General features: G+C 51.2%; 2 protein-coding genes across 5 annotated transcripts in view; one reads left to right on the plus strand and one right to left on the minus strand.

Annotated features, from left to right (window-relative positions):
- Positions 1–4,576: 4,576 nt before the first annotated feature.
- SLCO2B1 (solute carrier organic anion transporter family member 2B1) lies at positions 4,577–57,012 on the minus strand. Of its 4 annotated transcripts, XM_025266418.3 has the most exons (15): positions 48,865–49,119; positions 45,774–45,911; positions 44,174–44,304; positions 42,989–43,126; positions 40,973–41,135; positions 36,778–37,011; positions 36,446–36,544; positions 33,743–33,933; positions 20,855–20,957; positions 16,299–16,656; positions 13,935–14,100; positions 9,096–9,259; positions 7,895–7,959; positions 7,431–7,551; positions 4,577–6,424 (listed from the first exon to the last, which is right to left on the minus strand). In XM_025266418.3, exons 3-15 carry the CDS (start codon positions 44,255–44,257, stop codon positions 6,244–6,246), a joined length of 2,067 nt encoding a protein of 688 aa, XP_025122203.3. In that variant the 5' UTR covers positions 44,258–44,304; positions 45,774–45,911; positions 48,865–49,119; the 3' UTR covers positions 4,577–6,243. The 4 variants fall into 4 exon arrangements, with proteins under 4 accessions (XP_025122203.3, XP_006074130.3, XP_006074131.3 ...); XM_006074068.4 differs by lacking the exons at positions 45,774–45,911; positions 48,865–49,119 and adding an exon at positions 56,661–57,012; XM_006074069.4 differs by lacking the exons at positions 45,774–45,911; positions 48,865–49,119 and adding an exon at positions 56,661–57,011 and having other exon boundaries at positions 36,778–37,008.
- Positions 57,013–60,496: 3,484 nt separating this feature from the next.
- Positions 60,497–70,255, plus strand: part of LOC102415330 (olfactory receptor 2AT4-like) — a 10,867-nt gene continuing 1,108 nt past the window's right edge. Inside the window, 5 exon segments of the mRNA XM_044929010.1 lie at positions 60,497–60,535; positions 61,893–61,996; positions 62,537–62,640; positions 69,520–69,549; positions 69,552–70,255. The exon segment at positions 69,552–70,255 is cut by the window's right edge and continues 1,108 nt beyond it. Coding sequence (XP_044784945.1) covers positions 60,497–60,535; positions 61,893–61,996; positions 62,537–62,640; positions 69,520–69,549; positions 69,552–70,255 — 981 coding nt within the window.

Genomic DNA, 70,255 nt, shown 5'->3' on the forward strand with positions numbered 1-70,255 from the left:
TTGATCCTCAGAAATTGGATGTTGTGTTGTGCTCAGTCACTCAGTCCTGTCTGACTCTTTGTAACCCCATGGACTATAGCCTGCTAGGCTACTCTGACCATGGAATTTTCTAGGCAAGAACACTAGAGTGGGTTGCCATTTCCTCTTTCAGAAATTGTGTGAGATAATAAACATTTGTTGTTTTAAGCTGCTAAGTTCAGGGATTATTTGTTACTCAGCAATTGTTAACTGCTACAGTGCTACATTATCACATTAAACCCTCATCACAACTCTTTGAAACATAGGATTTTTTTCTCCCAATTTTCTGATGAGAAAACCAAGGCAGAGATGAATGCAGTTGACTTCCCACACCTGGAAAGTGACGAGCTGGCATTTGTCCTCATGTCTATTGGATTCCAAAGCAGAGGGAACTTGGTTCTGTTTTCCCAGCGGGAATGTCTCCACCTTCAAGGTGAAGGTTCCAGTCATATCAGTTAGCAGCTACTACATCTGTTGTGTGTGTGTGAGTCAGGGACAAGTACGTTTATTAGAAAAAACACTGGGGTTTAAGAGGGGGATACCTGAGCAACCTTGGACAAGTTCCTGCCTCGGTTTCTCTAGCCATTGTGTGGAGATAATAGTTTTTGTTCTACATTCCTCACCAGGCAGCTTTGAGAATCAGTGTGAAGGGACTTTGTAAAATGTAATGCTGTGTAGTACTGTGATCATGGAGAGGCTCTCACAGTCTGCAGGGGAGACAGCCCCACAAGGTCACCTCTGTACACAAGGCCAGTGCTCCCTCTTTTCTTCCACCTGACTCTAGGTTCAGAAGACAGAGAATACTGAGAGCAGTTGAGGGTCCCAACCAACTGCTCCAGCATCATCCCTCACCATGATCTCTCTCTTGGACTACACTGTAGTCCTGCTGAACTAGTGGAAATTTCCCAAGCTTGACAGGAACTCTCTGTATTTTGAGCTTTTATCTGTGTAGTTTCTTCTCTCTGGACACTGTCCCCAACTTCTCCACCTGGTATGTTCCTACTCATCTTTTAAGACTCATCTTAGATGTCCAAACTCCTAGGATGCTGCTGTCGACCTGATTCAAGGCTTCCTACATCTCCTCTTCATTAGAACACCAGTCTCCTGCCTGAGCTCTTGGCATCCAGCTTCTTGTTTCCATTCAAAGCCCCCATGGTGCAGCCTGCAGTCTTTCTAAAGCACAAATCTTGTCATGTCAGTCCCTGCTTAAAATAACCAGTCAATTGACTGATCCATCAATCAGTGCTTCAAGGGCTCCTCTTTGCCCTCAGGAAGACGTCCAAAGCCTTCAGCTGGAAATCAAGGCTTGGTCCCCACAGGTATTTCCAGCTTCGGCTCTCCTCTCTCTCCCGATGGCCCTGCACATGTAGTACATCCCAACCACATCACTCTTGTACCGTATCTCAGACACACTTTGCTCTTTCTCTCTTTTTTTAAATGTGATTTTTATTTATTATGTTGTGCCGGGTCTTCACTGCTTCATGGGCTTTTCTCTAGTTGCTGGGAGCAGGGGCTACTCTTCGTTTCAGTCCGCGGGCTGCTCTTGTTGCAGAGTACAGGCTCTAGGTGCACGGGCTTCAGCAGTTGCGGCACAGGTTGTTGTGGCTCATCTCCTCTAGAGACAAGCTCAGTCGGTGTGGTGCACGGGCTTAGTTGCTCCCAGGCACGTGGGATCTTCCCAGACCGGGGTGGAACCTGTGTCACCTGCATTGGCAGTTGGATTCTTTACCCCTGAGCCGCCAGGGAAGCCCACACCTTGCTCTCTTATTCCTTCCTATCTTTGCTCTTCCCACTGTTTCTCATGCCCATTCACATATCCTCTACCTGGGGATTTCCTACCTAATCTTCAAGGCCAGCTCTGACTTAACCTTTTCTGGGAAGCCTTCCATGGTGGCTCCAGGGAGAATCCATACCGTGTCCTTCTCCCCTCTCCGAAATGACTACTCATGCTTTTGTTACTATTTGTCAGCTTATCTGCTTATACTGGGAGTTTCCCATCCTGGCCCCAAGGCAGCATCCCCAGCAGGGCCAGGACAGGGGTGTAGAGCAGCCATATAAATTGTTGGTTGATTGGGTGGTTGAATAAATGAATGAATGAATGGTCAGTGGATCCATCCTTGAACCATCACTTCTTGGCCAGCGACAGAACTGTTTCCAGCATTAGCCTGTTTTATAGCAAAAGGGGAAGCAGAAGGAAGGGACTGCTGGGACTGCTTGAAGACAGAAAGAAAATCAATAAAAATGTAAATCTAGTTGAGAAAAGCTGTCCCAGGCTGGCTGTGGGGAGAGATAAGACTGGGCTGGCTGAGCCCTGGCTGACAGGGGAAGAGAGATTAGGGGACAGGCAGAGCGGCAGCCAGGGCGGGGCAGAGGGAAGGTGTCTCCCCCCAGTGGCGCCTCCTCCTTCTGTCTTCACTGTCCTCTCGAACCCCCGTGTGCTCCCTAAGTTCTTTCAGGGACAGGAGAAGTGGGGGGAAACTTACAAACATTGGTCATCAGGGGTACTGTCTGTGAATGGGTATATTATCATTATTTTGTCTTCATAGTTTTTTAGGGTACAGGAAGTAGGAATAATCAACCTCACTTTACAGGTGAAGAAACTCAGAGGCAGAGAAGTTAAATCTTGCTCAGGGCCACACCATTAGTCAGTGGCAGAGTCCAGATTTGAACTGACTCTAAAATTCTGTTCTTTTTTCTCTATTCCACTGGAGGGCTACAGCCAGGCTTTAGATGATCCCCAACCTCTGAAATCAGATGCACAATTGTGTATAAGTCTGTGTGCATCTTTAATGGGGCGTCTATATCTTTTATCTGATTCCCTAAGGTGGTAGAGTCACCCACTCCTGTTGCTTATATGATGCTATGTCCCTGGAAGTGATGGCCTTTTAGCTGGAAGTTTGTGCAGGACTTCATGAAGCAAGACTGAGAGACTAACAATGGAGTGGGATGTGAACAAGGCCAGATGGATAGAAGGAAGAGCATATGTAGAGGTTCTAGGGGGAAAGAATTCAACACATCTAAAGAATGGCAAGAGTGCCGTAGGTTCTTGCTCCTTGTTTACTTCTGCTCCAATCATGGCTTCTGCAGGCGATCTGCCTGCCCTGCAGTTTCTCAGGATGGGTCTATGGCCCAAAAGAACTCCAGGCCAGGAATCAGGATGTCCAATCTGGTTCCAGTGCTGTTCTCAGCTGGTTTTACCACCATAGAATCTAGCAGGAGACTATACACCTTCTCCTCCAACTCCCAGGGACAGGGTGAGAAGAAAGAGAGTTAACAGGTGCAACTGCTCATGGCTTTTCATTGGCCAGAAGCCTTGTCAGGGAAGAGGCCTGCTCCCTGCATCTGGGAAGTCCGCTGGCCCTTAGCTGTTCCACCCCTGGCTCTCAGCCACACGTGTCTCTTGCGATTTACTCCTGGAGTCTCCTCATCCTGACCAGCTTGGATGATTTTAAGCACCTCAACTTCTTTGAATCTCAGCTCAACCCAGAGGTGGACTCAGCATGAAGCTAAGGCTGCTTGAGCATCAGGGCCTCTACTCAGGCCCAGGGAGAGGCTTCTGCAATACATCCCTGTTGTCAAGTTCTCGGGAAATTTGCAAAGGTTGACACTTTCACCACAATGGGTCAAGATTGCCAGTTCTTTCCACTCCAACGTCCCTTGTATCCCATCTTCCCTTTATGTAAGGTCGTTGGCATGGGCATTTCTGGAATATGGCTAAGGGGGAGTGGAGTTGGAGATCAATTTAATTTGGGCTCGTTGGAATATATTTATGTGGTTATCAATCACCTCCACGAAGAGATAAATCATTGCTAGCTACCTCTGTATAGAGAATGGCTTCTAGGAATCTTCCTATCCACAGTCCAACTCATTTGGCATTGTGACATCAAAGTGTCATATTCAGAGGTCATCTGGTGACATGAATGTGTTTTCTGCTGCCTTGCCCTGGAAGTATATGGACAATAGGGGAGAAACAGGTTTGAAATCTACAGAACCAGAAGCTAGTCTGTTGAAAATATTTCCAATCATCGGGGAAAATTTTGGAAAATTTGGAAGTGTGCACAACAGACAGTAAAAAAATCTTAGACTATTTTTCTGAATTGTGAGATACATTGTTTTGACTTCTTTTTAAATTCTAAGTAAATATTCACCTTCTTCCTAATTTTGTATTCTTCTGCTTAAAGAGAACTTCCCAAGTTGTATAAGCTCCAGTTCTCACAAAATTGAAGTCTAATCCTGGCTCCAGCATTTACTTTGTGTAATCTTGGTCAAGTTGCTTATCCTTTCTGAACCATTTCCTCTTCTGTAAAACGTGAATGACTATTTGGGCAGGTAAGGACTTGGAAAGCCTTGTGACCTTATTCCACTTCTGAAAATGTTACTAGAGGAAGTAGCCCAGCCAAAGGAAAATGAGACCAGGCTATACCGGGAGGGGAAGATGTAATATACAAGAAATAATGGTAAGCAATGAATCCAGTAAAACTTAAATCTAAATAACTGGAAATAATGTGGTTGCAAGCTGTAATGCAGTTTGTGAGAAAGATTTCTGTAATAGAAGAGACACTGTGCAAGAACAAATTTATTGATAAGCTATATTTATGATTCCAGATTATTTCTGCAAAATGTGGGAAACAAGAGGGAAGGAGGCGGAATATGAACATAGAAACAGCCTCATCTTGTTGGATGAGACTTTTAAATTTCTGGCATTGAAAAAATACAGGCTCAGATATTTGTTAAACATTTAAAGCTGTCATAGGTAGAATAAAAATGGGAATTAGAACATTTGTATCTCCCTCTTTCATATAGAATAGCCCCAAAGCCCTGCCACTGAGAGCTGCACAGAAGGCAAGAGCTTCTGGCTAAACTCCCAGCTTCTCCCCTGGCCCCCAGCACAGGGCTGCACCTGGGTTGGGGAAGCTCCTGCTGATGACTCCCTGTCTCCTGTCTCCCAAGGTTGGGTATGGGTGGTGACAGAATGGGCTGGGAGCAGGTTGGGAAATTCTCTCCCCTTCCCAGGAAGATAATCAAGCCAGATAAGACCTGGCCAGAAAACCAGACAAGGCCTGACACAGACAAGGGCCTGTTTGTTCAGACCCAACCAGCCCACAGACCCACTTATTACACAGAATCAGGCATTACTGTTCCCGGATCACAGGGCTGGGCATCACAAAGAACAGGTTCTTACGCCAACCCAGGCATCACCGAGAACCAGATGTTACCCCAATATGTGGGTGTCACAGAAGGAGACATTATCTACACAATCCCAGCTGACACACAGGATCAGGCACCGGGGAGGAAACGGTGAAATTAAGATTCTCGTCACAGAAGTCACAGTGGTGAGCCCACGTCAAACGTATGAAATCTTGGCAATACATGGATACCAGTGAGTCTATGATGAGTGGGTTTGGTCTTCGAAATTAGAAAATGCCCGAGAGTGGGGCCTGGATCCCCCTCACCACCAGGCAGAGAATAGGCCTCACCCAGATTCTGACACCTTGAGGGCAAGCGCTGGGATTTCCTGAGTCCAGAGAGGAGGCTCCAAGCTCAGCCAAGGCCCCTGAGGCCTTCACCAGGTTTCTGAAGGCCCTGCATAGCCTGGATGTCCTGAGTGTCTCGCCAATGCTCATGACTCTGCCTCCAGGGGGCGCCAAATAGACACCTCTCAATAGAGGCTGTACTGGACCCACGTTCAGGCTGAGTGGCGCTGGGGAGGAGACCTGAGTTGGATGTCCAGGCCACATAGATGGTCCCAGCTGGAAGACGCCTGAAAGCTGACAAGTTCATTTCCACCTGACCGAGATGGAGGCTGAGGCTCAGATGGAGGCTGAGGCTCCAGGTGAGCAGCAGAGAGGGGCCAGGACCCCAGTGTGTGGGGGAGCCTGGCCTACGAATGTCCACTTCTCCATCCTAGGGCCCTGGGGGGAAGATATGCGGTCCTTCCACCCAAGAAAGTCTGTTTCAGGTCAGCCTGTGTGGCTGAGGGAGAAAGGCGGAAGACCCTCATGCTCCAGGAGGGGTCAACACAACAAACCCCCAAGGAACTCTTTGGCTCAGATGAACAAACACAGGCCCAGAGAGGGTCAGTGGCTTGCTCGAAGCCACACATCAAGTTAGTGGAAGACTCACAATTGGAAAACAGGGTTCCCAATACCCCATTTCAGGCAAAGGGCCCTGAGGAGGTACTCGCCGTGGCTGCCACTCTTGGCTAGGCTGGGGCCCTGGGACAGCTCACACTCTGGATTCCTCAGGCTCCTTCTTTGCCTCTGATGCTAACAGCTGCTGCTGCAGGCCAGGGTTGGGTATGGTCGCCTTGGTCCTCTCCTCTTTGTCCTGCTGCCTTAAGATGGCCAAAATCAAGGCAAAGCAGGCCAGGGAGCCTGTCTTGAAGAAGAACTGGAGGCCGATGAACCTGGGAAAGAGTGAGGAACCCTTGAACTCAGGACCCCCCCATTCAAAGCCTGGATATGCTGGGGCTGGGAGCAGTCGGGTCAGCAATCATCACCCATTATGCAGTGGAGACACTGAGGCCTTGTCAGGGAGAGGCCTCCAGCCTCAGGGCAGTGGACCCTGTCACCATGGCTTTGGCTGGGGAGGCAGGGGAGCCCCTGAAGTTGATGCCCATGGGAGTCCTTCCTTTGAAGGTGGGAAAGGATCTGAAAAGGGAGCCCTGGGTTGGGGGAGAAGCCTGGGCATCTCCCCTGTCCTGCCCTGACTGCCTCATGGCCTGGGCTGGCCCTGCCTCGCTCTAGGTCTTTCTAAGGGCTCAAGGGGCCTGTTAGTTGCAACTCTGGATCACCTCGCCTGCCACAAGAGGATTCCTGCTTCTCTAATTCACCCCTCTTCTTTGAGTTTTCCTCCTCTAGGAAGCCCTCCTGGAACCATGCACTCCTCAGAGCTGGAAGTAAACAGCTCCCTGCTTCCAGACCTGCTAGTAAGTCCCTCTCCTTAACTGTCCATCGTACTCAGGGCCAGTAGCCTCTCTGCCTTCAGGTTCCTTTTGGGCTCCCCATTATACAGATGGGAAGACTGAGTCCCAAAAAAGGTAGGTCTCACAATGAGGGAGACAGAGCTGGGCCTGGATCCTAGGCCTCCGGTGTCCTAGATAGAGCCATCTTCCTACTCCATGCCAACTTCCTGTCTTTCTCACCACTGCTTGGCTTCCCTTAGTCTCCCCTCACTCAGCCCACCTTTGCTAGTTATCAGCTGTGTGACTTTGGGCCACTTACTTAAATCTCATTATCTTCATCCATCCAAAGGGGACACAATGTCTAGCTGGCGGGCCTGGGGATTAGCACTGGAGACAGCCTGTGTCACTTTGCAGGTGGGTGTCAGCAGACTCCCCTCCCTGATGGGACCCCAAGAATATTTTTAGCAGTTTCCCTACAGCCCCCTGGCAATTGACTCCCAGGTCTCACCGGTTTCGAAGGAGGTCATGGTCATAGTAGCGGCAGACGGCTTGACGCCCGCAGCTCTGGGCCCAGTACACACAGGTGGTGTCGATGGCACTGCCGTGGATCACGGGGCTGGGCATCCAGGCTGAAGGAGGAGGTGCTCAGGGGACAGTGGAACCTTGGCATCCCTGTACCCCTCACCCCGCCCCGTCCCTGGCACTGAACCACTGGGGCTCTGAGCCACTGCGAGCCTCTTGGCCCATTAAGTCCTCAGCCTTCAAGCCCACCCCTCACCCTCGTATTGGATGCCGTTTCCCCGATGGGCTCTTTAGCTGCTTGCACACCCACGTCTGGGGTACCTAGGTCAGATTTGGAGCCCATGGACCGGTGAAGCCTAAGGTCAGGCACTGGTTCCCACTCATCCCTGTGCCCCCCAGGCCTGGCACACAGCCGGTATCTGGACCAGTGGTCCCCAGCACGTTCTTTACCCAAAACTCTCATGAGCATGAACTGGATCCCCACAGCCAGAGTCTTGTCTTCTTTCTTCACTCCCCTAACAAGCAGGGAAAGAATCACATGAGGATTGAGAGGGCTCCAGCCTTCAAGGGCTTCTCACCATCCCCCTCTCCCCCACCACCCAACATCAGCCTGCCCCCAGTCTGAGGTCCTTGGTGGGTAGGGCACAGGCTCCACAGTCCCTTCAACCTACAGAGCCTGGTCCTACTATACCCACTGGCCATCAGGGACCTGTGCTGACCTGCCTGTGCGTCACAGCTCCCCTCTCTTCCCACCCTCTGGTCCCACCAAATTCTCCCCTTCCTTCTACACTTGGCAAAACTTGGAGCTGGGCAGTCAGACACATGGTTTAACTTCCCTGATCACTAAGATACCTCAGCCTGGGTGGCCCTGGTGACCACTGGCTCCTCTTCTTAGTAACCCCAGAGTGCTCGCTATGGCTCAGTTATTCTCTAGTGTGCCCCCCACCATGTCACCGCCATGTTGTAGGTATAGCATTATGCCCATTTTACAGATAAAGACACTGACAGATATTTAGACAGGTTGAATGACTTGGCCAAGATCCCACAGCTGATGGGTGTTAGGAGTCAGAATTTGTGCAGCAGACTGACTGCATTAACTCCTCTTAGGCTGCCTGCTGGGGCATCTGATTCTTCTACTTTTGCTCTTGCAGCCAGCCTGATTTATGGATCTACATTCCTTCTAATATTATAAGGCATCCCTCTTCTAATTTTCTAGAAAAGAAATAGGGAATAACATAATCCCAGCATAATGAAAATTTGGAAATATCCTGCTCTGAGGTCCTCTTATTCCAGCCCCCACCTCAGGAGGTGCTGACTGGCCTCAAGCGACAATTTGTCGGTCCCAGCAGGTATCCTCAGGACAATGGCTAGGAAGATCTTGGACCAAGAGGGAGTGCACAGCACAGGCTGGGTCCCCAGTGGGCACTTAATCTCCTCAACACTTGCTCCTGACTTTCTCTGAGCTTCAGTTCTCCTATCTATAAGATGGGGAGAAAACTTCATCTCAGCAGTTGCCATGAGGATGATGATACGACAGCCTGATTTGCTGCAGGGGCCCAGGACACCGGCTTCTTCAAACCCCTCCCTCTGGATTCCCTGTCCTGCCTGGACCTCTTGGAATCCCCCAGTTCAGGCACGCCCCTGCTTTCACCTTAGGATGAGCATGAAGGAGGGTGTGTGGGTGACGCTCGCCAGCGCGGCACCCAGGCTGACCAGGATCATGAAGGGAAGCACCAGGTGGCCGCAGGCCGAGTCGCAGGAGCCGGCTGGCACGGGGCCGCCCCCCGCCACGCAGCTGCAGTTGGTGTAGAAGACCTAGGGTGGGGAGGGGGGGAGAAGAGCCTTCAGAAACCTCTAAGGACAAGCAGCTGGCCAAGGGCACGAGGCTCCAGGAGGCGTGTGAGACAGCCACGGACACCAACAACAGCGAACTGGGGCAGAGCTGGCTGGATGCTGGGACTTCTGACCCACTGGCTGAGTCAGGATTGCTGAGTGCCAGACAGTATTTGGACACAGGCTGTCTGCACACAGGTGGGCTGAGGCTGTGGGGAGAGGCGGGCAGGGAGAAGAGAAAAGGGAGAAAGAACCAGAAGAGAGTCACCCCCAACACAGCACACAGACACACACATGCATGTGTATGTGCTCACACACTCTCACACACATACATTTAATCACACACTCACTACCTGTACACACACATACCGTCACACATACTGACACACCCCACACACATGCTCATGCACTTACACACACTCACACACCACATACGCTCACTCATTTTTTTCACCTGGCAATGTCAGAATGTTTGAAATTTCTGATGGTCTGTGCAAATACTAAAGCAGCAAAGAGTATTTGGGGGGAAGGAATTGGGATTTTCCAGTTCAGTGTCCCCCTTTCTGCGGAAGACCTTCCTGAGGTCTTCCCGGGCACTGGATGCTAGAGTGGATTCTCAAGGAGAGATTCAAGTACAGGATGGAGAGAGAGGCAGACATCACAGTGGGAGTCTTGGATCAGCAGGTAAGGGAGGACCAAGGAAGGCTTCACCAAAGAGAGGTGTTGGGTTTGGGTCTTGAGGAATGAATAGGAGTTCGCCAAGAGGAAAACTGGAGTAGAAGGAGTGCCAAATGTAAAATTACAGCGGCATGAAAGAAGCCAGAAATTCCTTGCATGTATGTGAGGGCAGAGGGAGGGCGCTCGGGGTGCAGGGATGCTGTGTGCTGGGGCCACACTGTGAAGAGCCTTAGACACAAAAGGGAACCGACTGCTGTCTCCAGAAGAGGGTGGGCCAGGTACCCTGTCAGCCATCCTGCTGAGTGATTTAAAACACTGGATAAAACATTGAAAGCAATGTTCTGAAAGTATCCACAGGCTGGAAAAAAGGAAAAACTCCTCAGGTTCAGAACTAAGTGAGGTGAACCCAGGGAGGCGAGCAGAGTCCTGACACAGGTTTTGGTTGGCAGGGTGTTTGCAGAACGCTGTGCGATGGAACACAGCTTTCCGGGGTTTGGGAGCTGCAGGGCCAGAGGACAAGCCCTGGCCCTCCCTCCAGCCAGGTGAAAAGCCCAATAGGGGACACCCGGAAAACTGGGACCCCACCAAAGGCTGAAGAATGAAGAAAAGCAGACCACTTTCTAAAGTGCAAGGAAGTGTCCTCAGGCTGGCGTGGGGAGCATTTGATTCCATCCTTCATTCCCACCCCCAGGTGGACTGGAAAAGCCCCAGGTCTTTCAGAATTGGTCTATACCACTTCAGGCGCCTGAAGCGGGCAAAGCTGAGCCAAGAAGACCTGGCATTGCTCCTCTGCCCTGTACATCAGTTTCCCAACCAGTGTGTCCCAGAGGCCCTCGGCCTCAGCCAAGAGACAGGTGAGCAGGGATGCCAGCGGCCCTCGGGATGACCTGGTGAGCTCCGGGCAGAGAGAACCCTCTGGGACTTTCACCTCCAGCTGCGGCAGCTGTAGACTCTTCCTAGTGTGGAAAGGGCTGGGAAGCCCTGACGTGGATGCCCAGAGCCACAAGGAGACTTTAAGCATGGGAGACATAAGACCTGATGGCACACAAGCTGCTCTGCTGATTCGAGGGTGGACCTGACCCAGGAGGGAGGTGAAGAGGCAGGAGGGAGGGAGAGTGGGATTGGAGAAAAGGGTTATCCAGAGAGATACTGCTTTGGCCAGAATGTTCATTCGGGTTTTTTCCAAACATACATCATATGGGAAAACCTGAACTAACCTTTTGGTCAACCCTGTATTTAGGAGGTGGAATTAGGGCAAGGTAAGACACACACACACACACACACACACACAGAGAAACAGAGAGAGGAGAGATTGGAGACCTAGGATTCCAGCTTGGGTGACTGGGTATTCCATCCATTGCACAACAAGGCTATGCTGGCCATATATGGGCCCCCCCTGAGCACACACCATTTGGACCTTCACCACACTGAGCAACTCACTGGGTTGGAGATAAAATAGAGGGACAGGTAAGTGGAGAAATATAACAAGGCCAGGTTACCAGACGTGAACAATCCTGTTTTGAGAGGCAGAACGTTGCTGGGAGGGATGAAAAAGCTACAAGCCTTTCTCTTGGGGTTTTCCCAGCCCTTTATTCATATTCATCTAGTTCCACGGCAGGAAGTTCTTCTTATGAATGGCTTAAATCTCTCGAGCTGCTTCTGAGTCTCACTCCCTAGGGCCCCACCCCCTAAGCCCTAGATGCTGCCAGCCATCCACGTCTCCTTTTTTCCTCTGGTCCTTTACTCATTCATAAATGGTTACTGAGTGCAGCTGTGACGGACACTGACTGACTCATCCCTGGGCTGAGGAGCTCAAGTCGGCCTGAGGAGGCAGGCTCATCAAGGGACAATTCCAGGACTGCCCTGGCAGTCCAGAGTGACTCCTGGTCCAGGAGGATTCCACATGCCACGGTGTGTCTGGTGCCACAGCTACATAAGCCCATGCACTCTAGAGCCTGTGCTCTGCAACAAGAGAGGCCACTATAATGAGAAAGCTGCACGCTGCGACTAGAGAAAGCCTGTGTGCAGCACCGAAGACCCAGCACAACCAAAAATCAATCAATCAATCAATTTTAAAAAGAGAAACAATTCCAGGCCCATGTGACAGTTTCTGAGTGTCAACCAGGACTCAGCTGCACCCTCCCCCAAATGCCATGCCTAACACCACCTCTGAGGGTGCTCTGGAGAGGGAGCTGGGCTCGGAGGCCACAGCCCTTGGTTCTAGTACCAGCTTTGGCATTAAAACTTTGGGCAATGCCTTGTCCTTTCCTGGGCCTCCATTTCCCATCTGTATAATGGGCATGACAGAAATGTGTATAACCGCATCCTTAAAATTTCTCAGGCTGAGTGCTTTTCATGGATCATGTCATGTGGCTCTTCACTTAATAAATGTATCTAGATGAAGAATTCTGCACAGTGCCTGGTGTATAGCAGGCACTCAATACTCTCACCCCCACTTCGCAGAGCAGGAAACTGAGGCACAGATTAAACCATTTGCTGAAGGTAACAGAGCCAGCTGGAAGCAGAACAGGGGTCTGAACCAGATAGCCTGGCCTCAGTGCTCATAGCCCCATATCTGCAGGAGCTCACAGTCACCTCGAGGATCCTGCCCCAGCCACCAGGGCCTGCGGATCTCTAGAAGGGTCTCAGGGAGATCAAGGTTAGGACAATGAGTGCTAGGACGCTTGAAAAGGCTTTGATTGCGACTATTCCAAGTGCAAACTATACGTAGCTCGGGAGGCACCTGGCTGGCTTCTGAAGTACCATCAGCCAGGTGCTTCCCTCCATGCCAGCCTGTGCGGCCCAGGTCCCTCCCCATAGGGATCTTGGGCTTAGAGGCTGCTGCCCAGCAGGACACAATGGCAGGGGTTCTGCATGATGTGGGTGGGACTCTGGAGAGAGGGAGGTATTGTCATAACAACCAGCCTGACACTACCCATCCCACCACACACACACACACTATATTCCAGCCTGGGCACCCGAGAAAGGTGAGTATTGTCCCTGTTTGTCCTTCGGGGGCAATGAGGAGAGAGGAGGGGAGGAGCCAGCTGGTCCCGGTGGTCTTTCTAAGGTTCCCATAGAATGCACTGCCGTTAGTTATGCTGCCCACTCCTCCCCTTTTCTCCCCAACACCCCACCCCTGGGATCTCCTTGAGAGCAGATCCTCTTGGCTCTGGGTCTGTCCTTAGCCCCCAGCACAGGACCTGGCACAAAGGTGGGGCTCCACAAAGGTTTGTTGACTGAGTGATTGGCTAACGGAATGGGCTCATTGCTCCAGCCTTTCCCTCACCTCCCTGCCTCCTGGTCTGCATTCTACTCACCTTCCTCCACACTATGGCCTCAAATGTGATCAAACACAGGTCTGACCTCCCCTGCTCAAAACCCATCCAAGTCTCCCCACTGCTCTCCAGATAAAGTGTCTACTCATGGCCCTTCCCTATTCGAGGCCCTTCCTTGTCTGGGGCTTGCTTTCCCTCCATGAACTCCTAGGCTTCTGTTCTAACTGTATGTGCATGTGTGTGTATGTGTGCCTACGTGCCGTGTGCTGGGCCCTCCCTGCCGGGAAAGCCCTTCCCTAGCTTGCCTGCTCACCCTTGAAGATCCAGCACAAATGCCACATCCCACGAAGCCTTCTGGGACCCTCCCAGGTGGGCTACATCTCCTTCCATCATTGATTGTCCTTGTGGGGACCGCTTCTGTCTTTCACGACCCCTGGAATTCCTGAGTTACTTCCTTCTGCCTGGACAGCTGGGACCAGATCTGATTCACCTCTGCACTCGGGGCCCTGGCACAAGACTGGCAATGAAGGCTTATTGAAAGAATAATATTCTGTATCTGCCAACAGAAGGAGAAGACAGCTGATAAACAGAAAGAAGAGCCAGAGAATGAGGATATTCAGAGGTGGAGGGTGTGACAGGCGCACAGAGACAGGAAGAGCAGAGCCCGTGAGAGGCAGGGGGCAGCCGGAGGCCTGACCCACCTGGCTTTTGTCTGGAACCTCCTGGACTACCCGGCTTCTGCAGCCTGCATGGCAGGGCGTGATGTACTCCACACGAGAGCTGGAGTCACAGACAGGGTTAAAGTCGTCTGAGGGACAGGAACAGGACTCCATGCAGCCTGGAAATAGCTCCAGGCCAGGCTGAGCGCTGGTGGGAGAGAAGGCCGGCATGGTTGGTCTGGTTCTCCCTCCCTCAGGCCAGGGCTACCTTGCCCCTGCAACCTCCCCTGAGAGCCATGGTCAGATTTCAGCTGTGCACAGAGGTTTTTACTATCAGAGCTGTTCCATGACATGCAGTTGTGAGCCTCTCGCCAAGGAAGCTGCAAGAGGCCTCCAACGGGAGAAGTGGGAAGCAGGGTGTGGGCCAGAGGCTCTGAGACCCCTTCCAGCCCCAAGATCCTACAAGTTGTTGAGCTGCTTCTGTGACCATCTCTGTTCCTCAGTGACCCTCTTTTTAGGGGACATAAGATAAATTCTTCCCAGAATTTAGTCTCAGATGAAAAGTACCTTTATCTCGATGAGCTGGATTGCTTCCTTTTCTGATAAAATTAGAACTATAGGTGTGGGGTCTGGTCAGGGTACCTGAGTAGCTGTGAGGTCTCCGACCTGTTCCTGCCTCTCTCTGGCCTCAGTTTCTCTGCCACCTCTGCAGATTCCCTCTCCCTATTGCCATCCTGCAGTCTCACGACCTCCCTCTCACTCTCACTCCCCTGTTCACTGCCCAGGGCATGTCTCGGTCCCATCTGACTCCCTTTGAGGGTCTGTTCCCAAGTCTCAGGAGATCCCCTGCTCTACTCTGGCCAGGGCCAGGCACACGGGGACAGGAGATCAGAAGGGAGGGGATTCCTTGCTATCATCATCTGTGAAATGGGGATAATGGTAGGACCTCTCCCAGAGATCCCACAAGGGTTCAGTGAGATGGAATATGGGAGCGTCTGAGCACATGGAAGACCCTCAGTTCTTGGCAGCTGCAGATACCATTAGTTATGATGGAATATGAGAGTGAAAGTGAAAGTAGCTCAGTCGTGTCCAACTCTTTGCGATCCCATGGACTATACAATCCATTGAATTCTCCAGGCCAGAATACTGGAGTGGATAGACTTTCCCTTCTCCAGGGGATGTTCCTAACCCAGGGCTCCCACATTGCAGGCTGATTCTTTACCAGCTGAGCCACAAGGGAAGCCCATGATGGAGTATGAGAAATTCTCAATTTGTTCAGTTGGTCCCTAAAGGCTTCTTCAATGAATTAGAACCCAAAGCTCAGTGAGTAATTGCAAGAATATAGAGGAGAATCTGGGTCAGATGAAATGTCGGGTCAAGGTGAGGGGCCTGTGAGGTAGGCTGACTTTTCCCCATTTGCTTTAAAAATAAAAACTGTGGTAAATATTCATTTACTTTTTAATCTAAAAATGATTAAAAGGGCCTGGCTCCCTCCTCTGACCAGAGGCTTCATGAGGGCCTGGTTGAAGCCCCTCTTCCATGCCCAGAAGGAGGCTCTGCAGACCTTCGAGAAGAGAAGGGATGAGGAAAGAGGGGAGAGGTCGACGAGCTGGGACCTGGGACAGGGTGGGCAAGAGCTGAGCATATCTGCACTGAGCCTCGCCCACAGCCACACAGAAGGAGCCCCAGGTGTGGAGAGTTGGCACGGGGATGGAGGGAGGAGATGCCAAGGGGAGGAGTGAACAGAGCACGTTGGGGGATGTTAGCTGGGTGTTGTGCCAGCCTGAGCCTGGTGTGGCTTCCCAGGAAAAATGCAATCATTCTGGAGAAGAGGCATCAATGGAACTTCCAACATCCTCTCCAAGATGGTTCCCAAGGGGAGAGAGTCTGTGTCCACGGGGTTTAGGGGGCAGAAGGGGAAGGGAGAGAGGTATCAGAGGCTTTCCTCCTGGAGGGTAGAGGTGCTGCCCCTCACATCTGGGGAAAAAGACTGGTACTTTAGGGTCACAGGACAACAGGATTTTAGCTCCCAGTCTCTAAGGACCAGAATCTCCAAGGTCTCCAGTCCAACTCCCTCCCAGGGCATATGTTCTCTGGGCAGTGTTCCTGAGAAGGGCCTTCTTACATGTGCCATCCACACAAGTGGTCTTGCCCTGCCTCAGCCTCCAGCCCTTCCCAGACCTGAGCTGTCCTGCCCACAAGTTCCACCCCTACCTGGTGGTGACTGACACCTTCACTGAGCCTTCGAGGGAGAAGTCCCACTGCTCACAGCGAGCCAAGCAGGGAGAGGTGGGGAGATGTGAGGTGGGGGCTACTCCACTGACCTGGCCTTTTCTGGGCCACCCCCTTCCTATGCCCCTGGTACCCTCCTCCAGCTTATGCTCACCGGCTCTCAAACATACTCACCCAGGCTCGTGGCTGATGCCTGCAATCTGATGGGAAGAGCAGCCCATGAAGAAGAGGGGTGTGCTGAGGACCAGGCAGCACAGCGCCCCCAGCAGGCAGAGGGTGCCACAGTGCATAGGGCCCAGGCGGAGGCGCTTGACCAGGATGCCCCCGACCACGATGCCCACGATGGCCAGCGGGATGGTGAGGCAGCCTATGAGCAGGTTGGCGTAGGACGCTGTGACAGAGAACTGGCGCTCCAGGAACTTGGGCAGGAAGGTGGCCATGCCTGCCACCATGGACGACACGCACACCTGGGACAGGACCACCAGCAGAAAGATGGGGTGGCGCAGCGTCCTCAGCAGCACCCTGGGGAAGACTGTCGGGGCAAGCGGCGGGGGGGGGGGGGGACGGTCAGGGCGGGCTGGCCTGCCACACGTTTCCATCCCGTCCCGCCCTGGTCAGCTTGTTCCCTGTCTTTCATCCTGTCTCGTCCCATTTAATTCTATTGCATTGAGTTTCATCCCATGACATTCCATTTCCTTCTGTTTCATCTTTGAAGTTCGGTTGCATTTCATTCCATTGAGTTAGACTGCATTTTAATCAACTACATTTCTTTCCAATTCATTTCCACTCAAGATGCAATTCCATGTAGTCTGCTTCTATAGTATCCTGTTTGATTCTCATTCAGCTCGTCCCATCTCATTTCTTCTCTTCTATTATCCATCTCATTTCCTCTGTTCTACTGTCCATCTCATTCCCCCCACTCAGTCCTTTCGAGCCTGTCCTGCAATAGCTCTTTCCAAGGTAACCCAGGCCTCTGTCTTCCCTTCTGTGTCTCCAACATGGGACAGCACCCACTGCCTTGATTTCCCCATTCCTAGTTTATGTTTTTCCACAGCACTTTACCTAACATACCACACACTTCACTCATTTAACCATTTTATTGTCACCCAGTCAGAATGTAAGCATCATCAGAGCAGGGATTTTTATCTATTATGTCAATTGCTGAATCTCCAGGGCCCAGGCTATAGTAGGCACTCAATAAATATTTATGGAATGAATGAGAAAATGAGTGAATGCACATATAGACTCAAGGTGATCAAACAGCAAAATGTTAGGGTGGAAACTAAAATCTTCAGAGAAGGTGAAAACTGAGCAGGCCTGGTGCTTGGCAGCTTCCTGGAGGCAGAGGCAGGGCCTGAAGAAAGGGAGGATTTGGAGTGGGGGAGTCCTCCAGGGGAGAAGCCAGGGCAAAAGCCGGGAGCCAAGAACAGAAGGGATGGCTCTCCCCTCTTCTGCCACCTCCTAAACCAATGCCTATGTACAGGTATCCTCGCTGCAAGTCGACACATTGAGTCAGTCCCGAGGTCTGGGCTTCAGGGCCTTCATCAGCTGGGCCACCCAAGGTGATGCCCAAGAAGGCTTTGTGTGACCTCTCTCCACTGACAACAGAAGAGAAAGACATGTTTCTGCCCTCAGAAGGCAAGATGAAGTTAGAGACACAAGGCGTGAAGGAGACAGGAGAAAAGGCCTTTCTAAGAAGAGGCATCAGGGTATCAGGGACTTCCCTGGAGGTTCAGTGGTTAAGACACCACATTTCCATTGCAGGGGGCATGTATTCAATCCCTAGTCAGGGAACTAAGATCCTGCATGCAGCATAGTGGCCAAAAAAAAAAGAAAAAAGAAAAAAAATCCTGATTCATACCAATAGGTCATTCTATAGGATTATATCTAAAATAATAAACACTATTTATTGAAAAATAAAAAAGAAAAGAGGCATCAGAGGCGCAAACTACTTGCCAGGCTGGGCTGAGGGGAGAGATGGACATGGGCTCCTCTGGGCTGAGTCTGGGGTGGGGGGGTCCCTTCTGTTCCTGCAGCAGCAGGGCCAGCGTCCCTGTCATGGGAAGTTTCTGTTTGTCCTCAGAGCATGGGGAGAGCCAAGCCAGCTGGTTCCCTAGCACCCTGGCCTGGCCAAGAACACTTCTCCTTGGGCGCCAGAGAATAAAAACAAAGAGTCTAGGCAGGGTGTAGCTGGGAGAGCTGGGGCTGTGGAATTCCCCCTCCTTCGTGTCCCAGGCCTCCTCCTGTCTGAGTCCCTGGCCACACACGCAGCACATCCAGCTGGCACTTGGAGTGGGGAAGATGTGACACCAGGCGTTCACCCCAGCCAGCTGCTCCACTTTCCTCCCTCCTTGAACTGCCCTGGCCAGGAGTAGCCTGGGCTTGGTCCAAGCCATACACGTGACCTCATGGTACAGGTAGGGCCAGGAGTGGGGCAGGGACTGGCCCAAGTTCATCTAGGAAGGTCTGAATCAGGCCAGGAGTTGCTGGGGGTTTCCTGACTCCTGGTGTCAGGGTCATTTCCCCTCTGTGCCCCAACTCCCACCCCAGCCTACATTCTTAGGCCTCTGGCTGCCTGACTTCAGAGGGAGGGCTCCATCTCATGGATTGCTTCCATCCCGTTCTCCTGGGCTAATCAATGCAGTGCAGTTCCTTCCTATTCTCTATCTCCCTTCATCATCTTCAATTGTCCCTAGGACAGATGGAAAATTCCTGGAGGGCAGGGTTATGCCTATAGCTTAGATAAGGGATACCTGAAGGGGAATTCCAGGGCTGTCTGTAGCTCAGAGACTTTAGCTAGACAGGTGCTTCCCTTGGCTCATCACAATGTCTCCTCCTCTTGGACAAGCCAGGGCCTCTCACCACTTAGAGACTGCGTCTCCCTTATCAGACAGGAGAACCTCCTCCAGCACAGAAGGCAGGTCTCCTCCATTAGCCAAGGCAAGTTCTCCCCTGAAGTCCCATTCAGGAACTAGGTATCCTCTATCAGACAGGGACTTATGTCTCCCCATCAAACAGCACCTCTCCCAGCTCAGGGACTATGTCTCCCCCATCAGATGGCCTTTCCTTAGCTCAGAGGCTGTCTTCTTCTAAGAATTTAGGATTCCAGCAGCTGAAAGACTATGTTGATTCTTCTATCTGCCTCTCCCTCTCCCAGTCCCAGGTTGTCAAGGCCAAACCTTAGGATCAGACTGGCCTCCCTGGAGCTCATCAGGAAGCCGAGAAGCCTGCCTGTGCCAGCCCTGTCTTGGTCTCTCCTAGGATCATGTAGGAGCTTGAAACCATCAGAGATAATCTGGCCCAGGACACCCACTCTAGGATCCAATTTCTGCGACTGGCCCCAGCTTTCTTCTGGGCTGAAGCCAAAGCAATGATTAATAGGCTCTTCCATGGAGCAGGGCACTGGGGCCTTCCAGCAGCTGGGGGTGACCTCAGGTTAGGGAGTCTAAGCCCCTGCCTCTAGGTTCAGCCTCATAGGTTCCAGGCCTTTCTTTCCCTAGGAATAGAGGACAACCAGGCTACTGGTACCCTACATCAAATCCTAGGACACCAGGGGATAGGTGGCTGATATCCTAATATCAAATCTGAGGACACCAGGGGCTAGATTACTAGTACCCCAACATCAAATCCTAGGAAACTTTCCCCAAGAAACTCCCCTAATTAACTTCTTAATGCAAAAGTCCTTGGGGATGGGGGGGGGGTGGTTTAAACAAACCGTGTGGTTATCACCCTCCTAAACCACAGGCCACTCAATTTACTGTCCTGAGATATGGTCAGAATAATAACAGCAGGGCAGAGATGATATTTGAAAAAATAATTGTACCTTATATAAGCATAGTTTTTTAATAGTATGTAAAGGACCTTCCATTCATTATCCCATATGAGTCTCCTAACAGTCCTTGAGAGAGGCAGAGCAAGGATTACTGACCCAGTCTTTTAGATGAGGAAACTCTGGTTAGGGGATGAAAGTAACTTCTAAAAGATCGTACACTGGGCAGTGCCAGGGGTGGGCCTCTAAACCACCCCTTCTTCTGAGTTGCCATCCTGTGCCCTACAAGATCCCGATGCACAGGAGGCTCTGTGTTTGCAGGATCAGACTCTTTAGATAGGATGACGTGGCCACAGCATGGACCCTGGTTACTGATCAATTTAGCTCAAAGTCTCAGGGGCAGAGTGACATGGATTTCACCCCTCACTGTACAGATGGAGAAACTGAGGCCCAGAGAGGAGGAGCAAGGACCCAAGATGAAAGTCTAGATTTCTGGACTTCAGCCCAGAGTTCCTTTCACCCATGCTACAGCCAAAGACTTTAATAAAAAAAAAAAATTACTGAGAGCCTCCTGTTTGCAGGCTCTGTAGTGGGAGGAGAAAAAGGGTCACCGATGAGCCATCACAAGCCAGACCCTCAGGAGCTCACAGTTTGGTTGGACAGCACAGATCTGAGCTGATACAGGAGCCCTGAGAGTTCAGAGAGCTGACAGCAGGGAGAGCCAGACTGGGGGATGGAGAGAATGGCTTGACTTAGAGGTACAAGGAAGCTTTTAATAGATAGTGATAAAAATGATGTTCTAGGCAAAAGGGATCCTATGAGCAAAGTCTTACAAGAAATGTATGGTGCTTATGAGGGGCCTGTAGATATGGAAGATGAATCAAGAAAGGCAGACAGGGGGCTGGGTTCTGTACAGTCTCACCTGCCCCTCTGGCCCCACCTCTGGCCTCAGCTCACTTACCTTTGATAAACTGGATCACAGTCAGGTCTGGGGCAATCTGAGCTAGGTTGTCTTTCTTCTCTGGGGAGTCTGCAGGGCTCTGCTCAGAAGAGGAATCCTCACCCTGGGAAGACACACGGCCGAGGGCAGTCAGTTAGATGCCCAACATTCTGCTCAGAAGTGCTGCGGGCGAGGGAAGGGAGCTCTGGGGGAGGAGAGGACGCTGGGTCTGTCCCTGCCAGCAGCGTCCCATTTGTTCTCGGCCCCGTAGATACTTAGCAAGTGGTTTTTGAAAAGTGGATGAAATTCCAATGGCTGAACTTTATCACACCATTATTAACATCATAATAATCAACATGACCATGAAAGTTCCCGCAACCACCACCGTCATTATTTTCATTATCTTAAATATCACCCCCGTTCATATTACCAATTTCACCACCAATGAACAACCAAGATTGGCCTTACTATTGTTGTTGTCTCTGGGAAGGTCACCAAGCACCTGCACAATCTCACAATCACTGCCATCATCCTGTCACTTTTCCCCTCACATCACCGGCAACAACGTCATTATCAGAATCACTAATGTCGTTATCCCTGTCTCTCCCGTCATTGTTATCCCCACCACCGTCTTCACCACAACCAGCAGCATCGCCAGCTTCTATATAAGGTTATCACCGCACTATCTTCAGTTTTATATCACTCATGGCTGTCATCATCTGGAGAGTCACCACGAGCAGGTGCCTCCAGGGCTTGTCCTGTTCCATCCTGTTTGCAGCAACAGGAAGGGATCTGGATTGAGGGAGGCAAGAGGCAACAGCCCCCTTATCCTCTTGGAAGCGTCAGACCACAGCCAGAGGGGATTGCTCAGCCCCTGGACCACATTGCGAGGAAGCTCACAGCTACCCTGGGGTGTGCTCTTCCATGTGGGAAAGGATGGCTTCTGTGCAACTCCTAAGAAAAAGGTCTTCAATCCCAGAAAAGAGATCAGGGGTGATACAATTACAGTCTTCTGACTGCACCAAGGAGGGAAGGATAAAATGATAAATAACGGTTAATGGTTATTAAGCACTTACTACCACCCCAGTGCTCTTTCAATGACAAGACTGTTAACTCATTGAAACCCCACAGCAACTTTCTTAAGAACAGTATAATCCCTGTTTTTCAGGGGAATAAAACTGGGACACAGAGAGATGAAGTAATTTGCCCGGTCACACAGCTAATAAGTGGTCTGGCTAGGACCTGAATCCAGATGGCTTGACTCCAGGGCCTGTGTGCATTTGGTCAGTTCACCCTAAAGGCAGGAGGGAACCAATGCTCTGAGCGACCCAGCACTGAGTGCTGCGTAGTCTACCTGCCCTGCTCTAATACAACAATGCTTTCATACAGGTACTATTACTGTGCACATTTTTATATGAGTAACTAAGTCTTAGAGAAGTTGCTACTGGCACAGGGTCATTCAAATATAAGTGATCTAGTGAAGTCTGATTTTACTACATTAAAAAAATTTTTTTTAATTTAATTTTTTGGTTGCACTGAGTCTTCGTTGTTGTGCCCTGGCTTTCTTGAGTTGTGGAGAACAGGGGCCGCTCTTCATTGCAGTGCTTGGGTTTTTCGTTGCAGTGGCTTCTCTTGTGGTAGAGCACAGGCTCTAGGAGCATGAACTTCAGCAGTTGCAGCTCACGGGCTGAGTAGTTGGGGCACACAGGCTTAGTTGCTCCGTGGCACGTGGAATCTTCCCGGACCTTGGATCGAACCCGTGTCCCTTCATTGGAGGGTGGATTCTTATCCACTGTACCACCAGGGAAGTCCTGATTTTACTACGTTTTTATTTGCAGTCTGAGACGAGGATTAGAAGCAACAAGTTCCATGGAAGAAGACTGAAGCCCAGTGTGACAAGCAGTTTGGACAAGGCTGTCCTGGGAGGAAGTGAGTTCCCCATAACTAGGAGCATGCTAGCACAAGCTGGCTTCCCTTGGTCTGGGGTGCTGTCCACCCTGGGGAAGGGTGGGTTGGGCTGGACAGTCTATCTGGGGTCTCAGTTCTGCCTCTTTTCTCCCCATAGAGCCTCTGTGAGGCCCCTATAAGCTTCATCCTCTGGCTGGTATATGACACCTTCTCTTCTGTTGCCCATCTTTTTTGCTAAGGAGCAAATGTGAGATTTCCCCACATTTTAGAACCTCCATAAGGGCTCCCACGCCAAGAGTGCCCTGTTCCAAGCCTCCTCCACCTTGTTTCCAGGTGTTGACTGGCTTAAGCCTAGCCTCGCCCCGGTAAGGAAATTTATTCCAAAATAAGTTCAAGTGTGTTTGTTCCCCTGTGGGCTTCTCCCTTCCTCCTCTCTACTTCTATCCCAGCAGGTACTGGGCTCTGGATTCTCTGGCCTTAGGGGAGGTTTGTGGCAGGGCAAAAAGTCATGGCTGCAAGATTCTATCCCTTCTGGCTTTTGTTTCCAAAGCCTGACTCCATCGAGAAGATTACACTGAGAGTTGTGGGGAGTGTGAGGTGAGAGGGAGGCCCCTGAGCAGTCTGTGGGTTCCCTGAGCAGCAGGAAGCCACATAGCCTCTGTGACAGTGCCCAAGGAAGCAGTTCACTTCAAAGAGGCAGGCTGCAGACTGACTGAAAGAGGCTGAGTTCCCATGTTCCCACCCACATGGAGCTCCTCAGCCCCAAACAGGTTGAGGGGGACCACATGGGCCATGGGGAATTGAGGCTGATGCCTGCTGGGGGTGCGGTGGTGGTGAGGATGGGACCTCCCTGGTGCCTGGATATCCTGTAAGACCTTAGGACATTTGCTTTACCTTGGTGGGAGAGCCCTGAGAAAGGCTGAGGTTGACTTTCCTGCTGAGCCAGCAGGATGGGCCTTCAGAGTAGAAGTTGTGATTTTCAGAGGAAACCCGGAATAATCTACCTTATAGACACTTAGAGTCTGAGTCAAACCTTGTTCGGTGTCTCTCCTCTGAGCTCTGCAAGAGCAGGGACCATGTTTACCTCCTTCCCTGTTGAAACCCTGGTGCCTAGCACGAGGCCTGGAGGGCAATGGTGGCATCTGAGGAACAGCTATGGAAAGAAGGAGTGCAAGAGATGGCTCCAACGGGCAGTGGGTACAGGCAACACCAGGCTCTTGGAAGAAATGTAAGAACATCAACAGGAGATGCTATTGTGTTGGCAGGAAGCTTGACACTATCTGAGATGCTATCTCCCAGACTATAGTCCTTCTTTTGCTCCAAATAAAACTTAACTCACAACTCTTGTGTTGTGCTTTTTTTTTTTTTCCCAGTTGACAGTAACTTGTACATCACCCAACTAGCATGGGACAGAACTAAGATTTAGCTTAAGCCTGCCTGAGTTAAAAACACACATCTGATCCACCAAGCCCATGAATCAGAGATCTGGTGCAGGGCTGGCAGAATTAGAAAGCACCATTGTGGGAGGATGTGAAGGGGCCTGAAATCTGAGTCTTATTTTTCTGGATGAGGCGCTGTGGGTCTGTTATTCATTTGTGTCTCAGAGCTGTGCTATCTAACACACCAGCCACCAGCTTCATGTGGTCACTGAGCACTGGAACTGTGACTAGTCCAAACTGAGATGGGCCAGAGTGTAAAGTACGCATTGCATTTCAAAGACTCAGTATGAAAAAAAGGAATGGAAAATATCTCACAATTAGTTTTTTATACTTATGGTAAAATGGAAATATTTTAAATATAGCAGATTAAAGAAAATATTTTGTTAAAATTAATTTCTTTTACTTTTGAATGTGGCTACTAGACCATTTGGGCTTCCCAGATGGCTCAGCAATAAAGAATCCACCTGCCAATGCAGGGTTTGATCTCTGGGTCAGGAAGATCCCCTGGAGAAGGAAAAGGCAGCCCACTCCAGTATTCTTGCCTGGGAAATCCCATGGACAAAGGAGCCTGGGCAAGTGACAGTCCATGGAGTCACAAAGAGTGGGACCTGACTTAGCAACTAAATAACAACTAGACCATTCAGACGATGTTTGTGACTCATGTTGATATTTCTTTTGGACATGCTCTCTTAAGGAGAATTAGAAACTCTCCTTACTCCATTCTCAGGCCTAGCCTAGCTGTAGGAGAGCATGTGGGAAGTTCCTGGGTCCCAGAGGGAGAGGGTACCGCCCCAGGAATGGGAGTAAGGAGGGTGGGGATAGATTGATTTCTTCCCAATCTTCCTATTGGGGGTGGGGCAGGCCCATCCTTCAGACATGCAGCATCTTGTGAGTTCCTTGCCTGGGGTTCCTTGACCCCAAGTAAACAGTAAAAGCCGCAGTGACATCTGCTGCGACATGTGCACACCCTCTGTGGTCTACACTGCACTTTCACATCCACCCTGTCATTTAATTCCCACAACAGTCTGATGGAGGGATTATTATTGCACCTACTTCACAGAAGAGGAAACTGAGGGCCTCCCCCAAAAGGGCATGTGTCACCGGGGAGTAATTGGCAGAGCAGTCTCCGTTGCCACCCCCAGCATCATCTTGCTTTCTGGGGTTTGGAGACAGGAAGGGAAGGACAGTCCTTCAGGGGCTGGGGGGTCCGGAGGGCAGCCAGGGAGAGGTGGGATCTGGGATCAGATCGACAGGAAGGGAGAGGTTATTTGAAGCAGAGGCGTAGTACTAGCAGAAGGGTGGTGGTGGGAAGAGAGGGGCGTGGGAGGTGGGGGGAACCACCCTGATGGCGGCTAAGAGCCTCTCAGGACCATGGTGAGAGTACCACCACAGAAAAGCACCCCATCAACCTCTACTGTTACAAGAAATGGCCAGACCCAAAAACCTGCCAGGTTTAACACTGAACCACCATTTCTCTTTTGAAATACTCACCAACTACTCTTTTTTCCCTTCCATAGGTTGTCAAATATATCTGGAAACCAATTAGAGACTCTCCCCCACTTCCACAGAAAAAATTTTAATAGAATGCTTGCCAATCAGAAATTGTCTCAGTATTCTTTATACTCTTTAAAACTTACTTTTCTTTCTAACACCTTTGATCAAGAAATGAATGTAACAGCAGATGGGTTCACTTGTCAAGTTTATGAATAAACAGTCACTGTTAACTTTGGGGGAAAAAAAAGAACCTCTAGGGGCAAGAGTGGGGCGGTTCAGAGGGCCAGGCTGAACACCGACCTCCAGTCCCTGTCTCTGCGGCCTTCAGAAGTTCCGCCTCCCTCCCCACATTTGTTTTTGAGGACTCCTGACTAAGAGCGGGCTCCAGAAACAGGAATCATCGAGCCTTTGCTCAGAGCGGGCTTCGGAGATGGACACATCTGGGCTGTGGTTTGCCCAGGTCAGCAGGTCTGGGATCTGGTCCGGACTTCCCCTCTTGGGCTGTGTGCTGACCGCTGCAGCCTGCGGGAGTGAGGACGCTGTGTGTGGTCCGGCACGTGGGAGAACCCGCTGCCTGCGGGGCCTGCAGAGGCCAGGAGCTGTCCTCGGAGGAAGCTGGGTTCCTCGAAGGCGCTGGGCCAGGACTGTGACCCCAGCCCCGCGGAGCCAGTGCTGACCCTAGTGGGTGATGTGGAACTCTCTGCCAGCCCTCAGCTGCCATCACACGTGGTCATGTGAAGCAGCCACAGGATGACTGCTCAACTTGTACACACACAAACACACACACATGCACACACAAACATACACATACAAACTCACGTGCACACACATACACATGCGTACACACATGCTTTAATCAGACAAGTTCCACTTTTCCATGTTTTTATACCAGTCCTTTGAGTGAGATATAAATTGAGAAAGGGGTTCTACTGCAAAAAACAGTTTTTAAAAACACTGGTACAGGCCAGTACCACCAAGTTTTAGAGGAGGAGACTGAGTAACCTCTGCTGCTGCTGCTGCTGCTAAGTCGCTTCAGTCGTGTCCAACTCTGTGCGACCCCATGGACTGCAGCCTACCAGGCTTCTCCATCCGTGGGATTCTCCAGGCAAGAACACTGGAGTGGGTTGCCATTTCCTTCTCCAATGCATGAAAGTGCAAAGTGAAAGTAAAGTCGCTCAGTTGTGTCTGACTCTTAGCGACCCCATGGACAGCAGCCTACCAGGCTCCTCCATCCATGGGATTTTCCCGGCAAGAGTACTGGAGTGGGGTGCCATTGCCTTCTCCCGAGTATCCTCTAGGGTTTTCTATTCAACTTCTTATCTCCCACAGGAGGGAGATGGTGTTTTCTAGCAGAGTTCCTGGGCATCTGAGATTCTATGGGGCGGGGGGTGGGGGAGGAGGGTGGTGTGCTCCCAGCTCTCTTACATCCTTGGGTTTCTTGCAACTGATCGTGTCTCTTTTCCTTGTGGCTACCAGAAAGCTCAGGACCAAGTTAGTGTTTCAATAATAGCATCTAAATTCGTCTCTGTTTCTCTCATTCTGATAACCTTTTGCTGTTATTTCTATCTTTCTGTGTCTTGGTCTTGATTGAGTGACTCAGCACAGGCCCTGCGACAGCTTTTCTGAGCCTGAATCCCAGCTCCACCTTTTACTAGCAATTCTACTAGGTTATTTTATCTCTCTGTAACTCAGACCCTTGGGTGCAAAACAGGGGTAAAAACTGAACCTATTTCATAGGTAAGTTACAGGGATTAAACGGGCTAATTAATACAAAGGGTGTAGAACAGAGTAGGCAATACAAGTTGGCCTATTTCCCACTCTCTTATCAGTACTGTACATGTATTTGGTGTGAGTAGCCTTTAAACCTTTTATGGAATATAATGGAAGTAGGATATAGAAGGGAGAGGGAAATGGCAACCCACTCCAGTGTTCTTGCCTGGAGAATCCCAGGGACGGCGGGCCCTGGTGGGCTTCCGTCTATGGGGTCGCACAGAGTCGGACACGACTGAAGCGACTTAGCAGCAGCAGCAGCAGCAGCAGCAGGATATAGAAAAGCATCTAAGAAGAATATCAGAAAAAAAGTCATTTTTCCTTTTAAGAGCTGGCCTGATCCATGCTAAGAACAAGTACTCCTGTTTACTGAGACTGCAGGCTAGGTATTGAACCACCCACCTCACAACCTCATCTCATTTCCTTTTACAACCCCCTCCACACGGATGTAGATGGTCTGGTTATTCCCATTTTACAGTTTTCAGATTAGTAAGTGACAGAGTTAGAATTCACATGCAGGCTGGGATGGTGCAGACAAAGCTGCTGCTGGCCTTCCTCCCTGCAACAGAGGGAGCCTTAGACTCAGACACCAAGGAAATGCTTATATGGTGCATCCTGGGCCAGATCAACTAGAGTCAGCTCTCTTCTTTAGCCTCAGTCCCCTCCTCTATCATTTGGCCGTGTTGGACTACACCAGTGTTTTTAAAACTGGTTTTTGCAATAGAACCCCCTTCTCAATTTATATCTCACCCAAAAGACTGGTATAAAAACATCAAAAAGAAGAACTTGTCTGATTAAAGCATGTGTGTATGTGTGAGTATAAGGGAGGAAGGTCCTTGGCCCTGCTGGGGAACCCCTCTCTTCAGTCTCCTTGTGGTGGCAACTTTGGGGTCCTATGGAGTGCAGTTTAAGAGCCACAGAGCAGATCACTCCAAGGGACTTTCCATACCCAATGACTGAGGAATCTCGGGTCTGTATCGGGCCGGGGAGAAGAAGCTTGTCTTCAGCCCTTTGGGGCCAAGCCCTGACCTTTCACAGACTGGTGTGGGGGGAAGTGCCGCTGGCCAAGCTCTGGACACAATCTTGACCCAATCCTTCTGTCTGTAAGACAGAGTGACGGTTGAGCCAGATGAGGTGGGGTGAGGATAGAGTCACAACAGCTGGGTCACTTGGGAAGGGGAAGGACTCCTAAACCAACTGGGAGGGATCTGGAGGCAGTGCCAGCTAAGGGAGACATTGGGCACAGGGAAGACCATGTCACCCGGCACCTAGCAGGGGCTGTAAGAGGGAGCACAGAGTCTTAGGCCAAAACTGTAGCTACTTGGAAAAGTGAATTTGGGGAGTCACACAGGATTTGAGGCATAGAATCTTAAAGTAATAGAACACAAATACTTGAGAACCTACAACTAGTATAAACTTAGAACTTTAAAACCAGATAATATAGAATCCCAGACTCTGGGAGATACCCTAAAATAATAGACATGGAGACTTCTGGGAAATATAACAGAGGCAAGTGGTGCTCAGAGGGTGTAGACCTGCAGTCCCCCGGGGATCTGATTACAGTCCCTGGCCCAGGACCAAGGGCAGCTCAGAAGAGCCAAAGGGCCTGGAGAGCAAAGAGGGCTGCTAGCTGAATGGGATCCTATGGCCACTGCCCATATGGGGCCAGACGACCTGCTAGGATGCACTTAGGAAACCTCTTTACCACATGGGCCCTGCAGAGCCATCTGCCAGGAGCCCCGAGCCTTTGACAGGACCTTAGAAACTGGCTAATTGAAGACAGGGAAGCAGAGACCTGAGAGAGGTGAGGCCTACCCTAGTTCCCTTCTAGAAAGATGTCTGCGTAGCCACCCAAGCTCTGAGGTCACAGACACATGGACAGAGCCAAAGGGAGGGAAGCTGAGCTCCTGACGCTCCTGTACGGGTATGGCCTCCCCCACCCCCCACCTCATAGTCTTCTCTGTGGAGACTGTTCATCCCCTGCCCCCTGGCAGAGAACTCTGTCGTTCAGACCTCAGCTGTGTTTCAGTCATCTTCCATCTCTTGCACCTGGCCTGCTGTCACGACCTGAGAGCTCCCTGGGGCAGGGGCTGTGGGGCTTTCTTTCACACTGTCCCCCTGTGAAAGTACTCATGTTACTATTAAACCTCCCAGAGCTAGCAGACTTTGTTCAGTCTTCTGTCTATTGCATGGACAGAGAGACTGAGGCCAGAGACCTTCTCTGGGTCATACAATCCTTTCTATTGCCTACCACCATCTCTTGGATACCAGTAAAAGCTGCATTTACTTCTAGGAAGGTATTTAGAGAACCCCTGTGAGGGGGTGCTTGAAGGGTTAGCCTCCCCCTTGACCCTTCATTTTCTCTTGCCTGTTTCTACTCTCTGCAAAAGATACACAACCATGTCAAAACACTTGGACTTTCACCTAATTGGGCCCTTCCTCCTGGTCCGTCCACCTCATCAGTGGCCTGAGCACACTGGGCCAGCACAAGCAACTGCAAGCCGAGGCAGCCTCAGCAGGCGGGGGAACAGTTCCTCCCACTTCAATATTTATTACCTGAGAGCTGCTGGAAGCAGATCATCATGTTCTCGGCCTTCGGTTCTTTTTTCAGAACCTCTCACCCCCTTCCCTCACCACTCCCCATCCCCCATGTGCTGACGAATGAATCCAGACAGTCAGACAGGTTCACAGCCTAGGAGCCAGGGTTTCAAGGCATCACAGAGACACAGCTCTTAAAATGAGAATCTCTGCATCACAGCAGCTTTGACTCAAGGAATCGTGTGTTCTCAGAATCCAAGGCACACAAGACATTCATTGCTTCAGGAATCTAAACCCAGTGTCTTACACAATAGAACAGAATGGGGAAGTGACTTGCTCAAGGTCACATGACTGAGCAAGGACACATGACTGAGCCCAGCCTAGCCTAGTCTCACCCTTGCTTCTTCCACTTATTCCACCACAGGCCCAAGTAGCACTTCTCTGTTCAGATTTAGTATCCAACTTGGAGATTACCCATAACTGGTAACCAGTCTCTTCCCTTCTTCTCTGATCATCCCTGCTTCTAAGAACTCTTCTGCAAGTTCCAGGAATTCCATCTCATTCATATTTTGGCCCGAGCTAGACAGAAGCGGGAAGGACCATCTGTGGTTCCAAGCTGTCTTCTTCCTTTCCCTGAAACTGATCTCTCTCCAACGCCTGCCTCCCCCTGCCTCTGAGCCAGCATCAGCCCTTCGCTGTCTCTGGGATGATTGACCCATAGCAGAGCAGGATACAGGTTTATGTGTTCCCCCCCCCGCGTGGATCTTTGGACGCATCCCCACACCCTGCCTTACTGCAAATGCACCAGTTCCTGCCTGGACCAACGCCATAGCTGTCACATCAATCTTCCTGCCCCCAGCTGCTCTCTGCACACCTTGCCTTGCTTTCCAATCCTTTCTGTGCTAGCACCTGGTGATAAAGCCACAGGACTCCCTCCAGGGCTACCCGCTGCTCTTGAAGCTGGCAGGCAAGGCTTTAATTGTTCTGACCCCTGCTGGCTGTCCCGACATCAATTTTCTTTAGTCCCCCAGCCCCATGTAGACACCCTTTGCTGCAGCAGGGGGTGGGCAACAAAGTGGTGCGGGTGCCGTATCAGACTGATTGGGGGTTGAATCTCAGCTTTTCCAGCAGAGGCATTTTCAGCCCTTCGTCTTAAGCCCAGACTTTCTTGTTCTAAGAAGGAGACACTCTCTCACATTATGGCAAATGTATTCAAATGCACCAACCTGCAACATTAAATTGAATTATTCTTGCTGCAAAATATTTGACAGGATTTTTATAAATTGTCCCTTTGAAATTAGAATTACTTAGCAACAACTAACTTCCTTAATTTATGATTGTTTGTGGTTTCTCAAAATCCTGGCACAGAGATCCTAAAACTCCTGTAAATAAGGGTGCCAAGAGAATCTTTTGTTCTAATATTTAGCCTTTGATCCCGGTTCCTGACCCAGAGCTCCTGGAGCTTTGTAATTTCCTGAGTGGTAAGAGCATCTGACACCGAGCCCCTAAATCCCTTGGCATTTCCTGGTGATAAGAACATCGTTTGTTTTAATGAGGTGACTCCACTGGGCTCCAGGTTAGGGCTGGTCACCAGAAAGACCAAGCCATGATTGGAAGCTTGGAACTTTCAGCCCACCACTGCAAACTAATTCTGCAGAGAGGGGAGAGAAGCTAAAAATAGACTTAATAATCAATCACGCTGACATGATGAAGCCTCTATAAAAATCCCAATAGTATAGGGTTCAGGGAGTTTCCAGGTTGGTGAACACAGCCACGTGCCGGGTAGGCGATGCACCTGGACTCCACAGAGCTCCTGTGCTCAGCACCCTCCTAGACCTCGCCCTACGCATCTCTTTATCTGGCTGTTTATCTGTATCATTTATCATATCCTTTATTATGGAGAAGGAAATGGCAATCCACTCCAGTACTATTGCCTGGAAAATCCCATGGACAGAGGAGCCTGGTAGGCTACAGTCCATGGAGTCGCAAAGAGTCGGACACGACTGAGCGACTTCACTTCATTTCACTTCACTTCACTTTTATTATATAGTGGGGAACTTCCCTGGTGGCTCAGATGGTAAAGTGTCTGCCTGCAATGCGGGAGACCTGGGTTCAATCCCTGAGTCAGGAAGATCCCCTGGAGAAGGAAATGGCAACCTACTCCAGTACTCTTGCCTGGAAAATCACATGGATGGAGGAGCCTGGTAGGCTACCGTCCATGGGGTCACAAAGGGCTGGACACAACTGAGAGACTTCACTTTTTCACTTTATTATGTAATAAAATGGTAAACAAGTGTTTCCCTGAGCTCCATTAGCCATTCCAGCAAATAATCAAATCCAAGGAGGGCGTTGTGGGAAACTCTGATTTGTAGCCAAGTCAGACAGAAGTTGAAGGTGACTTGGAGACCTCTACTTGTGATCGGCGTCTGCAGCAGGGGCAGTCTTGTGGGAGTGAGCCTTACCCTGTGGCATCTGATACTGTCTCCAGGTAGACAGAGTCAGGATGGAGTTAGGTTGTAGGACACCCAGTGGATGTTGCAGAGAATTGATCAGTGTGGGAACAGCCCCATACATCTGGTCACTGAAGTATTGTTTATGTGTTTGCGTGTGGAGAGTGGGAGGTGAGGTGTAAAGGTGAAATAGGAGTATTTGTCTTTATACACCCAGACTTGGGAAAAGATAAAATCTAACACACAAATTTTCAGAATATAATGAGTGGTGAATATAATGAAACATGTATGAGTATTAAAGAAAAATGAATGAAGCTGACTCTAATGACGTATAATTGAGCTTTTATAAGACATTTCCATTTTGTCATTTTTCTTTTGTATTTTAGGGCCAACATATTATTTCTCAGGGCCTCGTGTTTTTGTGGGTCCCTGGAAAACATAGAGAACCCTAGCCCAGAATCCTCTCTCCTGTCCAGTGGCCTCACATAGTCCTGCCTTCTCCTGTCATATGTGACCTTGAGCACATCCTTGCACCTTCTGGGCCTCAGTACGGTCCTCTGAGGAGAGACCACCTGCCCCATGAGGTGAGCAGAATGGTTCAGTGAGATCCCCTTGCAGCACTCAGCCAGTTGTTACTTATCAAAGAGACTCTGTCCTCACTAGGCTATGCCTGTTTTAAGGGTGGGGCTCACATGCTGAGCCCCAGGGTCCAGCCTGATGCCTGGTCTCCAGCGAGGCACTCAATACCTGTTTGTCCCCTCACTGTCCCTGAAAAGGCCATGGTCATTTCTATAGCCAAGTCCTTTGTCCAGGCTGTTTCCCACCTAGAATGGCCCTCCCTCTCCTTGCCATGCTTCCACACAGGCTTCAAAGTCCACTGGAATCCCCCTCCTCAGAGAAGTCTTCCTAGACCCTTCTGTAAGCTCTCCACCTCCTTCCAGTTCTCAGCACTGCTGAAGCATGTTCACAATCTTCTAAGCACATTTGGCGACAAGCAGAGGCAGTAGGGTAGTGGTTAGAACAAGGGGCGTGGGCTCAGACAGGCTTTGGGTTCTGGACCCAGGGGTACCCTGGTGGGTCTTGTGACCTTGGGTGGGTCGCTTCCGGCTCTGGCCCTCGATCCCCTCAGCTGTGGAAGGGGCAGGGGAGACACACCATGCAGGAATGCTAGGGAATGCAACAGAGCTCTATGGAGATGGCTTTGGAAGCTGTGACGTGCTGTGCCCAGGAGAATGGAGTTGAAGGTTATACAGGAGGACAAGCGTGTGGGAGTTGGAGCTTGGGTTAGGGTGGGACAGGGAGGGGCTTACCTTGCTGACAGATGGGTCTGAAACTGACAAGCCCTTTCGCCGGAAGCGAAGCTCTTGCTTCTCCTTGGGCATCTCCTTGGGGAAGAAGAAGTAGGGGATGGCGGCCAGGGCCACCGCGCCAGCCGAGATGAGGAAGCCCAGCCACCAGGCACCCACCCATCGGGGGTCCTTCGAGGTCAGGTTGATGCCACCTGGAAGAGAGGGTGTTAGGGTCAGGATGCGCTGTATGTAGCTTCTTGGCCAGCACTCTCGGACCAGCCTCTGAGGTAGAACGCGACCTGGGCCAGGGTCGGGAGATCTGGGTATCAGTTGTGGCTCTGCCAGTTGTGTCTTATGTGACCTTGGGCATGTCCCTGACCCTTCCTAGGCCTTGACTTTCTCAACTTTATGGCAGTGTGTGTCATGGTTAAGGTCATGGACTTTGGAAATGGTGTGACCTTGGGCAAGTTACTTAACCTCTTTGTGCCTTGGTTTCTTCCCCTGTAAAGCAGAGATGCTAGTAGGACCTACATCATAAGGCTGATGTGAGAATCATAGAAACTAGTCTGTGTAGACCACTTAGAACAGTGCTGGCACATAGAACGTAGACACAGTGTCTGCTCTTTGTTTACTGTTACTTTTGTGATTGTTATTAATAAACTGGTGGCTAGAATGATTCTTGGGGTTCTCAGACCTGCATGATGGTTAAAATCACAAGGGGTGCTTATCAAAAATACTCAGCCTTTTCCAAGATCAACTTAGAACTGCCACCAGATGGGGTGGAAAGGTGGCCAAGGAATCTGTACCTTTAACAGGTTCCCTAGGTGATTTTGAGCCCCATCTAGGTATAATCAGGACAAGATTAACTCAGATACGGGCCTCCCTGGTGGCTCAGGGGTAAAGGATCTGCCTGCCAATGCAGGAGGCACAGGAGACGCAGGCTCAGTCCTTGGGTCAGGAAGAGCCCCTGGAGAAGGAAATGGCAACCAACTCCAGTATTCTTGCCTGGGAAATCCCATGGCCAGGCGAGACTGGCAGGCAACAATCCATGGGATTGAAAAAGAATTGGGTACAACCTAACGACTAAACAACAACAACAGTCCCAGATGTGCCTCCCTACTGGAGTGCCCACCTCTGCCATCAGACCTCTTGACCCCAAGGCTGAGTTAGGTACCTCCTTCTTCAACTGCCACAGTGCCTGCAAACACTTTCTAACAGTATGGATGCATGATGGCATCAACCCCATGAGTGGGGCTGGCTCCCAGATGCTTTGTCCTGAGAGCCTCTGGAACCGGGCCCGGAGGACACAGTCAGCACTCAGCAAATGCATCTGTAAAAGTGGGGGTGGGGTTGGCTTTTGTGCAATTTCCTCCTCCACTTATTATTCCCCCATCCTCTGTTCCAGGCTGGTGGGAATTCACACACACCCATCTTAGATCTTCCGCTTCTCACATGCTGGTCTGGGCTTGCAATGGATGTGACCCACCCAACCAGTGAAATCCCCCAGAGAGAAAGAAGGAATAGGGAGACAGCACCTTGGTTCACAGTCCACAGGAAGGCCATGTCTGCCTGTGAAGGTGTCAGCACCACCAGGATATCAACAGAGCCAGAAACATACTCCCTTCTCCGGAACTGGGGTGTGTCTGGCAAAGTGAGTCCTGACTTTTAGGACTGTTTCATCAAGGGAGAATGGAATTGTAACTAGAGTCCAAGCTGGGATCCTGGGCCCAGATTTCTAGAAGGAAGGGGGTTGGGGCAGGGCCACCCCTAGTGACTCCTGTTCAGAGCTGCCCAGACCTATCCTGACTAGAGGCACCCTTGGGCAGAAGCTGGACAACAAGAAGCAGAATCTGCCTGTCCATCTTCTTGTGCGTGTCACCTGAGGCTTCTAGGGTTGCTGGAAAATCTCCAAGCAAGGGATGGGACATCTGAGCAGCAGGATGCAGAAGGCAGAGCTCGGGGCTTGGAGCTGCTTGGTGTGACCAGTAGGCAGCTGAGATGCCACAGTGACCTGTTCTAGAAACAATCCACTCCCACTCCCCACAGAACGCCAGAGCTCTGAGACCCCCAACACTCCCCCCTCCTGACTGTCTTCGAACCAAGCTTCAGTTCCACACCTTGGCCCACACTGACCACCACCTGGATCAGAGACTCCTTTTCCCCAAATGGTGCCCTCAGCATAGGTGTCCAGGCTTTGATGTGGTCAGAACTTGAAAGGTCCTTAGAGGTCACCCCGAATTTCCCCTCTGAGATGGCCCAAGTTACTGAGTCTTGCTCCAAAATTCTCTCCATCATGCAAGTGTCCTCTCTGGGTCCTGAAGTCTGTCCCCCATAAAGATGGGAGCACCCCAGAGACCAAGAGAATACATGGCCCTGTCTGTCCCGTAGTGTATCTGAGCAGAGGGCTGAGGGCCTGGGGTGGGGGGAAGTCAGGGTGGAACTCGGTGAAGACTCATAACAACAGTGGCAACAATTACAACTCTCCATCTGATGGCAACTTCTGGCTTATCTCCACATTCTCACTGCATTCTGATTGCAGCTTTGGGAGGTGGACAGGGCAAAGAGTATCTCAAAGATGGGGAAGCTGAGGCTCAGAGAAGTTAAGAGGCATGTCCCAGGTCAATGGGGTTGCTGGGTCCTCTGTTTCAGTGTCTCCTATGAGACCAGCAGTTGATCAACTGTGTCTGTGTGGCCCTGGGGACAACTGTGTGCTCTGAAGCTCACCTTCTGGCATTCGATCAATGTCCACATAAAGGCGCAACATGAGGCTGCCCAGTCCATAGGCCATGCCCGGCCCCATCATGGTCACTGCAAACAGGATACCTGCAACAGGAATCCTGGGTTAGTGCCCTCTGGCCCAGCTTCCTTCCACAGGTCAGGGCCTGCTCAGCCTCCACTGGGCAGGAGCAGCCCATCTCCCCCACTCAGGCCTGGGAAGCTCTCCAGGGCTCCTCTGGGCCTCTAGTGGCCACAGAGGGCAGAGGTCAGGGATTCGTACTTAGCCCGACCTGCGCCTGGCCCTCCCTCAGAGCCCGAGGTGTGGGGCACATTCTCACCGAGGTAGAGGGGCGAGTTGCTGTTGTGGGAAAAGTCATCGATGTAGGAGATGCCAAAGGGCTGAATGGGCACCCCGCCCACACCGAGCAGGGTCTGGGCTGTGAACATGATCCCCACCACAGCCAGGTGCCGAGCCTCTGTGTAGCTAGAGCAGCTGCTGTTGGATGAGGCTGAAGCTAGGGCCTTGGTGCTGGGCAGGCACAGGGAAGACTCAAAGTCTTGTGGCATGTCTGCTGAGAGATGATAAAAGTATTAGGACAATAGCTAAGACTCATATAGCACTTACCGATGGGTGGTACTCTTCTGAATCCCTCTGACCCCCACAACAAACCCAGGGGATGGGTACTCTCATTACTCCCATTTTGCAGATGAAAAAACTGATGCTCAGGCAGCAACTAACAAGGGGTGGAGCCAGGATTGGAGCCCAGGCAGTCGGGTTCTGAGTCCGTGCTCTTAACCCGCCCTATGCCACATCTCTGAGCAGAGGTATGTGGAAGCGCCATGGCAATGGTGGATCTTGAGTGAGGGTGGGGTAGGACAGCTGAAAGAGGTGGTGTGAACTGGGCAGAAAAGAACGAACAAGATTTTCCAGAAAGGGAAGGTGGTGGTCAGGGGTGGGGTCCAGAAAGAGGCCACAGCACATGTAAAACCAAGGTCTTGAGGAGTTCAGCATGCCTGGCTCACAGAGTGTAAGGGTCGAGGCCAGGGCTGAAGGCAGGGCCCAACAAGGGAGGGGTGCTGAGTCTGGGCTGTGGAGGACACTGGTGCCCTTAGGGCTTCATTCTGGGAAGGGCTCCGTGTCAGCTCGGGACACAGAGGTAGAGTGCAATAAAGGGAAATTTCTTAATTTAGTGCCAGACATTTGTTTCCTGTAGCTCACCAATATTTGGTGAGCAAACTTAAGAAGACCCTCATACTATTATTACCCCAAACGTGGGTAGAGAAGTGGCCTCCTCTCTGTGGCTGGCCAAGTCCTTTCTGGGAGCTGGGTCTCTGAGCCATGTCCACCCAGCCCAGTGAGACCCTCTCTAGGGCTGGAAAAAGCCATGTGAACCAAGCTCAAGGACTTGGACCCTCAACCAGATTGCCTGGGTTGAAGATGGTGAGACTTTGGCAGAGGACCTCAGCCTCTCTGGCCTCAGTTTCCTCATCTGTCAAACAAGCCTCCTAGAATGGAAGTTCTACATAAACATGAAACTTACAAGCAGAAGAATTCAGTGGTCAGAGCAGAGGCTCTAGGGCCAGGCTAGCAGGGGATGTCTACTAGCTGTGGGCCTTCAGGAAGTACCTCCCTCTCTGAGACTCAGTTTCCTCACTCATAAAATAGGATAATGATAACACCTGCTCAAAGGGTTGTAAGCGTTAGGAGTGGTGAGCGATGCCCGTGACAGTGCTTACTAGATATGAAAGTGATTATAGGGATCTGTCTTTTTTTCCACCTCTGAGTCCCCAGCAGAGGGCCTGGCACATAAATATTAATGTGCTGGATGCTAAGTTGCTTTAGTCGTGTCTGACTCTTTGCAACCCCGTGGACTATAGCCCACCAGGCTCCTCTGTCCATGGGGATTCTCCAGGCAAGAATATTGGAGTGGGTTGCCATTTCCTCCTCCAGAGATCTTCCCAACCCAGGGATCGTACCTGCATCTCTTAAGTCTCCTGTATTGGCAGGTGGATTCTTACCAACTAGTGCCACCTGGGAAGCCCAAGGATATCTTCTGAGGGCTGTGTGTGTGTGTTAGTCCCTTAGTCATGTCCGACTCTTTGTGACCCCATGGACTGTCGGCTGCTAGGCTTCTCTGTCCATGGGATTCTCCAGGCAAGAATACTGGAGTGGGTTGCCATTTCCTTCTCCAGAGGATCTTCCCAACCCAGGAATCAAACCTGGATCTCCTGCATTGCAGGCAGTTTCTTTACCATCTGAGCCACCTTAATGATAATTAATTAATTAATGATGAGGAATGAGTGAATGAAATAGCCTTGTATGTCAGTTCAGGGTGGGTACTTAGAGGTCACCAAGTCCAGTTCACCCATTGGACAGATGCTCCAATGGACACCTGTTGGAGACTGAGGCTCAGACAGGAGAAGAAGTTTGCCTGGGGTTCCATAAGGAGCAGAAGGGTGTTGTATGGTGGTGAGGATGGAGAATGTGTGTGACCCTGCACAGGAAAAACTCTGTTAAAGTGAAAATTCTGGATGGGGAAATATGAGTAAGCATAATTTTTTGGCATCTGAGTCAGACCTCTTGACAGTTCTCCACTCAGGCCTAGAGAAGCACTCTGCTGTCTTCTGGGACTTCCCCCACTTTCCAGCCATTGCCTGAGCAGCTTCTTCTACCTTCTTTCTACATCACAGTCAGATGCCGCCTCCTCCAGCTCACTCCAGCCTCCAGTGTCCATCCTCTACTCAGGTCTCTACCGGCTCCCCCTGGCTGTCCTGTGCTGGACTCTCTGCAGCAGAGCTGCCCATGCTCACACCAACCCATGCTCCCTCAGAGCTTCTTAGGGCTGGTTGTATCTGCTCCATCTTTCCATCCCTGGACCTGGCACAGAGTAGGAACTCTGGGGTCTGAGCTGATGGGAGGACAAGGGAGAAAGGATGCTTTCTGACAGCTCTCCTCCCCTGGGAAGCCTTCCATGATGCCAGGCTGGGCTGTGGGCTCCTTCCCTGGGCTTCTTCTGCCCAGTTCTTCCTTCCTCACACAGTTGATACACTGGGTGGGGGGAGGGGAGGTATTGTTTGTTTCTGTTTTCTCTCCCAGACTGGGAGCTCCCAGAGGGCAAGGACTGAGCCCCTCAAGAGGGTCCAGCACAAAGTAGGAAGCACGAATGTTTTCTTGGGTGGACCACCAGATGGACAGATGGGCGGAGAGGGTAGAAGGGGTAATGGAGGGGAGGATAAGTAGGTGGATGGATAGGTAGATGGGTGGATGAATCAATGGGTAGATATGTAGGTGGATGGGTGGATGGGTGGTTGGGTGGATGGGTAGGTGGGTGGATGGGTGGATGGGTCGGTGGGTGGATGGGTGGATGGGTCGGTGGGTGGATGGGTGGATGGGTGGATGGGTAGGTGGGTGGATGGGTAGGTGGGTGGATAGGTAGATGGGTGGATGGGTAGATGGGTAGGTGGGTGGATGGGTGGATGGGTAGGTGGGTAGATGGGTAGGTGGGTGGATGGGTGGATGGGTAGGTGGGTAGATGGGCAGATGGGTGGATGGGTAGATGGGTAGGTGGGTGGATGGGTGGATGGTAGGTGGGTGGATGGGTAGTTGGGTGGATGTGTGGATGGGTAGGTGGGTGGATGGGTAGGTGGGTGGATGGGTAGATGGGTAGGTGGGTGGATGGGTAGGTGGGTGGATGGGTGGATGGGTAGGTGGTGGATGGGTAGGTGGGTGGATGGGTGGATGGGTAGGTGGGTGGATGGGTAGATGGGTAAGTGGGTGGATGGGCAGATGGGTAGGCAGATGGATGGGTAGGTGGGTAGGCAGATGGATGAATTGATGAGTGGATGGGTATGTACGTGGATGAGTAGATGGATAGGATGGGAAGGTGGATGGATGGGTAGATGAGTGAATGGGTGGAGAGATGGATGGGACAGGGAAGGCTGCTTGAGTCCTTCTCCAAGGGACAGGCATCCATCTGTCAAGTTGACTCTCAACAAAATCCCTCTGGGCTAAACAAGGGCTTCACTATTCCGTCTAAAATTCTTTCATGTTTTTGTTTGTTCTTTCATTCATTCATTCTTTCATCAATGCTTTGACTTCTTGTGTAAATTAAATGCATCAGTACACATTAAGTGCTTAGAACAGTGGTACCTAGTAAGTGGTGTGTAATACTGTTATTATTATTCCACAAATGTTTCTTGAGGACCCACACAGACCAGGACCTAAATCCACCTCCACCTCAAAAAAAAAAAAAAAAAAAAAAAGCAGCACCATACAAGCAGGCCCTCACCAAGAGAAACCCAGAGGGCCTCAGCTTTCTGCCCCAGGACTAGCCCCCTGTCACCACTGCCCAGGGCTGCCAGAAGGACTCATCCAGGCTGAAGCTGAAGGAGGCAGTGGGGTGGGGTGTGGGGGACTAGTAGGTGTTCTGGGAAGCTGGGCTCATCTTGACCGCTGGAAGCCTGGGGGTGGACCCTGTGTACAGTAATGTGGCAACTCATGTCCACCCTCAGCCCAGCCCTTCCTGTTCTTACCGGGGCTGGTGTGGTCGTAGCGGTACGGCTCTGAGATGAAGTGCGGGACAGTCATGAGTATGCCCGCCAGGGTCACAAGGATGGCTCCACACCCGATCAGGCGGGGCCGATGTACCCGGCTGCCGAAATAGCTCACAAACACGATCAGGGCTGTGTTCCCCACCTGCAAAGGGATGAGAGGACCCATGAAAGTAGAGCAGAGGGCCATCCTTGTCTCAATCACCAATCTCAGTGTTCCCTTCTGCAGAATGGTTGAATAAGAATCATTCGGGTCCCTGTTAAAAACACAGATTCTGGGTCCTCCCAGGATGTGTTCTACTTAGTGCTCCAATAGAGGAGAGAAATAAGAGCAGCATGGACAGGGCTAGAAGTTCAATTTCATTCTAGAGTGTGGGTTGGGTCCCATGTTAAAACATGGGTAGTAGGACAGTCAAGGACAGGGATTTGAGCTTCTGGGGTGTCATGAATGGGAAATAAACGAAGTCTGGGTCTCTCAGGTGGCGCTGTGGAAAAGAATCTGCCTGCCAATGCAGGAGACATGGGAGACCCTGGTTCGAGTCCCTACGTCAAGAAGATCCCTTAAAATAGAAAATGGCAACCCACTCCAGTATTCTTGCCTGGAAAATTCCACGGACAGAGTTGCCTGGCGGGCTATAGTCCAAAGAGCTGGACACGACTGAGCACAGCACAGAGTAGATATGCCCGTGTGTCCTAACCCCGAATCAGAACTTCTGTCTTGTTTAGTGCTTCCCTGGTGGCTCAGATGGTAAAGAATCCACCTGCAGTACGGGAGACCTGGGTTTGATCCCTGGGTTGGGAAGATTCCCTGGAGGTGGTCATGGCAACTCACTCCAGTATTCTTGCTCGGAGAATCCCCATTGATAGAGGAGCCTTGGCAGGCTACAGTCCATGTGGTCACAAAGAGTCAGACACGACTGAGCGACTAAGCACAAAAAAAGTCTAAAGCCACAGGACTAAGGCTGGTATTTCAAGCCTTAGAATTAAAATCCTTGGATGTGGGTGCTGGAGGGTACTGGAGAGCTGGCAGGGCAGGGCAGGCTCCGCTGTCAGAAGCTGGGATGTGTGTGCTCCACTCCGCTGCTTCCTGGTTGTGGTTGTGGGTGGGGAACTTACCCGTGAACCCCGGTTCTTTGCTGATGGAGTGGGGCAGTATCAGCAGAGGGGCCTTGGGAGGACTGATCCTGGGAGGGACAGTCACTCTCCATTTTTTAGATGGGACACTGAGACCTAGAGTCAAGGAGTGACTTGTCCGAGGTCCCACATCTGCATAATGACAGTAAAGACATTCTTTCCCCATCTCTGACATCTGGGAGTGGGGTGATAAGGAGAGTCTGGGGAGTGAGTGGAGACCATGGGCCTTGGGTTGGGAGGAATGTGATATATCACCCTAGGGAGAGACAATTTCACAGAAATCTTGAGGGGTGGGGAGAGAGTGTTCTCTGGACAACAGCCTTCTCCGAGGGGGAAAACATCTGGTGGGGGAAGGGCTGGGCACAAATGGACTCTGATCTCCAAATCCACCCAGAGGAGCTTGTCCAGGCCTCGTGGCTGGGCTGTCAGCCCAGAGGCAGAGGCCTGTGGATCCCGCGGCAACTCCACGCCCTAGTATCATCCGCTCCCTTCTCTACCCTAAGGTCCCCAAAGTTTTGCCTTTGATCTCATTTAAACCTCTCTCCCTACTGTTAAGTTGGCTTCCTCTGATTCCTTCCTGGGCCAGACAATTGTCAAGTGCCTGAAAAGGTGAAGGAACCAAAAGGAGAATGGTGGGGAGGTGCGGGTAATGGGGACCCTGACTAGCTCTAAAATCCTCTGTGAACCCCAGCAGAGAGCCCCCCTCCTCAAGGGTGGGATCGGAAGGAGCTGTGATGGGGTTGCACGTGGCACTAGGGGAAGGGTTTACATTAGGGCTGTGAGAGAGGGGGAGTGGAGGTGAGAATCTCCCTCAATTCCCCACCGCCTCCCCCCACACCGTGGCTGTGCTGCCAGGGCCAGTACCTCATTGAAGGCAGCCAGCAGCCCCGAGGTCTGACTGGAGAGGCCGAAGCGCTTCTCCACCGTGGAGATGGAGCTCTTGAGGTAGCCGGAGATCATGAGCTGTGCCAGCTGCAGCAGGCTGTGGCACAGGACGAAGAACTGGCAGAGGGGCCGCAGGTGGAGACAGTCGTGGGGGAGGATGCAGAGAGACAGAGACAGAGAAAGGGAGGAACAGAGTCAGAGGAGAGAGACATACAGGAGGAGCAGGAGTAGAGAGAGGAAGGGAGGGAGAGTCCAGGGCAAGAGGAGAGAAAGTGTTATTGGGGTAGTGCATGGATTCTCACAGGCCTGAAAAATAGGAAAGCTGTCCTGGGTATTCTGGGGGTCTGGGGGAGACTTGAAATCCACAGGACTGAGAGTAGGGTCTGCATGGGGCCAAGGATGGTGGGAGCCCCTCTGTCTCCAGAGGTCTCCCAGGCTGGACTAGAACCCCTCCTGTCCCCAGGAAGCTCCCCAGATCTCACCTCGCCCCACCCCACCCAGTCCTCACCTGAACTTCCCTGGGAGACCACCTGCACACAGCGAACCCCCAAGCTACACTCTCACCTCACTCAGCCCCACGCAAACATCCTGCCTGCCTGCAGCCCTCCTGAAAACCTGATCGAATTCCCAAGAGAAAAATGTGTCTCACAGAATTAAAAATAGGGTGTTTATGCTGGAGCTTAAAAATAGAATGTTTGTTCTAAGTTTCGGTTTCCTCATCTGTGTAACAAGGATGACACCCCTGCTTCCCCAGGTTACTGTGAGAGCTAAATAAGACTGTGTGGAATGGCCCCTGGCACAGGGCCTGGCACCGTGCAGGTGCTGGCACAGATTTGGTTGTTTAGGGCCGTCCTTGGTTGAGCCATTGCTCCCAGTATTCACACAGGTTCAGGATCCCTGGGGTCCTTCTCTTTCCCCCTAGAAAAATTGGCATCAAGAAGATTGGTTCCCCCAGTGCCCACAGAAGAGCCTCTCTGGAAGGAAAGAACATGTGCCTGAAATTAAGCTACGTGCTTCTAGAGATCACGATCACCCATTCTACAGATGAGGAAACTGAGGCTCAGGGAAAGGCAGAGCCTTGCTTGGCATTTAACAGCCTGTAAGTGGCAGAGCCTGCTCTGTCGGGCTCAGATGACCCTTCTCCTGCCAGGTCCCGAGAGGTACCTTGATGCTGTGGAACACACTTGGCCGTAAATTTTGAGGATTTGGGCTGGCTTTGCTTCCAGGTGTGTCTTCTGTGCCCACCATGGCCTTGGCATCCTTGTCTGGCACCTGGAGCTCCTCACCCACTGGCCCTGTGGGACAGAAAGCCAGAGGGTGACAGTGGAGATGGAATCTCAGAGAATGACTCTTACCAGGCAACCCAAGGTGTTTCTTGGGTTGGTGAGAATCTGAGTCAGAGCACCGACAGCTTTCCTGCATCTCAGGAGCTGAAGGAGCCCTTCCTCAGAGAGTATGTGTGTGCTCTATGTGCCTAAGCTGGCCAGATCCCACTGGGACCACCTACTCACCTCTTCATTCCATTCCCAGCATAAAGCTTCCTTCTAGCGAGAAGCTGCTGATGCCGTCACACATCCTTTGAGCTGTGGCGCTAGTGTAGAAATGCATAGCCCTACCCTCCTGGGGCCTGTATCAGTGAGACGTCCAGTGTTCCTGGAGGCTAACTCTGGGTCAGGGTTTGTCTGGATTAGTCTAAGATCAGAGGTCAAGGGCCCCGTGCATGGTCAAGGCTTGGTCCAAAGTCAGGTCATACAGGGTTTTCCTAGGGGTAGTTTGGAATAAATAGCAATACTTCCACAGGGCACTACACAGCATATAATCACAGAACTCACCAGTCCAGTGCCCAAATCATGGTCCCATGACCCACAGTAACCATGGTAACCTTGTCAGTCTCCCACTCACTGCAGCCCTCTCAGAGGCACCTTTCAGGGTTTCCTGAGGTTTAATCTCAGTGAGGAGCCTGGAAGCCCAGCCTTGGGAGACTCCACCTCTCCATTTAGAGGACAACCACCTGCACCTGAGGCAGCCCAGGCTTCTAGGACTTTCCTCCCCTCCTGGGGCCTGCTTCCTGCGGAAGCCTTTCCATTGTCTCAAATGTCTCTCAACATGGCAGGAATTTCCCCTCATTCAACAAGCTCCTTATGGAGCCTGAAAGCTGCCCTGAGGACTCTCCTGACCTCGGGAAGGGGTGTGGGCCCTATCACGACATGTCTAGACCTAGAAGACCAGCTCAGCCAGAGGGATAAGGAAGCCTGCAGCCGCCACCAGCGAGGGTTTTGTGCTCCTCACACAAGGTACCTGGGAGCCTAAGAAATCTTTAAAAATTGAGATATAATTCATATACCATAAAATCTATCCTTTCAGAGTATATAACTCAATGGTTTTAGTATATTCAAAAAGTCATGACTATCTAATTAGTTACATACTATCTAATTAGTAATGTAGTATCACCACTCTCTAATTCCAGAATACTTTCAACACCCCAGTAAGAAATCCCGCACCCATGAGCAGTCATTCCCCATTCCTCTATCCCTCCAGCTCCTGGCAACCACTGATCTATTTTCTGACTCTCTGAGTTTGCTTATTCTGGATATTTCAAATGCGTTCACATAGAGGAAATCATACATGTGATATTTTGTGACTGGCTTCTTTTACTTAGCCTAATATTTCAAGGCTTATCCATGTTGTAGCTTGTATCTGTGCTCCATTCCTTTTAATGACTGAAATAATACTCCAGTGTATGTATATATATATAAATACTTACAATTACATTTAGTTTACCCATTTATCTGTTGATGAACATTTATTTGGGTTGTTTCAGGTCCGGTGAACATTCATATACCAACTTTCATGTAGATACATATGCTCAGTTCTCTTGAGTATACAGCCAGGAGTTGGATTCCTGATCAACAGGGTAACTCTGTTTCACTTTCGGAGGAACTGCCAAACTGTTTTCTAACACCATCCAACACCCACTTTTGCTAGCAGTGGGTGATGGTTTCAATTTCTCCACATTCTCACTAATATTTATTGTCTGTCTCTTTGATTACAACCATTCTCATGGGTGTGAAATGATATCTCATGTGGTTTTGATTTGCATTTCCCTAATGACTAATGCTGTTGAGCATCTTTTCATTGCTTATTGGCCATATCTTTGGAAAAGTATCTATTCAAAGAGCTTGAGTAATTTGGCTGAGGAAATGGAAGCGTGTGTGGCTGGGGAGGAGTCCCTTTAATGGGTATGAACACTCAGAGGAAACAAGGAGACACTGAAGTAAAAGTGACACCTGACAGGGAGGCGATGAGGGATTGGCCTAGGTGGGGGAAGTAGAGGTAACGCTCCGTGGACATCACTTTGAAGAAGAGAAAGTAAGGGGGTTCCAAGCAAACTCAACCAGAGGAGACTGACAGGACAATTTCCAAACTCCAGTTCCTCTCACAAGCAGAACCCAGTCACCCATAATAACATAAATACTGTGCTACGTGCTTTCCATGTACGTAAAGGCTTACATGCACATTCTGAGTTGGCCCAAAAGTTCGTTTGGGTCCATCCATTCGTGGACAAGTCCGAATTAACTTTTTGGCCAACACGGTAAGTGCTCGTGAAGGCTCTCCACAGCTCCATGCCTTTGGTGCATTCATGAGCTCTGTGCTTCTGATGGGGACACCGAGGTTCACAGGTAACTAGCTTTGCTAGCTCATCCTAGTACAGGAACTCAAGTCCAGGTGTTAACCTCATGCTGCTCTGCACCACTTGCACAGATTTAATGAGGGGTAGAAGCACAACATTCTTCTCTGTCTTGGCCCAGCCAGTCCTAGCCAGGCCACCTGAAAGGCAGCAGTGCCTGCCTCCCAAGGGGCAGGCCAACCAGATGATGGAGTGGGAGCTGAGGTTGGGAGGGCAGAAGTCACTAATGTGGATCCCCAGGTCTGAAAGAAGCCCAGCGCATGAGTAAGATTGAGGACAAAAGGTCAATGGGCCAGATCAGAACTTTCCACACTCCTGTGACTCAGTCTGTAGTATGAGCCTCTGGGCGGGTGTGGGGGGGTGGGGGGGTGGGGGGTAGGGCGTGCAGCGGGGAGCGGAAGCCCTGGCCCTGTACCACTGGGTTCTGAGACCAGCTGCCAGTCAGAGTGTTGAGTGGCCAGTTGGTCACTGAACAGGGCTGGTCAGACTGGTTGTCATTCCACTTTGAGCCCTTCCTGTGGGCTGGAGTCTTCTATAGAGGGGCTGGCAGCAAAGAGTCCAATGCCTCAATAAGGAGTAGAGCTTCCCCTGGAAGGAAAGTCCTGAGTCCAGGGCTGTAGGTCCACCTCACCTGCTGTCTAGGAGGTCCTTACCATCCTCTGAAGGCTTTTTCAAAGGCCAGCTCTGCAGGAGAGAGGGCAGCTGAGGGAGTGCACCTGGGCTGAGCCTGGGGGCCCAGTAGGAATGAGGGGAGAGGCAGGGAGCCAGGCCCCAGGAGAAAATTACAGCTTCTTCCTCTCCCAGTTGGGCAGCCAGGTTTGGGGGCCCCAGGTAGGCCAGGTGGTTCCATGGCCTAGCTCCTACAGCCCCAGAGCTGGCGGGCAAGGGGTCTGTGTGCCTGTCGGTGGGTCACGCGGCTGGCCATGCGCACAGGCACACTCATGTCTGTGCCCTGGTGAGTCGTTGGTCTACTGGTCCACTGTCCTTTAGGAGACTTGTCTGTTCAGGTTTGTCAGTTGATCACCTACTGTTCTGGAATTGCTCAGAAAGTCAGTCAATTCAGAAACTGACTCAGAAATTGTCCTCAGAAATTCAGGGCAATTTCAATTGTCCTGAAATTCTGTCAACCAGAGACCTTCAGTTCGGACACTCCAGATGTCTACAAGACAGAGTGTCCTGGCCACGGCCAAACCCCCTCCAGGGCCAGGAATTTGAGTCTGGGAGATGAGGGCTGAGATTCAGAGAGCAAGCAGCCTGACAGGAAGGGCCGCTTTTCTCTGCCTGTTCTGTTTTCTTTAAAGACTCAGGGATCTGCCTCCTCCAGCCACCTCCCAGCTATAAACAGCAAATCTCAGGCAGATATGGGACTGAGTATACATTTCAAGGGGCTTCCCAAGTGGTGCTAGTGGTAAAGAACCCGCCTGCCAGTGCAGATGTAAGAGACATGTGATCCCCGGGTTGGGAAGATCCCCTGGAGAAGGGCGTGGCAAACCCCCTCCTCCTCCTTGCCTGGAGAATCCTGTGGACAGAGGAACCTGATGGGCTACAGTCCATGGGGGTCACAAAGCGTTGGAGTTGAATGAAGCGACCTAGCATGCACACACACACACAAAGGTTGCAAAGTCCCCAGACCTGGGTCTGAACCCCAGCCCAGCCACTGGTCCTCTGTGGAGCATGGATGTGCCCTTGACTAGCTTGTCTCTTCTGTAAAGTGAGGATATAGCATCTACTCAGGGAGATAAGACATCTCCGGCGCCTGGCTCAGACCTGGCACACCATAGGCCCCCTGAGGGCCAATCTTCCCCTCTCCTGAAATCTTCAAGCACCTCTGAGGCTACAGGCACAACTGATCCCTTCCACACACCGCTGGCTCCTCCACGTGAACCTCTTCCTCTGACAGTGCCATCATCCATCTCCGGATTATCTCTCTCCCTCCCGTCCAAGCCTCAGTCAACCACAAGACCCGAGGACCTGGGTTCCTTCCCGCAGTGCACACTCATAGCCGTGCAGGCCGTTGCACAGGTTTCAATCCTCCAGCTGGGATCCTCATTCTCAATGCAGGGACGGCAACCCCTACTTCCCACTGCCAAGAGATCCCTGAGGATCTGAGAACCTGAACCTTCCCTTCACATTCAGCGAGGACCCTAAAAGCCCCAAAACACCTTACCAATGACATTAACTTGACTTTGCTACTCCACTGTCTTCATAGCAATTTTCTTCTTACTTTTCTTAGATTGAACAGCCCCAGCAAATTACTTGATTTTTCATTACAGAAACTTCCAGAAAGACGGAGCAACTGTTCAAGAAAAACTGTCAGCAGGATGAGCACCTCTGATTCTTTGAATCTCTACCTGGGAAATCCTTACCCTGATGTTTCTGCCAACAAACCCTGGACTGTTGTATCATGATTCTTGCTCAATGCTATTGATCTTTCCTCCCCATTCTGAGACACTGCCAAAACTTCAAGAGGTGTGTTGGCCCTTATCTTGGTAAAAAACAGACTTTGCCTTATCAACAGGTTGTGTCACTAACATACACGAGCCAGCACGGACATGACGCATAGTAGATGCTCAGTGAGCATTGTTTTCTTCGCTGTCAGGTACAAACACCCTGCCTGCCTCCATAATTGCTTTGGGACAGCAAAAGCATTGCTGCATCTAGAACCTGGGAACCAGGAGAAACTTCCTCCCAGAAGGGCCACGGAGATAGGGGCTGGAGATCCAGCTCTCTGGCTCACCGTCACTCCCTGATGGAAGAGGCTCACTGTCTCCCCTTGAGGCTACCCTATGTGCTGCGCTGGGCACACACACCCATCTGCCCAGCAAACCATTGAGGTAGCTGCTGTGACTCCATGACTTCAGGAAACTGAAGCACAGAGAGGGGAGGGGCCTGTCCAGGTCTGGGGGCTGGTAAACAGCAAAGCCTAGACTTGAGCTCAGACCTGTTTGACTCTTGGGCCCCTAACAGCAGCTATGAAATGGTGGCTATCAATGATGGCCTTAGAACCTATGAAAAATACTCCCCCTGTAGCCATTTCTGATTCTGGCCTGGCTTCCCTCCAGTGAATTGCCAAAGGTGGTTGTATGGGGACAGTTCTACCAGCTGATTTTTTAGCTTATCAGTCACTTAGTCAGTTCATTGGTCACTTCAAGGCTGGACAGAGAAATGTGGTGAGAAGGACATGGCCCCTAGTCTAGGGGACCTGAGTGCAGTGAAAACTTGGGACTTGTAAAAAAGGCCCAGAATTGAACTTTGAGGAGGGACGAGCTGAGGAATGCCAAGAGAGCCTGGGAGGGTTCTCACATCCTGAGGATGGAGCAGGAGGGCTCGGACCAAGGAAGGACAAGAAAAAGGCACTTTCTCTCCAGAATATTCCAGCCTGTCCCTCAGCAGAGAGAGTATGACCTAGGGTCACTCAGACCCAGTGTGGTCTTGGGCCAGCAGCTCTCTGAGCCTCTGCAAAGTAGAAATAATGAGCCTTGCCTCTTAAGCCTGTATGAGGGTCACAGAGGCAACGTCCTTTGTCAACTTCAGGATGACACACAGTGCCAGTTTTGTCTGCGTTTGCCCCAGACTCACCTGGGAGCTATCTCCAGGCCCGGTCACCAGGCCTCAGAACTTACTGTCCTCCAGGAGTCACCCATCCTCGGTATTACTCTCTCACCTCCCCCTGGTCCCTGAAGAGACACAGACCCCTCAGGAAGCCTCCCTCTGCTGTCTCCTCGCCTTCCCTCTGTGCTCCATAATCACCTGCTGCATTCCATTCCATGACCTCAGGGAAGCTAAATCCTGCATGCCTCCGACTAAAGGTTTGTATGCTGAAACTGAAGATCTTGCATGCTACAATGAAGATCAGAGATTTCCCATGTGCCGCAACTAAGATCCAGCACAGCCAAGAAAATAAATATCTTAAATTCCAAAAAGAGAGAAGGTAAGGCCTCTCCCGGAAACCTGCCACCACACACACTTTGCCTGGGCCGTCAGAGGAACTGGCAGAGAGATAATACAGGACAATGGTTACAACACGGAGGCCCTGGACAAAGATCCTCTGTGCAGCTGTGTGAGCTGTGCGCCGTGAGGTGAAGGGTGCCCTCTGGAGTTGTGCGGTGGATGGCAGTCCTGCCTGGAGGCGCATCTGACTCCTAGCTGTTTTCATTTGGCTTGAACAATGCAACAACGCTGGCTCACTGAGTGTTTTTAAGCTAATAGTTGCCAGCATTTAAACGTCAGGAAATTTCACACAAAACCCCCACTTTTTGTTTTTTCTTGAAAGATTAGCAGATCTGGCCACATTGGGCCTGCTTTCCCATATGGAAACAGCTGGTCTCAGACGCTGGCCTTTCATGTGGCAGTTTGCCCTGTGAGAGCCTCTTTGAGCTCATCTGGCTTGCTCCAGGACCCTTTACACTTGCCTATGGGCTTCCCTGTCTGTGACCCACAGCACCCCTGGGAACTGCGGAGTGCTGCGGGACAGGAAGCCAGGGCTGGGTGAGGCAACAAGACCAGAAAAGGCCATGACTTGCCCAGGGTCACCACGGTGGGGGACACAGCTGGTCTCTGCTGCTTCTAGGAGTAAGAATAAAGGTTCCACACGTGCTGACAGCTCCATAAGACAGGTGACTGTGGTTTTGGAAGCTCTCAGGGAGCTATGAGGGTGTGTGTGTGTGTGTGTGTGTGTGCGGTGACAGGGCAAACATCTAACACAGAACCACAGCACGTGCTCACTATGTGACATAAGGAGTTCCAAGACTTTAGAAACATAGTGAAGAGGCTCTAACCTACGTTGGAAAGTTCTGGAAGGCTTCCTCAGGGAAGAAACATCAGAGTAAAGGGCAGAAGTATTAAAGTGCAAAGACTGCTCAGGAAACAAATAGTCCAGGAAGACAGGAGCTCTGGGGTCAAGGTGGGGAGGTGAGGCTGGAGTGGCCAGTCTATGACTGCCCTTGAATGCCAGGCTAGAGGGCTGGGCTTCATCCTGGGCTCAGGGATGAGGTCTAACTTGGCCTCCTATGAAGACCTCTGTGCCGTTTGGGGGAGAGTGGAGAGGTCAGGCTGTGGGCCGGGACCAGGGAGAAGGCAGGAGTAAGGAGAAGTGGAGCAGATGGTCATGACGCCTGGGCCAGGTAGGGGCTGTAGGGATGCAGAGTAATGAGCTGATGAACCACAGCCGGGAGGTGGGATGGACAGGATTTGCTGGAAAAGCAGGTGGGTGGGGAGTGCAGGAAGCTGAGGAGCCCTGGGGGCAGGGGAGTGGGGAGTGGGGAGAGGCACAGCTTTTGGTCTGGGTGTACTGCCATGGAAGGTGGGATTGTAGGGTAATGGTGAGCTCAGCCATATGTGAGTCTGGGCTGGTAGGGGAGCTCCCAGAGGAAGAGGCCTAGGGGGCCACGGGCTCCAGGAAAGCCCATGAGAGGACATGGGCCAAAGCCAGTCCTCTGGCTCTCCGTCTGGAAGGCAGGTGTGGAGAGAAGGAAAGAAAAGCCACACGTGGGCAAACTTGGCTTGGAAAGTGAGAAGATCCATTGCATATATGCCCTACAGAGCGAAAGAAGGAACCCATCCTGGAACCATGTTCAGATGCCAAGGTTAAGGTGACAGAGCAGTGTCACAAAGGAGTCTGGATGTTTCTGGAAAACCTACCAACCTCCAGCACTCAAACACCCACAGCCTGAGCCTGGGGAGGCAAATATTCACAGCAGCAGACACTGGGCAATGCATCTGTCACAATGATGGCAGGTACCTCCCTCCAAAAATGTTTATAGGAGGAGGCCAGCCTCATGGTCAACCCCACCTCCAGCCCTTCCTACCTCCTAGATTTCCCTGGGCTCCCTCAGCCTGCTGGCTCCTCTGCCTAGTTCCTGCAGCCCACGCCAGCTCCCTCTCCCTCCATCACCACTCCCCCTCCTGGTTCAGTTCCCTCAGCCCTTACTCTGGGATGCCAGGCTGGTCACCCGCCTGCATCATTTATGTCCCCCTCCTATCTGCCTGATAAGCCAGTGGACTACCCCCAGGCAGAGGCTCTCCTTTCCTGGGTCCTGATGGACTATAGCAGGTCCTTGTTGAAACCCTCTGGGTCAGAAGCCTTTGAGTTCAAATATTTGTTTGCTACATTGTAGCCATGACCTTGGGCAGTTTATTTAGCCTGTCTAAGCCTCAGCTACCCTCTCTGGGCACACAGCATTTGTGGTAGGATTAAAGAAGACCATCCTGCCTGGTACACTGTGGTCCTCAACAATGGTTAACCACCCTTCCACCCCATTGGCAGCACGTGAGTCCAGACGCCTCAGCATCCAGGAGATTAAGGCCACCCTAGTGAACATTCTTCTGTAACTCCAGTAGAAGCCTGCCATTCCCCAAATTCATCCTGTTCTTTTCCACCTCTCTGCCTTTGCACATGTTATACCCTCAGCCTGGCTTCCCAAGGTGTCCTACCTTCTCAGAAAACCACTTCTCATCTTGCAAGGGCTCAGCTTAAAAACATGATTGTTGAACTGAGCTAAACTGAAGGAGGGAGAAGAGAAAGCCGGAGCGTGGGGGTCTGGGGAAGCAGGGGCTGTGCTGTGGGCCTGGGGTGGGGTCGGGGAGCGTGGGGCTCCAAGGGGCTGCAGTGCCCCATGTGACCCCATGGGGCTTCTGTACAGTGGGGGCAGGGGGAGGTTGGAATCAAAGACAGGAAGCGGGGTCAGGTCTCAGGCTTTGGCCTTGGCTTTCCTCTTTGGGAAATTCCTCCTAGCAGGACCCTTGGGTGGTCCGTTGGGAAGACAATAACACGCAGCAGGCCTCCAGCTGTTGCTTTTTTCTGGTGGTTTCCAATCTGGGTCACAGATCCTGCACTGGGACTTTCTATTCCCGATTCTGACCCCGACTACCCCATCTAGACCCAAGATGACCCTTAAAATAGAGATGAAGGCAGAGAGAAGGGAGGGTGAGCCCTGAGCCTGCAGAGAATGCAGGCCGGCCTCCTTAGCCCTAAAACACAGAGCCTGAGGCTCAGAGACATTCGGGCATTGGCCCAGTCCACACCCTGTCCACCAACCATGAGTCCTGGATCATCTCTCTCTGTGCTTATGTTTACTCCCAAGCACCTCACTGTAGCCCCATCTCATTCCTTATCATGAATCTCCAGTCCTCAACAAGAGTAGGCTTTCAAAGCAGGTTGGAAGAGGGAAGGAATGTCATGGGGGTGGGGGTGGGGATGGGAGCATGAGGAAGAAAAAAAACAGCTTCCGGGCTGCACCTTCCCCAATACCTGACCTCTGCCCAGCCTGTGCAGAGTTCTGGGGCTTCAGGAATGGATCAAGTCAGACCCCATTCCCAGGGAGCTCCCAGGCTGGAGAGGTGGGCCTTGCTCTCCATCACTCCAAACGTTAGCACTTAGGGCTCTGGACTGCAGCCCAGAATGGGTAGCAGGAGCCATCTCCTCTCTACCCGCAGGATGGGCCCAGACTTGCACCCTGGAGATAGCCAAGCCCCTGCCCCATACAAGAGGCCTCTTCCCTCCAGAGACAGAAAGCTGAGCTTCTCAGCAGTGGAAGGGACCAAGTGACCGCCTCAGCCAACCCCTACCATCAACTGCACAGATGGAGAAAGTGAATCCCAGAGAGAGACAGACGCAGACTGGGGAGTAGATACCTGGCACCCAAATGTGGGGTCTAAGCAAGCTCGCCATGTGTTTCCCAGCTGCCTGATATCTGGCCCAGAGGACACGGCCCAGCCTGGGAGGAATAACTCTCCTGCCCCCTCTGCAGTCACTAGCTCCCAGACAACAGCTTGCTTTGTCTGGAGCCAGTGGAGAAGTGCCCAAGGTGGGTGGAGACTCGCCAGCGTGGGGTGTGTGGAGGGAAGAGGAAACCCCGAAGGCAAGGGGACAGAAGGGAAAGGGCTTTGGCATCCGGCTGATCTGGTTCTGGCCCCCCACTCTGCTGCTTGCTTGCTGGGTGACCTTGGATGTGTCACTTACCCTCTGTAAGCATGTGTTTCCTCACATATTAAAAAAAAAGGGTGAGAGTGTACATTCTCATCAGGCCAGTGATGCAGAGCTGCAGTGTGAACCTGGTTCTTTCCCTTGCCCTGCCTCCTACCCTGGGTTGGCCCACATTTGAACCTAGGACTGGAGAGAACAACAGAAACACCACCAGGAAACTCCCTGCAAAAGGAGGGTCAAACAGCATATGGGAGAGAGGTTACTTCCAACTGGGAGGATCAGTCAGGGAGGCTTCCTGGAAGAGGTGGCATTTGGAAGAATTAGAAAACAAGGCAGATTTCACCAGAATGGGATGTGGGCAGGTGCCTTCCTTTGGGTAGAGGGAAAGCTGAGCAAAGGTGCAGAGAAGGGAAAGTGGCTTCTCTGAATCACAAAAATAGGAATGGCCTAGGGAGATCATTTTTCTCAAGCACCTCCCCCACAGACCAGGACGCTCTGCCTGTTGTCTAAAAGCACATGGTGAGTTGGTGGTGAGGCTCCACTGAGGGCCAGTTTTGACCCTGGTTCCTCTCTATGCTGTCTGCCCCTGGCTGGGACTGCTGGCCCCTCTCCCTCGGGCGAGCTGGGTGTGGGTCTCTTCCCAGGCTCTTTGTCCTGCCCGCAACCCTCAGACCAGAAAGAGGGCATGGAGGAAGCCTGGCCTCAGCTCAGATTAGGGCTCAGGAAGGGAGGCCAGAGGTGGCTTCTGGTGGCTCAGTGGTCAGATGCTGGGGTCAGCCTCCCTCCCGCTATATGTGTGGGAAGTGGAGGACCAGTCAGAGAACATTCCAGAACCAAGCCCTGCTGACATCAGAATAACAATTGAGGAACAGGTGCAGTACAACCAAAGTCTCTAGTTTCTTCCCATTCCCATAGGATCACCAGGATCCCACAGCTTGCCAAGGCTGACTGAGAATTTGGTTTGTTGGTGGCCCATCTCCAAACCAACTCACCTGAATCTGACCTCGTTGTCATTTCTCCTGTGAGGCCCTCAGAGGAAGCATCCAACCCCACCCTTCCTTCCACACCACAGTCCCCAAGTCGGGGCTGCAACACAGCCGCGTCTGCCTGCTCGACCCAGGAAGCCCACACGTCCCCTCCCTCTGGACGCAAGTCAGGCCTTGTCTGAGTGGGTGAGAGGCACACAGACTGCTGCAGTGAGGCCAGAGGTGATCACCACAGGGTGTCTAGCCTGAGCGTAACCCTGTCTGAAGATCCTTTGTTTCTTCCACCTCCATTTTCCTGCCCCAGAAACTGGGCGCTCCTGTTCCCAGAACCACCGCCCTCTCCAAACGGTGCTTCCATCACCCTCTGGTCTCAGCTTCTCTTCTCAAGGTTTCAAGACACCTTCCCACCTGCCTCCTCCACACCCCAACGCCCAAGGTCTCTGCAGGTCTCTCTCTGATTCCACTTCTCAGCTTTCCGACGCGGTCTGCTCTCTCCTGATCTCTGTTGTCAGTTTTCCCTCTCTCTGTCTCTGCCTCTCTTTATTTCTCTGGTCTCTTCTGGAGCCCCTGTCTTCCGCACGCTGCAGCTGACACCTGTTGATCTTTGTCTTCTCCTGCCACGTCTGGCCTCTGTCTCCGCCTTCGTCCGACTCTGAGTGTCTCTGGACTTGCTGGATCTCTGACTATATACTTCTGTCTCTATTTTTGTCTGCTTTGTCTGTCTCTATCTTTGCCTGCTTCAGAGAGGGAACAGGACATGGGGAGTAATGGGGCCTGCCCTTCCATTGCTCTTTAGGTCTCTCTGTCTCAGCAGGGAGGTTAAGCTGGCTGCCCTGTCTCCAGCTGAGTAAACAGCAACCCTTCTTACCTCTCTGGTCCTTCATTCCTTCATTCAACACACCCTCACTAGATCTGGCCATATGCCTGGCTCTATGTAGGGAACTGGGAGCCCCTACTCCCCCGACCCCAGCGCACATATGTTAGCTCTCCCCCTTCACCCTGGGAACATGGCCCCCAGACTCCCTACCCCTTTCTTACTTTGTCCAGACTTACCTATCCTGGGTGCCATGACTTCTGGAGTGGGGTGGTGAGTTTCAGCCCCTATTCCAATCACAGGACTGGATTTTAGCAGGAGAGAGGCAGTGAGAGCTTATGGGAGCTCCCGGAGACAGCAGCTGGGGAGCCGCAGTGGGGATGCGCCAGTGTGCGGATTCCAGCCACTGGGTCGACCGATGCTTCTTGAGCCACACTGGACAGCAGCCCCCTCTCCAGGTGGGTAAGGAAGTCCTGCTCAGACTTGACCTTGCCCCCCAAGGGCTTATCTCCTTTAGTCACTTGCTCCTACTCTCTGTCTCTTTCTCTGAATCCCTGTGATTTCTGTCTGGGGCAGCCCAGGACCAGGGTTGTGGAGGAGGCTGGGTTTGTTTAGATACAACCCCTCTGGTGGGAGGAGGCTACTGACGAGCCTTCCCCCAGCCAGTTCCTTCCCAGCTTCTTGGTGTGGCATTTCCCTTGGATATTTTCTCCTACTAGTGGTGGAGAGATGGGGGGTGGAGGGAATGTGGACAGCCCCTCCCAGCCCTGGGGTCATTCAGTCCTGATTTTCCAGTTTCCTCTCAGCACTCACTCTGAGCCTCCTCCCTCATCAAACTCTTTTCTCAGTTACAGAACTTTTTTTACCCTTCACAAGCCCCATATAAGGCCATTTCTCCCACCGTCCTGCTTCACTGAACATCTGTCTCCCTCAAGCTCTGTTCCCCTCTCACTGAACCCCTATCTCTTCTCTGAGCTCCACAGATCCAGAGCAAGGAGGGACCCCATCCACTGGGAATCACAGTGGCCAGCCCTTGGGAGATGGGGAATCATGGCAGCAGCTCCATTAAGTATGACCATCTCAGTGGAGGGTGGGGTTGGAGAGCAGAAGAGCATATAAGAGATTCCCCAGAGTCTTTTGGATTGAAGACTGAAGATGGAGGCCTTGGAGCCAGACAGACCTGAGTCCTATCTCAGCTTTGTCATTCCATGGTCAAGTGACTTTGGGCAAGTCCCTGCACCTCTCTGAGCATCAGCTGCCTCCTCTATAAAGAAGGACTGATAGTCCTCACTCGCAGGGCCGCTGTGCAAATTCAGTGCAGGAAAGAACCGAAGCCTGAGGCCCGGAGTTCAGGGAAGGGAGTGGCAGAGGCGGGACTCAGAACAGGGCAGGGAAAGGGAAAGTGAACCTAGGTTGCCTCTTCTGCCTTGCTCAGCACTTTTACACGTGAGGCCCCACTGGCCCCTCCTAATGACCTTTTGGGCCACTTTCCCCCCATTTTATATTCCCCCATTTTACAGATGAGGCATTGAGTCTCAGTAACCACCCAGAGGTCACCTGGCTTGGAGGTGGTGGGGTCTTGCCTTGAACCTCTGATGCTAGGAACTAGGCTTTTTCCTCCGCCCAGGCTGCATTTTCTGAGGAAGATCTCTGCTGCTGCTGCTACTGCTAAGTCGCTTCAGTCGTGTCCGACTCTGTGCGACCCCCAAATCCAAGATACAGAAGTGAACCCAACCCAGTTCCAAAAATAGAGTCTTTGCATGTTACAAGGATGTGGATTGGAGTCCAGCTTTTGGAGTGCAACGATAGAGAGATGCACATGAGCCCCACTTGGTTCCTAGTGGCATAAGGGATGCTAGAAGGAAGTGGGGAGTATCTGAAACAATCACAGCAGCCTGGCACATAGTAGGCCCTTGACAGATACTTGTGGTGTGAGTAAGTCTCTGAGAGATCAGAAATGGGAATGCAGGACCACCACCCAGGGGGAGGTCAACAACTGGCTTCAGTTGATAGGAAGTTCAGTTCAGTTCAGTTGCTCAGTCGTGTCCGACTCTTTGCGACCCCATGAATCGCAGCACACCAGGCCTCCCTGTCCATCGCCAACTCCCAGAGTTCACTCAAACTCACATCCATCGAGTCGGTGATGCCATCCAGCCATCTCATCCTCTGTCGTCCCCTTCTCCTCCTACCCCCAATCCCTCCCAGCATCAGGGTCTTTTCCAATGAGTCACCTCTTTGCATGAGGTGGCCAAAGTACTGGAGTTTCAGCTTTAGCATCATTCCTTCCAAAGAACACCCAGGGCTGATCTCCTTTAGGATGGACTGGTTGGATCTCCTTGCAGTCCAAGGGACTCTCAAGAGTCTTCTCCAACACCACAGTTAAAAAGCATCAATTCTTGAAACCAGACCCCAATTCTGTTTGAGAAAGCCAAACTGGTTTTCCCTCTCTAAATCCTTCAGACAGGCACTATGAGTCCTCACAGAGATTGGCAGAGGTGCAGCCTCCCAGACTCTAAACTGCAGGCACATGGTTGAGAGCGGTAAGGTCCCTTTTAACTTTCTGGAAGCTCACTACCCCCACTGTGGCTCCAGAGCCTGCGGAAGCTCTGCACATGGAATGATGTTGGGACCGGCTTGGCTGGCTAAGTTCATTTCACCAATTTCTGAGTCTAAGCATGCACAGCACCCCACAGGGCACAGAACATACAGTAACCTCAGGCATGAGCAACCTTCATATATCACTTCAGCCTCCCCAGGCTGACCCAGGTCCAAGAATATTCCTGAATTCAGCTGTGGAATTAGAGGATGAGTCCAATCTCCAGGACCTTCTGGGAGTTAGGCTAACAGGCCTTCAGATAACTCTTGGACTAATCCAGCAGTGAGGTTTCCATTTTTGGTGGCCCAGGCTTAAGGTTCAACCAACCTGGTTTGCACCCCACCATTGCCACTTACCATTATGGTGTTTGCTAAGCCCTGTACATTTCACAGGGCCCTAGGATGTGCATGGATGCAACACCATCTGTGGATACACACAGTTTGCAAAGCTTGATGCCTTTTTAGAGTCCCATGCTGGTGGCAAAGCCTGGCACAGTTTACAGAACTCTGCAGCTTCCAGGGCCCCATGATGTTTGCACAGTCCTGCATCTTGCGTCGAGTCAGATGCTGCTTGTGAAACTCCAAGCCATTTACAGAACCCAAGCTCTTTTGCAAACCAGGCAAGACAGGGGACTCTTCATTTTGTAGAACTATCTGAATTTGGAGACAAGGGGAGAGCCCCAGGCTTCAGCCTTAAGATCTCAGTTCTGGTCCCAGCTCTGTAATAACATTTCTGTGGAACTTGGAGCAAGTCCTTTCTCTTCCCTGAGCCTCAGTCTTCTCATCTGTTAAATGGAGATGCTGATATCAAATGGCCCAACCTCAGGACTGTTCTGAGGATCACTGAGAAAGTGTCCAGAAGATGGAGGTCAGGGCAGGGCACTGGGGGAAGGGGAAGAGTGGCAGAGTCTTCTTCCTTAAAAAGGCCCTAAACTGCCACATCAGCACAGTTGTTCCCACTTCCCTCTGGCCTGGCAGCAAGGGAGCGGATATCTATAAATGAGCCCTTGGCCAGGCAGATGAGCAATGGCCTCCGTCAGAGCCTCAGTCATCCTTACCCCCAGATGCTGTGCGGGGGTCAGAGCCCAAGCTGTGTCCACATGATCCCATGTATGGCTCATTAGATCTGCCCAAGGGAGGCAGTATCATACTGACTTCAGCCATGAGGACTCTGATACTCAGAGAGGCCATGTGACTTGCCCAGGGCTACATGTCGAGGATACTTCCAGGCTGGGGTCTGAGCCAAGGACAGCAAGGATGGCACTCAGAAGGTCAGAGCCCAGCAGGAACTTGGAGCTCATTTAATTCAATCCCTCACTTTTTCAGATTGGGAGACTGAGGCCAGGAGACCAGCAGGTTCTGCTGCGTTGTGACCATGGGGAAGTCACAGTCTCTCCCTGGGGTTTGATATCTCCCTGTGGTGGAAGAGAAACAGACCCCCCTCCTGCCAAGGGTTCAGGACTTTCCCACCTTTGCTGGCATGGCTCCTGGATCAGAACACAGCAAATTTCCCAACTGGGTGAGAAGACAGGTCTGCAGGCAGGTAAGCGTCCAGCCTGGCCACTTAGGCCTACCCACCTTGGCTCAACACAGCCACTGGCTCCTCCAGCCCACCCAGCCCTGTGCAGCCCTGGCTGTGCTTTCTGCAGCTTAAACCTGGCCTGGAATTTCTTCCTGGAGAAGCCCGTTTGCCCTAACAGCAGCCTTCCCCTGTGGCCAACTGCCGCTACCTCTCACCAGCCTCTCCCTCCAGCCTGGAGAAAATATGTAACCTGCTAGAAACTCTGCATTCACTGTGCCCAGACAGAGCATGAGTGTGGCAACAGATAGTTTCATCCTGACCCAGTAAGAAGATCTCTGAGGCTCAGTTTCCTCATCTGTAGAGATGACGGGAAACCTCCCAGCAGGGCTGCACTAAACCCAACCATCTCACTGTCTTCAACTCTATGTGCGTAGCTCTCCCAGGAGACTGTGAACTCTCCGGAGACCTAGCTGGGTGATCTCAGGTTGGTCTCTTGCCGTCTCTGATTCTCGGTGCCCTTGTCTGTGAAATACCTTCCCAGGGCTGTCCAAGGGCTCAGATGAGTTGATGGATTAGTGCTCACTAAGTCTGAGAGCTGAGCAGACACAAGCCATTATTAATATGGTGATGACTCTGTAATTCTGGAGGCGGAGGATGAGGAAGAAGTAAATCAGGTGCATGCCAGGGTGGTCCAACCTCACTGACAACCCCATGGGACTCAATTACCTCTGAGGTGGGAGGGAGTTCAAGGGCGAATGTGGGGCTCCCAGGCCTGTGGGTGGCTTGTTGTTCTGTGGGTGCACAGGGTCCAGACTGGGCACTGGCTGGCCTGTGGCTCCCATCCCTGACTCTAACTAGCATCCTGGCTTTGGTTAGGTCCTATTTCCTGCCTGGTTCTAGGTTTCCTTATTATAAAGTGGTCATCCTGGGTCTCTTCCTGCTCTGCCCCATCTTTGGGGAAGGAACATGTGAGCTAATGGATGTACCACTGCTTTTGTAAAGTGTCAAGTGTGGGACATGAGAGATTACAGTTATTAATAATTTGACTTATGGGAGAGAGGACACAGGGGTGGGGGTGCAGCGGAGACGGAGGGGAGCAAGCCTTTGCCCCTGGCTGCAAGCGCCCCAGTGCCCTGCAGACTTCGTAACACTGCCCCCTGGGGGCCAGAGAGGAGATCTGCGCCCCTGGCTCTTCCTTTAAGACTCCAGTCGCGGGGCGCGGGGCGTGGGGAGGAGGGGGCTGGAAGGGAGACTGTCAGAGGAGGCTGAAGTGGACAGGCCAGGGGAGCCCAGTGGCTGCAGTCACTGCCTGTTCCCCTCTCTCCCTCCCCTCCACACTCATCTCTCAAACCAGCCTACTTCTTGCCGTTCTGCTGTCACTGCCCTGGTGCTGGCCACTAGCAGCTCTGGCCTGGGCAGTGTCCCAGCCTCTTCCCTGTCTCCAGTCTCCATCTTGCTGTGAGCCAGGGGGAACTTTCCAGCCCTTAAATCTGACCATGCCCCTCCCTGCTTCAAACTCTGCCCTGGCCCACACCCTGGGGCCCTCAGGATCAACCTCTCTCTTAGCCTGATGTGTATACCTACTCCTCCTCTGTCTTCTGCCAGATTAGGAGTTCCACTTGTAATGAGAGGAAATTGTGGGTGGACAAGAACAAGGCTCTGGGGCAGGAGTACTGGTTTTTCCCACTTGGTAGCTATGTCACTTAATTTTGGGGGGGGGGGGGGGAGGGGTGTGGTTGTTGTTTTCAGTCGCTCAGTTGTGTCTGACTCTTTCGCAGCACACCAGGCTTCCCTGTCCTTCAACATCTCCCAGAGCTTGCTCAAACTCATGTCCGTTGAGTCGGTGATGCCATCCAACCATCTTGTCCTCTGTTGTCCCCTTCTCTTCCTGCCCTCAATCTTTCCCAGGATCAGGGTCTTTTCCAATGAGTCAGTTCTTTGCATCGGGTGGCCAAAGTATTGGAACTTCGGCTTCAGCACCAGTCTTTCCCACACCAGGCGGCAGCCCAGTCTCTCCCCCAATGTATTTATATCTTCCCTTTCCTCCTTGGCACCTTCTTTTTCCAGCCTCTTGGATCTGTCGAAGCCCGACGCCAGGGAAGGTGAGGAGCAGTAGGAGCGAGATGGAGATAGACAGAGCGTCACTGACAACTTTCCAGGGCAGAGTGGCTTAGGCAGCTGGCCTCCACTGGGTGTGGGAGCAGGGTGGGGAGGAATTTAGAGGGCCAGGCTGTCTTCTGTTTGGAGCTCAAAAATACTCCTGAGATGGGACATCCCTGATGGTCCAGTGGTTAAGACTCCACCCTTCTACTGTAGAGAGCACAGGTTCAGTCCTTGGTAAGGCAAATGAGATCTTATATGCCACACAGTGTGGCCACAAAACTAAATATAATAATTTTTTAATAAAAAGTAAAGGAATCTATAAATTTTAAAAAAAAGTTCCTGAGATACATGGACTCCTCCTGGAGACATTTCTGGACCACCCCACCCACTTTCTCAGGTGGAAGAGACCTGGACTGGGAATGTTATGGGCCTTCCCACAGTCCCGGGAGAGAGACAGGGTCGTGGAACCTGGGTGGAAGATGCTTCTGACAACTGCTGGCCCCCTTCGCCTCTTCTCACCCTGCACCTCACCAGTACAGAGCTTGCACAGAACAGACTCCCGTTCAACAGAAGAGGAAATAGAACCTCAGAGAGCTCCAAGCCAGGCTTGAACCCAAATTGGTCTGCCCCCAGCATCTGAGCACATATCCACTCTATAGCATCTCAGACTCATTCAATGGAGAACAAACTCCATCTAAGAAAGACAGAGTGAGAGAAGCCAAGGAGAGAGAGAGAGTGGACATTTGGGAAACTGAGTAGCTCTCTGCTCTGTAACACCTGTTCCTCTAGCTTCAAAACTCTCAAAAGTTGCCCACATCCCATCCTCTGGCCAATAGCACAGTTTACAATTACATGGAGATTTTTTCACAAACTTTTTCTCCTTTGTGTGGTTGGTTGGCTCAGAGGCTAGACTAAGAATTAGCAAACCTGAGATCTCAATTATGCCTTGCCCTTGTGAACTGGGCAATTCCTCTCGCCTCTGTACCTCAGTTTCCTCGCCTGTCACATGGGGCTCTGAATTGCTGTTCAATTGGTGGGAAAGCCTCCATAGACCACAGAGTTCTGTGCCCCAGTGAGGACTATTAATATTGTTGTTCTCATATCAGCAAAGCCCAGTGGTAGCTGCTAACCAGCCACTTGGGAGTCTCCAGAAAAGCAATACACAGGGCCCTGATAGAAGGAGGCCTCAGGGGACAGGACCCCAGCGGGCTAGGGATGAGGGCTTAGAGGTCTAATGAATCCAGTTTCAGCCCCAGCCTGGTTCTCCCTACTGAGGTGACGCTGGCCTGGGGAGAGGAAGGGGCAGCTGGAGTGGCCTGAGTTACAGGTGAGCTGAGCCCCCCTCATGTAGACTTGGAGGCTACAAAGAAGTGCCCAAGCCTGTCAGAGCCCAAGGAGCGACAAGGCTCTGGAAGGACATAGTTTAAGGGGGCAGACAGTCAGGGACCTTCACCCCACAATGAAAGGGGCTCCAGGAGAACGGAAATGGGCTAAACTCTTTCTGCCTCAACTTATAGCATTGCAGGCTGACTTCCCAGTTGGTGCTAGTGGTAAAGAACCTACCTGCCAATGCAGGAGACGTAAGAGACGTGGGTTCGATCCCTGAGTTGGGAAGATCCCCTGGAGGAGGGCATGGCAACCTGCTCCAGTACTCTTGCCTGGAGAATCCCATGAACAGAGGAGACTGGTGGGCTACATACAGTCCATGGGGTTGCAAAGAATAGGACATGGCTGAAGCTACTGGGCATGCAGGCTGGCTGCTGACTCACTGACTGTGTGGCTATGGCCAGGCACAGCCCCTCTCTAGGCCTCCTCCTCCCTATTAGCAACAGTAAGGGAGCAGGGCCAGAAGCTTTCACAGAATCAAGGGTCTGATTCCGCAGGATGCTGGAGGGAAAGCACTGGGGGTGGTCAGGACAACTCTGTGGAAACACTGAGAAGCGAGGTGCTGGGCCCCACGGAGATGCTGGTTTTACAGGAGAGGAGCTGGCTCAGTCTCCAGCCCCAAGAAAGCCGCACGCTTGTGAGGGAAATATAAATGATCTGGGCTGTCAGACAAGGGCGCTTCAGTGCCTCTTCCATGGTGGACTCTTGGGAGCCCTGGGCAGGGAGTCGGGCATCTGACTTTCATCTCTTTGTGTGACCTTGATTGAGCAAGTCAAGCTCCCTTCTCTGAGTTACTTTATTGGATAAATGAGAGGAGGGCCATGGGAAGTGGACTACATTGCTTGCTTTTAAGGATGCTTCTGGCTCTGATATTCTGTGACAGCCCTGCAAACCTTGCACAAACCTCACACAACTCACTTACATGGGCTCAGTCAGGGGGCAGAGAACAGCATCTCAGAATTGTATCAACTTCCCCAGAAATATGGTTTGTATTAATTTAGATGCTAAAACAAAAGAAAGTAAAAATCCCTGCTGATTAGTCCATTATGGGAAAAAGTTAAGTTGAACTCGGGTTAACTGTCTCATTCATTAATTCATTTATTTAAAAGTATTTGTTGAGGGTTTATTATGAGCTAAGTTCTACCAGGCACAAAGTGTACAACAGTTTTACTCAGTATGGGTGCTCTGACTGCCATGACTTTTTTGCATGCAGAAGCATCCAGTCCACCTCTTCTTTAAGTCATTTCTTTCTTTTTTAAAAAATTCATTTGGTGCATCAGATCTTAGTTGCAGAATGTGGGATCTTTCCTTGCATTGCAGACTCTTGAGTTGTAGCTCACAGGCTCAGTAGCTGTGACTCTCAGACTTAGTTCCCCCGCAGCATGAGGGGTCCTAGTTCCCCCACCAGGGATCAAACCTGAGTCCCCTGCATTGCAAGGCAGTTTCTCAACCACTGGACCACCAGGGAAGTCCCTTTAAGTCACTTCTTGAGGATAGCATTTTTTTTTTCCTAGCCATGCAGAGCCTCTGTTTAGTAACCAGTCCACTTGAAACTGTTTGAAAACACCCTCAGAACAAAAGAGAATTCATAACTGTCTCTGATAGCAGTCTAAGAAACAGAAAGAGGAAAAGGAAAATTTTGGCCTATTTTTTTCCCCAGGTGAAAACCAGAGCTTCTGAATCCTCCAGGTGGCCTATCTTGGTGGAAAGAGTGTAAGACCAGACCTAGAGGCCTAGATTACAGGACCAAGGCTGGTGCAGACCAGCTGTTGACCTGAGGCTGCTTGCCATTCCCACCCCGGTCTGAAGATTCATTTGTGAAAGAAAGGGTCAGGGACTCAACTGTCTGCAAGCAATTTTCATGCTTACATAATCTTTGACACAAGAAGGGTTTTGTTAGAAGAGGGAGAGAAGCTGGGATGGTTCTGGAAAATCAAGTGGATCAGCTCCAGGGGTTCCTGGGGCAGAGAGGCAGTGAACATCAACGTAATCTGGCCCTGGATCGCTCAGTCAAGGGGAAGGGTGAGTGAACACTGCCATTGGCTCAGTTCTGAGGGTTGGAAAGTCTCACTCTGGGGGCCTTGGGCTGCTACGCATCCTCAGTAGCTTTCTTCAGTGGTCTCCCAGGAGCAGAGTTACTCTCTGCAGAGGGCTTGGCTGTCTCTCCTGACATTGCTTCTGAGATGTTTTAGTTCCCTGTGGTGCACTCTGGACTGGAGCCCAGGCAGTGGGCATGAAGTGGCTAAACAGTGATACCTGCTGAGCTACAGCAGCTGAGCGTGGGGAAGACCAAGGAGTGGTCCGGGAAGTGCCTGGGAGTCTGGTTTTTTCTTTTTTTCCCATTAGGTGGAGAATCCATGTTCCACTTGGATTCACTGGGGAAAATGACTCCTTTTACCAAAGGCATATAAAATGCTCCTACCCTAGTAGAGCGACTAACATCTCAGTTTGCAGGGACTAAGGGATTTCCTCAAGAGGCAGGTCAGGTGGTCTGGTATTCCCATCTCTTTCAGAATTTTCCACAGTTTATTGTGATCCACACAGTCAAAGGCTTTGGCATAGTCAACAAAGCAGAAATAGATGTTTTTCTGGAACTCTCTTGCTTTTTCCATGATACAGCGGATGTTGGCAATTTGATCTCTGGTTCCTCTGCCTTTTCTAAAACCAGCTTGAACATCTGGAAGTTCACGGTTCACATATTGCTGAAGTCTGGCTTGGAGAATTTTGAGCATTACTTTACTAGCGTGTGAGATGAGTGCAATTGTGCAGCAGTTTGAGCATTCTTTGGCGTTGCCTTTCTTTGGGATTGGAATGAAAATTGACCTTTTCCAGTCCTGTGGCCACTGCTGAGTTTTCCAAATTTGCTGGCATATTGAGTGCAGCACTTTCACAGCATCATCTTTCAGGATTTGAAATAGCTCAACTGGAATTCCATCACCTCCACTAGCTTTGTCTGTAGTGATGCTTTCTAAGGCCCACTTGACTTCACATTGCAGGATATCTGGCTCTAGGTGAGTGATCACACCATCGTGATTATCTGGGTCATGAAGATCTTTTTTGTACAGTTCTTCTGTGTATTCTTGTCACCTCTTCTTAATATCTTCTGCTTCTGTTAGGTCCATACCATTTCTGTCCTTTATTGAGCCCATCTTTGCATGAAATGTTCCCTTGGTATCTCTAATTTTCTTGAAGAGATCCCTAGTCTTTCCCATTGTGTTGTTTTCCTCTATTTCTTTGCATTGATCGCTGAGGAAGGCTTTCTTATCTCTTGCTATTCTTTGGAACTCTGCATTAAGATGCTTTTATCTTTCCTTTTCTCCTTTGCTTTTTGCTTCTCTTCTTTTTACAGCTATTTGTAAGGCCTCCCCAAACAGCCATTTTGCTTTTTTGCATTTATGCAGGTCAGGAAGCAACAGTTAGAACTGGACATGGAACAACAGACTGGTTCCAAATAGGAAAAGGAGTACGTCAAGGCTATATATTGTCACCCTGCTTATTTAACTTCTATGCAGAGTACATCATGAGAAACGCTGGGCTGGAAGAAGCACAAGCTGGAATCAAGATTGCCGGGAGAAAAATCAATAACCTCAGAGGTGCTGATGACACCACCCTTATGGCAGAAAGTGAAGAGGAACTCAAAAGCCTCTTGATGAAAGTGAAAGAGGAGAGTGAAAAAGTTGGCTTAAAGCTCAACATTCAGAAAATGAAGATCATGGCATCTGGTCCCATCACTTCATGGCAGATAGATGGGGAAACAGTGGAAACAGTATCAGACGTTATTTCTGGGGGCTCCAAAATCCCTGCAGATGGTGATTGCAGCCATGAAAGTAAAAGACGCTTACTCCTTGGAAGGAAAGTTATGACCAACCTAGATAGCATATTCAAAAGCATTGACCACAAAGGTCTGTCTAATCAAGGCTATGGTTTTTCCAGTGGTCATGTATGGATGTGAGAGTTGGACTGTGAAGAAAGCTGAGCGCCGAAGAATTAATGCTTTTGAACTGTGGTGTTGGAGAAGACTCTTGAGAGTCCCTTGGACTGCAAGGAGATCCAACCAGTCCATTCTAAAGGAGATCAGCCCTGGGTGTTCTTTGGAAGGAATGATACTAAAGCTGAAACTCCAGTACTTTGGCCACCTCATGCAAAGAGTTGACTCATTGGAAAAGACTCTGATGCTGGGAGGGATTGGGGGCAGGAGGAGAAGGGGACGACAGAGGATGAGATGGCTGGATGGTATCACCGACTCAATGGACGTGAGTTTGAGTGAACTCCGGGAGTTGGTGATGGACAGAGAGGCCTGGCGTGCTGCGATTCATGGGGTCGCAAAGAGTTGGACGCGACTGAGTGACTGAACTGAACTGAACTGAACTGAAGGGATTTCCTGGGATGTGGCACTAGCAGTGCTGAAACCTGGCAGATCTGGGCAGAGCAGGATGGTTGGTCCCTGGACGTGACAAAGAGACAGGATCTAAGGACAGGTCCCAGGGCACTCATGTTAGATTGAGACAGACAGAGCCCCAGCAGCAGCTGCATGGAAAGAGGATCTGTTCTCAGCTGAAGCAGATGGCATTTTGTAGCAGCCCTTGAGGAAAGCAGCTGTCTCTATCAATAAGACATCATAGAAAGGGAATCCTCCATGTTCTGATTAATGTTACTCAGTTATATTACTTTTTAAAAAGAACCAATGGATCTAGGGTCAGATGGTTGCTTAAAGATTTTTAATCTAGCGCCTATTAAACTTCCTCTGCACCATTTTAGCCAAAAAGACCCCAGATTTGCATACCTCTAGTTATATGGAACAGAGAAGGCAATGGCACCCCACTCCAGTACTCTTGCCTGGAAAACCCCATGGATGGAGGAGCCTGGTAGGCTGCAGTCCTTGGGGTTGCTAAGAGTCAGATACAACTGAGCGACTTCACTTTCACTTTTCACTTTCATGCATTGGAGAAGGAAATGGCAACCCACTCCAGTGTTCTTGCCTGGAGAATCCCAGGGACAGGGGAGCCTGGTGGGCTGCTGTCTGTGGGGTCGTACAGAGTCAGACACAACTGAAGTGACTTAGCAGCAGTAGCAGCAGCAGTTATATGGAATTTGCTCATTTTCAAGCCAGTCTTTTGCCATATGGGATGATGCTGATTGTAAGAAATGTATTTCACATGTGGGACTCGCTGCATCCCTGAAGCTGCTCACACTGGCCCCAGTTCTTGGTATGTGTTCTACCTGTCCTTTGACAGCCCTTCAGGGGTTTATGTCCATTTCTCTTCCCCACCAGACAGGACCAGCTTTGCAACCAATGCTCCTTAGACAACTCACCATCCTGGGCATCTTAGTTGTGCAATGAAATTCTAGGCACAAAGAAACCGTTAGGATTGAAATCCATGGTTGGAAAGAAAAAGACATGTGTTTCAGTTGACATTTTCATGCTTGTTCTGGTTTACAGGAATGTACTGATATTTCCAGTCTGTCTGCTGATATCCAGCACTGACTCACAGTAGAAGCCATCTGCAATGGATCAAAGGGCTCCTCACCTGCTTCTACTTGGTGGGCATCCCCTCTCTGCCTGAATCCCTCTTCCTCCTTGTCTTTGTCATTTTCCTCTTAATCTACCTGCTCATCCTGGTGGGAAATGCCCTGATCCTGGTGGCCGTGGTGATAGAGCCCAGCCTTCACAAGCCCATGTACTTCTTCTTGATCAACCTCTCAGCCCTGGACATCCTCTTTACCACAACCACTGTCCCCAAGATGCTGTCCTTATTCTTGCGTGGGGATCGCTACCTCAGCTTCTCTGCCTGCTTCCTGCAGATGTACCTCTTCCACAGCTTCTCCTGCTCTGAAGCCTTCATCCTGGTGGCCATGGCCTATGACTGCTATGTGGCTATCTGCCGCCCGCTGCATTACCCTGTGCTCATGACCCCGCAGACCAATGCTGCCCTGGCAGCCAGTGCCTGGCTCACTGCGCTCCTTCTGCCCATCCCAGCAGTGGTGCAGACCTCCCACGTGACTTTTGAAAACATTGTTCACACCTATCGCTGCTTCTGTGACCACTTAGCTGTGGTCCAGGCCTCCTGCTCTGACACCACCCCCCAGACCATCATGGGCTTCTGCATCACCATGGTGGTGTCCTTCCTGCCCCTTCTCCTGGTGCTTCTCTCCTATGCCCACATCCTGGCCTCAGTGCTTCACATCGGCTCCCGAGAAGGATGCTCCAAAGCCTTCTCCACCTGCAGC

This window comes from Bubalus bubalis, chromosome 16 (genome assembly GCF_019923935.1).
Source record: "Bubalus bubalis isolate 160015118507 breed Murrah chromosome 16, NDDB_SH_1, whole genome shotgun sequence".
Taxonomy (NCBI): domain Eukaryota; kingdom Metazoa; phylum Chordata; class Mammalia; order Artiodactyla; family Bovidae; genus Bubalus; species Bubalus bubalis.

Excerpts from the sequence above, each read along its gene's own strand:
- SLCO2B1 (XM_006074068.4), bottom strand. Across the intron at positions 16,657-20,854 it reads TGTGATCCAGTTTATCAAAG|TCTTCCCCAGGGTGCTGCTG; the intron begins GTAAGTGAGCTG and ends TTGCCCCGACAG. Across the intron at positions 6,425-7,430 it reads CATGACCTCCTTCGAAACCG|GTTCATCGGCCTCCAGTTCT; the intron begins GTGAGACCTGGG and ends ACTCTTTCCCAG.